The sequence below is a fragment of the Phoca vitulina genome, unplaced genomic scaffold (assembly GCF_004348235.1).
Source record: "Phoca vitulina isolate PV1807 unplaced genomic scaffold, GSC_HSeal_1.0 scaffold45, whole genome shotgun sequence".
Classification (NCBI taxonomy): Eukaryota; Metazoa; Chordata; class Mammalia; order Carnivora; family Phocidae; genus Phoca; species Phoca vitulina.
In genome coordinates, this window is record NW_022589748.1 from 1,127,417 (window position 1) to 1,197,527 (window position 70,111).

Consider the following 70,111-nt stretch of genomic DNA (forward strand, 5'->3'; position numbering starts at 1 on the left):
GTGGATGGCACAGGTGCCAGCAAAATAACTAGTAAGGAATGAGGCCACCCCCACCCATGAAGTTCCCCTTACAAAGAGCCCCGAGTAACCTAGATTAACCGACCACTTGATTGATCTCATTTATCCCTTCCCGTGCCCTAATTCCTCCTCTTATGCCATAAATTTGCTAATAAAGAGTGTACCTGTGAAACTCTACGTACCCCACCCTCAGTCCCTAATAAAGGCAGAGCCCTAGGTCTTTTCTCTCTCCCTCTTTCTCTCTCTCTCTTGACCCAGAACTTCATGTGTGGCCCTGGGGTGTGTAATAAACCATGTTCTTCAAAGTTCCCCAATGGTTTTGCTGAGGTGCATCCTGAAATCACAGTAAGAACCACAAGGGCTGGTCCAGCCACAGCACTGGCCCTGGTGCTGGTGGAAGGGGGGACATCTGTGGGGCTCAGGCATTCCTAATCAAGAACATCACTATCAATGGGCTGGGACTGACACAATAAAGTCTTTGTATAGTTTTTTTTTTTTTTCTTTTCCCCAGTGGTTGCCCTAGGTGTTTTACATGTGTAACTTACTCCAACAGCCTACTGGTATCAATATTTTTAACCATACTATCTCCATTTAGGTCTCTGTACCCACGCACCTCCATTTAAAATTGCCTTACGTATTTCTTTTCCATACAATGAATGCCACGTCAGGCAATATTACGATTTTTGCTTTAGCTATTAGACATAATTTCAAAAACTCAAGAGGATAATAGTCTAATATGTTTGCCCATAATTTGACCATTATCATTGTTCTTCTTAATTCCTGATGTTCTCTCCACCCTCCAGAGTCTTCCTCTATTCGTATTAGACATTATGTCCAGGGTTTGAGCTGCACTTTAGTGGGAAGAAGAGAGAGAACTGCATCCATGCCATCTTGTCTGTAACCGCCATCAACATCTTCTAATACTTGATATTTTTAGCCTATTTTTATTTTATTTATTTATTTTAAAGATTTTATTTATTTATTTGACAGAGAGAGACAGCGAGAGAGGGAACACAAGCAGGTGGAGTGGGAGAGGGAGAAGCAGGCTTCCCACTGAGCAGGGAGCCCGATGTGGGGCTCGATCCCAGGACCCTGGGATCATGACCTGAGCCGAAGGCAGACGCTTAACGACTGAGCCACCCAGGCGCTCTTTTAGCCTATTTTTAAATAAAACTTTTATTTCAGAGTAGTTTAGTTTTACAGAAAAGTTGCAAAGATAGTGTAGAGTTCCCATATATCCCTGTTTCCCCCATTAACACATCTTATGGTATCTTTGTTATAACTAGCGAACCAATATTAATATATTATTAAATAAAGTTCACCCTTGATCTAATTTCCTTAGTTTTTACCTAACGTCTTTTTCAAAATGTTCCAAGATCCCATCCAGGATACAGCATCCCGTTTAGCTGTTATTTCTTCTCAGGCTCCTCTTGTATGTGACAGCTTTCTCAGGCTTCCCTTGTTTTTGATGACCCTGAGAGTTTGGAGGAGTCAGGCATTTTGCACAAGGTCCTCAATTGGGATTTTCTGATGTTTTCACTGCATTAGACTGGAGTAATGGGTTTTGGGGACAAAGACCACAACGGTGGTAAAGGGCCATTGTCATCACATCATATCAAGGGTACATACATCAACAAGCCTGATCACTGTTGACACTGACTTTCATTGCCTGGCTGGGGTGGGGATTGTTGGGCTTCTCCCGTGTAAAGCAGCTACTTATCACCCCCCATCCCATGCTGTACTCTTTGGAAGGAAGTCACTATGTGCAGCCGATACAGTTTCTTTCTTTCTTTTTTTTTAATTTTACACTTATAGTAATTTCCCACAAATTCTGACTTATTGGAGGAATTAATCTTCCCTGGACCCATATTTTTCCAAACATTTCATTTTGTTTATTACACCAATATGAAGCATTTATGCGGCAAAGCAAAGATCAAAGGCATGATTCCAGAGACTATTTCTCTTAATACTTCCATGCACTCAAAACTAATGTCCTAATGAGGCCTTTCAATACTATCATAGCCATTTCTAGGAAAAACCTAAAAATCCTACCCAGCTGTAAGGGGAATGGAATTCTTCTGAATGCTTGTTTTGTTTCAGGGAAATTTATCAGAAGAAACAGAATCAGTTTCATTTTCTCTGGAAAGTTTACCTTAAAAAGAAACTTGGATCTTACACATCATTTCCTCATGAATCTCCTAAATTCCCAAAGGGAAGCACATTTGAGAATGCTGTATTTGTCCTTTTGACACAGATAGGTCTATTTTTAGACTAGGCAGACAGACTGGCAGAATGGTTTGTGCTTTGTATAGACTCTACAGCACACGGAGGCCTGTGACATTATTATCTTGAGCCCCCATATGCCTACGGGCGTAGGACTTGAAGCATCGTGTTGCCCTTTTATATTGCTGAAGACCATCCTAAGTTTTGTTTTTGCTTTTATGATGTATTTGTCAGAACCGGAACTTGTTTGATGTTGAGTTTCTGGATATGAGTAATTATCACGAGAAAATATGACTCTTGCTTACCAAATGGCTCCAAGAATACACTGCAGAGGAAAAGGGGAGATTGCTCAAACTAAGGATATTGTTAGAATGTTCTCTGTATGCAGGAGGCTCTGTACAATCTGACATCATGGAAATCTCTAAGTGACTACCGCCAACCCCCACTTACCCACCTCAGTGTCACGTGAGAGTTCTGGAAAAGAACAATGAGGCAGTAGCCTTATCAGATAGGAAAACAACTTATAAAGAAAAAGAATCAAAATAATTATGTATCAGACAAGGTATAGAAATACAAATTCAAGAAAAAGACCCACGTTCAAATGGGAACTGAACCCATAATCACAGCGGCATTTCACAATGGCTGGGAAAAGGGAGCTATTCCCCAGATGGCGCTGAGAGGTGATGGGGGAGGGGAAGATCCGGAACTTCACCCCCAGGCCTTACCTCAAGGTAAATTCCACGGGGATCCAAGATTTTAACATAAAACAACGAAACTATGAAGTACCAGCAGGCAGGCAGGATTAACGTTTTAACAGCTCTGGAGTGGGAAAAGTATGAATATGCAACATTCAGAAGCCATACAATAAAAATGGGGTAATTTGTTTGGCTTAAAAAACCCCACAAACTCAAGAGACATTTGGAAGGATGGCCACGAGTCATCGGACACGTGAAGGGACAATACTTTCAACGAATGCAGAACTTTTGCAAAAGGATCAAAGAGAAAGGTGAACAAAATTAAAACGTAAGAGGCAATGAACACAGGGAAAGATGCCTGGCCTAACGAGTCACTTTTCATTGCCTAGACTAAACAACCTGAAAATTCCAGAGGTGAGAAGTTCATGGCCACAGGGAAGGGGCACCCTCCTTCACAGCTCCCAGGATGGCTGCTGCACCTTCAGGCGGCACCTCCCAGATCCGCGAGAAGAAGGGGGGCAGGCAGGGAAAAGGCAAAAGGTTCCTGCTCCGGAGTCCCCCACTTTAATGAGTTCTCGTGGACGCCCAGTTCTGCTTACATCTCATTTGCTGGCTGCACAGCGGCAGTATGGGGAACATACTTTTTTAACTTTCCTCCTAGAAGGCGCACAAATCCTAAGGATCCCACTTAGGGATCTTCACAAAGTGAACACATCAATTTGACCAGCATCCAGATCAAGGAACAGAGTGGGAACAGCCTCCTTGCAAGACCCCATGTGCTCCCTCCCGGTCACTAGGGAAGGTAATTTTAATGGGTACATTCTCAGTGTGACCACAAGACGGTTCGTTAAGAAAGAAAAAGAGAATATAAGTAACCAGCCATCTGTCACAGCCATCATTTTCTAGATTCACCCAAAGGCACTCTGACTTTTAAGTCTTCTCCCCAAATTTTATATTCTCCGCCCAAGACATGTTCTGGTTCTTTGAGAGAGAATGGCTGGGATTTACATTTGCTGGGATTTTATATTGTGAGGCTGGGACCCAGAGCAAGCGGGCCCTGAGCAGGAACTTTCTGCAGCAGTAGACTCATAGGTGAATGCAGTGAGGAGGTCCCTATCAGAGGACGAGCTGGCCCCCAAGCATGGAGAGAGATGTGACTAGGGAGACATCCCAGAGAACCATCAGGGACCCCATCCCATGAATGGGATGAAGATGGGGATAAGGTGCAATTCTGTCTGTATCTTTTAGAAGTGAGAAGACCCCAAAATATATGCGGCCAAATCTTAGAAGTCAGAATTTATTCAGGATTACAGTATTTGTATTGGAGAGAGACCTCGCATTACAAATACAGGCGATTTTTGCTGGGGCTCCCAGCCTCCTGAACACTGAAACATTCATCTTAGAGAAAGCCCGATCTGTGGAAGCCTCTGCAAGCATTCTAGCACCTTCATAAGCCACAGGAACTCTACAAATGCAATAAATGTGGAGGCTTTCGGGAAAGCAGAGCTCATTCAACGTCAGAGAATTCACACTGGAGAAAAACCACATGCACGTAATGGATGTGAAAATGCTTTTAGACAGTGCTCACAGCTAATTAGGCTCCTGGGATTTCAGGGCAGGGAGGAGCTCTGTAAGCATAATGGATGAGGAAGAACCTACAATCCCAGTTCCAGACTCAGACAATGTCAGCTAATTTAGTTGGGACTTGAGCCGGTCCTATGTAATGAATATGGAGAACTGTCTAGGGGAAGCGTGGAGTGGATTGAACCTGAGATCATTCATCCTAGAGAGAAGCCTGTGAGCCTAATCGGTGTGGAAAATCATGTGGGGACAGTGTAGCCCTTTCTTATCATTGGAGAGTTCACGGGAAAGACACTCTCGTGTTGTACGGACTGTGGGAGAGCGTTTAACCCATAATCAGGCAAATTCATACTGGAGAAAAAACCCTGATTACCAAGAAGGAGGAAAAGCCTTCAAGTTCTTTTCCTTACTGGATTTCAGAGGAACCTTCATGGTGTACGGGCCAACTGTGGGGGTGGGGGAATTCACGGTGTATTAAGCATCACAGTGAAGCATTAATCACATCAAAGTAGGAGGTTACCCTTTTTGCTTCCTCCATCCCAAAGCTTTCATTCGTTGACCTCTGACCTCTGATGAGGTCAGGAATTTTTTGTGTGTGTCTTTAATGACTAATCTTCCTAATAGCATCATTGCTTTTATAAGTTTAGCTTGTAATTCTACTAGGCGTTCAGTACTTCTACTGAGTGAGTGAAGTAACACAGTGGGCAAATGTCGGGGTTGACCTGGTTTTGGCCTTTGGGGGCAGGACTCCTAAGATACGCAGGGTGCATAAGGGCTGCGCCCAGAGGGAAGAGGCTTAGTGGCAGAGTCTGCTGGTAACTCAACCGTGTTTGGGCCCCATTCATTTGATGAACTTCTACAGGCCACATGTTTCTACTACTGATGATGTGGGGATGGGAAATGGGTTGGTGAGACTTTTCTCAAGCTCTGAATGCAATGAAATATTCGTAGGATGCATGAGGAGGATGTCAGATTATCTTTGTTGTGTACCTGAAACTAGAAATCGAAAGAGGAAGGCCTAGAGTGCTCGAGTTCAACGTCTCATTGCACAAGGGAAGGGAGGACCACACATTTTCTTGTGTTGTGTTGAAGAAGCACCCCCGTCCCCACTGCTTGGTCAAAGTTGGGGCAGAAGAAAGCTTAATCTAGTCCTTATCAACAGACGGCTTTCCCACCTCCCAAGGGAACCAGGATGATCCCCAGACCAGGATTCGAAGCTTCCATAAGACATCCTTGCCTCCCACTATCTTTACTCTCCAGCTGAGGTAAAAGAGATTCAGATCTTGAGCATTTCTGGCTCCTAGCTTTGCTGAGAAGACAGGAAGAAAGGGTGGAGAGAGAGGGAGAGGTGGAGAAGAGACAAAGAATGAAGCACGTGGGAGCGCCTGCACGCAGGCAAGGGCCACAATTCAGTCCCTGTTCCTAAAAGGATCTAAAATGTCAGGAAGGCTGGCTGGAGAGTTAATGAAAAGGCCTCTTTTCCCACCAGTTTAATTCTAGTTGCCGTAAACTCCTCGGAGCCAGTACTCGGCACTTGTGAAATCTTGCTGTGGACCCTGGCCTCCCGCAGGGTCCCACCCGCCATTTGTCCATTCCAGCTTGCTGCTCCTTCCATGTGCTTTCCATGGCTTTCTGGCCCATGCTTAGGCTCTCCCCCTCTCCCCTCACTGCACTTGTTCATCCCAAAATTCATCATTGAGCCCCATTTTAGAAGACTCATGCTCATGTATCTAGAACTTTCCTGAATCTATCTTTCCTCATTTGCGTCCAACAGGCCCTGGGAGTTGGGACTAAGTGCTGGAATTGCTCTGTAGGCTGTGAGAAATCTTGACTTGTATTTCCTACCATGTAAGTTAAGATTTCCACTGTTTAAATTTGTGGTGATTTCCCATTTGGATCTAAACCAAGAGCCATGGGGCTCTAAGGAGTTGACGACGGACAGGTTTAGAGGAGTGCTATACTGGCTAAGAATGTCTTAGCCTTCAAATAGCAGAAATCTGCTTAGAAAATAAAGACATTTAATTAATGTATCAATAAGACTGGAAGTAGGTGGTTCCAGGATAGGTATAGTGGCTCAACGATGTCATCTAGGACCCAGGCTCTTTTTGTCCGTCTGCTGGGCCAACTTTGGTACGTTGGCTTCTTCCCTTGATCTTGTTGCCTCATGGTCCCAAGATGGCTGCTACAGCTCTAAGTATCACATCCTCAAACATCCATGTCCAAAGCAGGAAGAAGGGCCAGGCCTCTTCACCATCCTTCCTTTGATCAAAAAGCAAAATTCTTCCCAGAAGGACCTCCAGCCCATTTCCTCCTAATTTTTATTGGCAGATCGAAGTCACATGGCCCCCTCTAAGCCAACTGACAGCTAAGGGAATAAGGAACAAGTTTGTTGCAGTGACTCACATGGGCCAGGCGGGCCCAGGAGCTCTGGGACACTAGGGGAGCTCTGGGACACTAGGGCACCTCTGGGACTGGCTCCACCCCCAGGCTTTCATGGGTCCCAGCTCTGCTCTGGCCGTCCCCTCCTTTCTCCCGTCACCAACAACAGGCTCATGGTTCCCTCCACTCGGAGGTCTCTCCATGTCACGGCTTGTTTTTCTTCTATCTCCACGTCCCTTCTTCAGCCTCATTCAGGCCAGCACATCGGTCCATCCAGGCCCTACTTGCCCTCACGCTATCCTGTCACACACACACTGTGCCAATACAGTCTGATGTTTTGGTTTGAGTTTCCCCAAAGGGGAATCCGACTGGTCTGACTGGCTTTCCTTATATTTTTGAGCCAGCCAGGTGATTTCAAAAGTCACTGGTCAGCTTCCACTGGATCCTGGCCCAATGGGCAGGGTCATGGAATACAGTGGGGGCCAAATGTGGCAGCTCCCCACAGATGGGGCTCAGGGCAGGACAGGTACTGTGGACAAGGAGGAGCATGGACGGTGGCTTTGCAAAGCCCAGAACAGCAATGTAAGGAGATGAAGTTACTCTATGAAGAGAGGCCATTAAAGGAGAACATGGAAGCATCAGATGCACGAGTGAAAAAGTCATTTTGGACATTTCCACCCCATTTCAGTGGATGTCACGTGAAAAAGAGGGGAGGGATCCTGCTGGCAGACAGAACCAAGGGCCCCGCACTACGGCCAGTCAGACCACCTTAGCCAAATCCAGCCGTTTGGGCCTCTTGGGTCCAGGCCCAGACACAGTGGAGCAGAAAGAAATTGTTCCTGCCTTGCTCTGCCTGATGACCTGACTCACAGAATGGAGAGCAGAAATCACAGATTCTTGCATCTGCCACGCCTCAAGACTCTCCCCAAATTCCCACAGCAGAAATTCCAGTGACTGCTGGGAGTGCGGAGGATGTCGCTCGTGAACCACAGGGATGGTCGGGAGGTTCAGCTCCCACTCGACCTGGCGTCTCAGAAACCACTGAGCGGCTCTGATGGGCCGCGGAGGGGGCTGTGGAAGCAGGACCATTTCAAGGTGGCTGTGCCATCGAGACGCAGCGTGGACTGGGGATTCTGGCGACGCAAGGAAAATTCCCGCAAGGCGAGAAGCAGCGCCTTAAAGCCCGAGTGATGGGCAGGCCTGGACGTGAGGCCTGCTTCTCCCCTCGCTCGTTGCCCACCCTTGGGCAAGTTATTTAACCTCTCTAAACCTTATTTTCTTCATTCGAACATGAGGACAGGAACATGCTACTTCCCGGGGCTGCTGGGGATTCAGCGGGGCCCTGCGTGGGAAGCCCTTGGCCGTGCGGGCACTAAAGGCAGGCTGTGCTGGTTCGAGCCTCACGCATGCACCGAGCAACCTCAGAGGCCCCCCGTGAGAACGGCCGCTCAGCGAGCATCCAAGAGCCTGGCGTGGGTGCTCTGGATGGGGGGCTGTGAGGACGGGGGGGGTGCCTTTACATACCATGAAGCCCTCTACAGCTTTCCTTCTAGACCTGGCTTCTCAAGCTATTTTCTAGAAGCCTTTGGAGCCACTTCTTAGGAAGAGCCTTGGCCCGTTCCCTACGAGTGCGGAGCTGAGAGCCACCTGCCCCTCCAGCGCCCTGCTCCCCCCACAGCCTTCACTTGATCATCTATTTCGACCTCCTCTACCTGTTTGCATTAATTTCTGTTCAGTCGGGTCTCTGGGTGGTCATTAGGGGAAAAATGTGAGGGAGCATTCTGGAGACCCACTATAAATGACACTCCAGCTACCAACAGCCAAACCCAGAGCGCGGACACCTGGTAGTCAGCGGTGTTCCTGCCCAGAGACAACTGCGTGGGCACGAAAGCCCCTGGTAAGCACACAGAGAGGCGGCTGGCAAGGGCCCTCCCTTCCCCTGTCTCCTTAACCCTTGGTGACCTGCTCCCATCTCCACCAGCTTCAAGGTTCAGCTGTTCGGAAGCAGCCCCCGGCTCCTAGGAGATGTGGTTCTACGAGCAGTGCCAGCCCTCGGGACCAGGTCCTACTATCTGGCCTAGAACATTTTTAACTCACTAGCTTTAAAAGAAAGCAGCAGAGAGCTCCCAGGCTCTATAAAACCCTGGATGTATACACAGGATTTGTCCCCTGCCCCTGCCCCCCCCCCCCAAGACAGGGATTCTGCAGCTTACAAAACACACAAGGGGGCACCGTCTGCATTTTGTGCTGAGGACCCAGGACTTCGCCATATACCAAAGGGAGGACGCACTCATTGGGGGGTGGGGGGCCCGGGGAGGGACACTTGAGGACAGTCACTAACATCTGAACTCGGTCCCTCCATGAACTCCCTGGCTGCCGGTAACTACAGAAGCCCTCCCCTACTCCACGCCAGGTGAAGGCTTTCTACGTGCCAGGTGCTAAGCCAGGAACCGTGGATAGAGAGAGGCTTCAGACCCAGGCCGTGCCCTCAAAGAGCTGCGGGTTCATGCTCAGGGCGGTCCCTACGCCAGCCAGAGTTAACCAGGACACTGCATGGACAGCTCTGCCACAATACCGATCGCTTGCTCGCCCCCCGCCTCCCCCTCCCCGACGTCACTCCCAGGATTGGCGCCATGCACGGCTGGCCGCAGGGAGAATCTGGCTGGCCTGCCTGGCGTGGGCGGGTGTCGGGGCCAAGGAGTGGCAACAGGACGAGATCACCTTCCTCCTGCGTGACCTGGAAGAGTGCGGCAGCAACCGTCCCCCGAGAAGGCAGGCCACGTCTCCGGTCACGGGCTCATCTCCGCCCACGACTGCGCGGAACCATAAATCCGTCGGCTTCGACCGCAGTGGCCACAGCCGCACCCGGTCTCCAACCCAAGTCCCGCCGTGCTCAGACATGCCATGGAGAACAGCAAGGACAGGACGTGGCTCCTCCTCAAAGAGCTTCCTTTAAGTCTGTTGGAGAAGAAGAAGGCATAGAAAAGTCATGAAAACCTAGAGCATGGCGTGGGTGCTAAGGGGTTTGGTGGGCCGTGAACTCCCACAGGAACACAGACGGGGGGGCGGGGTCCAACTGCAGGCCTACAGAGTCCCGGGAAGGCTTCAGGGAGGAGGTGAGCTTCAGGCCAGGCCAGGAGGGTGGGCAAATTCAGAGCCGTGGGGGGGTGGGGGTGGTGGCACTGCATTCCAGGGGCACCTGTGACCCGGGCGTTGCCCTTGGGCGCTCAGAACATAGCTCACTCCCCCCCACCCCCCCCCCCCCCCTAAAGTAGTGCCTTGTCCTCTTGCTGTGCTATCACAGGAGGAGACAGCCGGGGGCTGGAATGTTGGTGCAGTCACAGAGCTTGGTTTCTTGGAACTGGGGACTTGTGACACTCTCATGTCCTACGATGTCATCACAGCGTGAGGCCAGGACCGAGGACAGCCCGAAAACGCCACTGCTCAGCCTTCCCGCCAGGGCAGAACCACAGGGGCCACCCTGGGGCAGGGGAGCTGCTGCTGATATGCTGAGAAGGGCATCTCTTTGGGAAACCTCAGACTCTAAGCCCAAACCTCGGGCACAATTCTGGAGGGTATCAGAGAATTTGTACAGAGGAAATCTTTGAATATTATGAATAAGGGAAAATTTCCCTTCATTTCCTAATTCATCCCAGAGAGATTCGGTGAATGGCACTGATGTAGGAAAGTCCTCGGGAGGAGGCAAGCAGCCTTAGAGATGAGGAGGTCACAGGCGAGGGGCACGGGACACATAAAACACAAGCCCCGGCAGCCCGACCTTCCGAGTGCCACGTAGGAGAAAGTGGCATCCTCAGTGGGCCGAGCCACGGACTCGCCCAACAGCAGATAAGCCATTCACGAGCTAAATCTTTCAAATGGAATGAATCAAGGGCGGTGATCATTTGAGGAGAAATCAGCCCTTATTCATCTCCCCAAGATCCTGACCGGGGAGAGGGCGGGGGCTCCTCGGTAATGAGGGAGCTCGTGGGGGCCCGAGGGGGGCCGCCGCACGGGCCTCTGAGCACACGGGACAGAAAACGTTCCTATCGGAGGAAAACAACGATGAACGGAATTGAGAGAAGGATTTTGCTGGAACTTGGAACTTTTCGCACCAGTGGTGGAACAAGAGCCTGGCTGTAAGGAGCGCAGACGCCCCGTGGGACTGTTTGTTCAGGTGACAGGGGAGCACGTGTGGTCCCTGCAGTCCACGGCGCTGAGCCGAAGAGAAGAACGGGGACATCGCCCCTCCTCCTTCCACATCGGTCTTCAGCAAAGTCTGATGTCACCTTTCCTGTCCCTTGCCTCGGGCCTGGGGACGGTACCTTCACACAGGCCCTGCCTGTGTGCGCTTGGGCTCTGGCGGGCAGGAGGCCACCTGTCCACTAACCGGCTGGTGACCACTGTGACCCGTTCCACGCTGGTGACTGTGACTGGCTCATTCATCCACTCATCCATTCAACAAGTGCCTTTTCCGCATCTCGTCTGCTCTGTCCCTGGCACTACTGTTTGTGCGGGGGACGGGGGGGCGGATAAAGGACAGGGAGGGAGGGGCCAGCAGCAAGTGGCCTGGGAGATCGTGGGGAGACGAGAAGGGTCTCGGGAGCACAGCAGCACCTCCGGGTCCCACGGTCTCAGAGGGGCGCTCGGGAAAGAGGGAGGAAGAAGTCTGTCCGCCATGTGTCGGGGGGGGCATGTGATTCCTCCAAGCCACCCCACGAGCCAGGGGTCCGTTAGCTCCACTGTGTAAAGAAAATAAGCCAGCAACTGAGGCGACGTCTGTCTCACTCCTCGTGCCACGGTCGTCCCACAGGGAGCCAAATGGCCCTTCAGCACCGCTCCTCCTCAGGCTCTGTTTCCAGAAACACACTGAGAGGGAGCTGGTGAACTGGGGGTAAGGGGGATGAAGGGGGAAGGGGCTGCCTTCTGCAGACTCTACTTCAGAGAACAGGGAAGGGCTCACTCACTCCCTCATCTGAGCCCCACGGAGCGCCAGGCGCTGGGGATGTGAGTCAGAATGACACGGTCCCTGCCCTCATGGAACTCCCATTCTAGAAGGAAGCGGACAACCCAGCATGCTGTGCGATTTGAAAGGGGAAGGATGGGCCCCGAGGAAGCACAGAGAATTACGTTACCCAGACTCACAGGGTTGAGAGTGACTTTGGGGAGGAAGTAACAGGTTGGCTAAGACCCCAAAGAGGAAGCCTCAGCCTGGTGTGTGGAGAGAACTTGCTGGGAAGGTCTGCTGGTGATGGAGCAGAGTGAGAGGGGCCGAAAAACGGCCCACCTAGTGTATGTGAGGAAACAGTGCAGGTGGGGAGGCACGCAGCTCAGAATGGACCCTGAGAGCAATGGGAAACCGAGAAGAGGGTTAAGTGTGGGGATGACCCGAGCAGGTTTGTGGTTTATCCCTTCCCTGGGAAGCCCAAGGCTGCCACAGCGAGGAGAGAGCTGTCCAAGGATTCCTCAAGTTCAGGCACGTGTGGTGGAAGAGGGAGGCTGGGAACTCTGTCTTTTTTCCCCCTCGTGCACCAAGAAGGTTTCCAAGAGATGCAGTGAGCAGAAGGAGTAATAAAGCGAAGACTCACTACGGGTGCCTTGGATGGGAGCTGCCCGTTCCAGACCCCGGCAGGACGCACAGGCGGCTTGGGGACACACGTGCGTGAGCCAACACCTCCTTCTTGTGGCCACGAGGGGGATTGCCACTGTGTTCACAAGCATGCGGGGCCTTCTCTTGCTTCCCACCCAGAAAAGCAGAGCAGATGAAGTCCCAGCTGCAGGTGGCTGTGGACCCCAGGAGGTCTCCCACCTGTTTTTTTTTTTTTTTTTTAGGAGAAATCTGAGTAACGGGGGAAATGTGTATATGTTTAGAAACAGATGTTAGAGAGGCAACGTTACCCATGACTCCGAAACAGGTGACTAATTTTTTTTCATTTTCTTTCGACGTATTTTAAAATTCTCTGTTCTAGACGTGTATTCCTTTTGTTAATAAGAGAATGAATGTATTATTATTATTTTTTGAAAGGCAGAAATGACACAAAAGTGCCCCAAGAGGGGACTAAAGTGGAGGCCTGGGGGCTCAGGTGACAACCAAGTGGCTGGGTGATGAACTGCTACCCAGGCCAGCTCCCTGGGCCCTTCCACATCTGGGGAGCACAAACCCCGGACAGCTGCAGGGCCACAAGGGGGCCTGGGTTTGGGGATGAGGCCTCCTGGAGGAGCCCTCCCTGCTGTCTCTCTAGTTATGTCCCTCATGCCCTTTGGCTCACACTCCATGGTCCCTCCTGCCTCGCTTTCTCTCATCTACGTGCTGCCCTCCTGACCTGGTCACGCAGGGGCACATGACTGCCAGCTTCTGGGTGGTCTAGAGTCTATTCCCTACGCCCACATGGAGGGTCCTCTCCTGTGCAGGCTGATGCTAAATGAGGGCTGGGTCTGCCCACAAACTGTGGCCACGTGTGCTACGTGTATGGGGTCTCTGTCTGCACAACTTTCTACTTGGAACGAGACACTCACCTGGCCTGGAGTTCTGATCATTTCTGTCACCGTCATGGCTGCTTCTTCCCTCTCCTGCTTGAAACTCTTCTCTTGGGCAAGGCAGCTGCTTGGCCTCCTGTCTGGAGGCTCCCTAATGCTGGTCTAAGATTCTGGAACATTCTGAGGTATCTCCCAGCTCTGGTGAAGTCACCCGTGGGATCTTCTTTCAGCAAGTTCCTGATCTGAGCTGAGCACCTTGTCCTTACTCCTGAGGTCACCGTCTGTAATCATATGTAGAAAATCCAAATGTTACCTGTTTGCTTTGCAAAGAAAAGCCATGGAAATAAAATGCAAGCCTACCACCAGGGATGGATGAAATACACCATGACATATAAAACAGCAATGAAAAATGAAGTAATAGAAAAGTAATTAATGATCACACTTTTTTTAAAAAGCAGGTTATGAGGGGCGCCTGGGTGGTGCACTCGGTTAGGCAGCTGACTCTTCGTTTCGGCTCAGGTCATGATCTCAGGGTCCTGGGATGGAGCCCCACGTTGGGTTCCATGCTCAGCAGGGAGCCTGCTGGAGACTGTCTCCCTCTCCCTTTGCCCCTGCCCCCGCTCACATGCTCTCTTTCTCACCCTCTAAATAAATCATTTTTTTTAAAAAAGCAGGTTATGAAATACAATGAAATTATGAAGTACTTCATAAGGAGAGAATACCTCCAGGTTATTGTACAAACCTGGGGAGAGGATGAGGAAAAGGCAGGGGACTGAAGTGTGGGGATGGCGGAGGGTGGGGGGCGCGGAACAGGCAGGGAATTCTGAGAAGGCTGGGAAGAACTTGGGCTCTCCTAGCCATGCAGCAATAGGTGTGGGAGGCGGGCAGCTGAGGAAGCTGCCCAAGGGGCCAAGGTTAGCGACCTCCAAGGAGGTGCATCCTGGGGTCGAAGCTTGAGGTAAGTGCAGAAAGCAGGGCCCAGGCAGAGGGGCGGAAAGCTGGATTTGAGTGTGTGGTCCCGTGTTGGTCAAAGAACTCCGATACATCATAATAATTAAAAAAAAAACTTGTATATGTAGGCACTTTATAGTTCACAAAGCATTTTCTCCTCTTTGACGCTTATAGATGCACGCGGCGGAGCCAGGACCTGAATCCAGCTGGTTCCAGTCCTCACTGTGCTGGGCTACGCTGCCCAGCTGCCCTTTACGAGCATGGGCAGCGAGAGGCTATAAAAGCTTAGGGCCAAGGAGGTCTTACACTTTACGACTGGAAGGGCCCAAACACTGAGCCATTAGAACAGATGTAGGTCTTATCTGGAGATCCAGAAGCCTCTTATAAGACCAGGCAAAGCCATTAGATGTTGGACCCCAGGAAGGTCCTGAGGGTCGGGGGGGGGGGGGGGGGGGAGAGTCGCTGGGGTGGCTAAGGAGGCTAAAAAGCGACCGCACCAGAATTCAAATAGCCTAATACTATGTCCAGTGTAATGAAGGACACCCAGCTGTGGCAGAGGGACTGGTGGAAGACTGAGATTCTCTGCTGTGCTCCAATGAGTTCAGCACCTCTTTGAGTTCTGGACATAAGGTCTCATGCTAGTCTGAGATCACACCCCACTCCCAGCACAGGTCTGCAAGCTATCATGTTCTGTCTGCCTTTTCAACACAGGAGTGCCCAGGAAAAAGATCGAAGACCGTGACATCCTCCCCAGAGGATGCTGCCTCTTACCACTGGCGTGGAGGGTGTGGGGTTCCCAACACATGTGAACTGGGGATCAAGTGGCTGAAGCTGGTGATGTGTGGTGATTCCTGTGCTGGGGAGGGGGGGCGCTATCTCCCCCTGAGAAAACGTCCTGTCCTGGAGACAGTTAAGAAAATTGGGAGCCCTAAAGGAAATAAAGGTAATTACTTGCTTTTCTTTTCTTTTCTTTCTTAGATCAAAAAATGTTGGAGCTTGTAGGGTCCTAGAACTCTCTGAAGTGCCGACGGGCTAGCTCTTGGGTGGGAGGCTGATTACCTGGCAGCATGGTCCTCTGCCTCTGGCTTCAAGGTCAGAATTCTGTCCTGCTTTTGAAGGACCTGGGGCACTGGACACAGCCCCCCTCATTGCGGTGCTCTTTCTTGACGGGAGAAGTCCCCAGGGAGGCTCACTTGTGCCGTGTGAGGCTTATGTTTCAGAGAAACTCTGAGCTGCTTCATATTTCAGAAACTTTCTGAAACACAATAACATGAAATAAAACCCCTTGATTATGGTCCTTTTCAACACCGCTGAAGAGAGTAAAATAGTACAATGCCAACTCAGGTATCCCGTACCATTCTTGTCTCCCCCCAGCCGGGCACGCTGGGTATTTTTTTCAGCAAATCTCAGACATCATTTCGACCATAAAACCTGCAGTATGTGTCTCTAAGACTCTTTTCCTTTTTAAAACATAACCGCAACAGCCTTTTCACAACCAGAAGTTTTAAACAGTAACTCTGCCATATTGCCAATCAATGTTCACATCTACCAGATTTTTAAAAACCGCACAATTGATTCTTAGACTCATGATCCGAATGAATTTACAGGTTGTATCTGGCTGATAAGTCTCCTTATCTATAGGTCCACTTCCCTCTTTAAAAAAAAAAAAAAAATTTTTTTTTTTTTTTTTTTTTTTTTTAAATCTTGTACTTGTGTATTTCAGCTGGCTGTCGTTAGAACGAAATGACACTTAACCGATGTCTGGGCGCCTGCTCTGTGTCAGGCAGGGCGCTCTGGGCTGCAAAGAAAGGCGTGAGCGGACAGACTAGGGTCTGGCCTCGCTTTGGGGCAAACCATGGACCCTCTCTGGGCTTCGGTCCCCCCTAATCTAGCAGAAGAGACTGGACCAAGCGCTCCTTCGAGGCCACGCTCTGATGCGGCTCTCAACGCTGTGACCAACCCACTGTGCGAGCCTCTGCAAAACGCCTGCCAGATACCTCCCCTGGAGCCCGGGCCCACACCCCGCTTTTCCGGGGGACCGCCCGCCTGCCTGGGCTCCCGGAGGCCGAGGAAACGCGGGAGGAACTCCCCCGGACGCCGCCAAGCTCCGACCGGACCGCGGTGGCGAGCGGTAACGGCCACCGCTCGGAACTCGGCGCACGGACCCGGCTCCCGCCCAACTACAATTCCCAGAGGCTTCTGCGGCGAGCCGGTCACCATGGAGACCAGCCGGGCTCGTCGGCTCTGCAACGGTCGGTGGCCTGGGCCTGCGAGGAGCCGTGCGCGGAACAGTCCCCAAAGCTTTCAGACGGGCCGGTCACGTGCCCCGACCACCCAGGCCTTGGTTCTGCGGCCCGAGGAGACGGAGTCCTTACACCGAACCAAGGCCATGGGAGGACGGAACTACATTTCCCAGAAGGCCGCAGGCGCACTCCGCTTCCGGTCGCTCGGCACTGAAAAGGTAACACCGAGCTGTCGCCAAAGGAGTCAAGTCCTGGGTATTTGGGCTCCTGAAGCCCGTGAACAGAGGCGCGGGAGACAGAGAACATGGGCAGAGGGGGAAAGGATAATGGGGAATTTGGTTACAAAGCAACATTAAAGATCGCATCCCCTCCTGTTTACCTTTTCCACGACGCTCAGGGCCAGCGTGGGCATCGCACAGCTCTCTGGGAAATGCAGGGGACGCTGCCCTAAGGCCTATGGGAAATGTAGTCACTGATTAACTGTCACTTCGTTGAGCACCTGCAATAAACCGGGCACGCTGAAAATAGGGGATTAAACTCGCCTTCTTCCTTCTTGTCCACTCAAACACAAATTTTCTTCCTAAATACTTACGGAACCTGTCCCATTTTCTTCATGCCAATCGCCGATGCTGTGTTTCAGACACTCTGGATTTTCTTGTCAACCTGCTCTCAGGCATGTTCCCCTTAAGTCGTCTCTCCACGGGGCCACCAAAGTAATCGTCCCTGCTCTGCTTAGGGCATTTTAGCGGCTAATAGACTCACGTCCACGCTCCTTGCTGGTGTATATTTGACCTTACTCTCTCGTGCTAGTCTTTTCATACGTAAGAACCATTCTTTTTAGAGTCATCTCGTTTGCGATTGATACCTTAAAACTATTGTCACCATTTTTTAAAAATGCAAAGCACAACTTCCTGCTTTGAACAGTTGCACCGGCAAAAAGGATGATCAATTCCCAGTGTCGTTGTATTTGCAAAATATCCTTGAAAAGTACTTGAAGTAGGTTCCTGTAAGTAGAAACCAAGTCATTCATACTCTGACAAAATTAGAATTCCTCTGAACGAAGTATTTCATTGCGTCACATGGGTAACACACCTAGGTGTTTTCCAGGCCTTGTAAAGTCACACAAAAGAGAAAAGGATGGTTCTTGTATAAAGTACTTATCACAAAACTCCAGTTAGACAATAATGTAAAATAGAGAAGTTATTTTTATTTTACATAGCACTTTGAATGTCTAAGATCTAAAATTATGCCCCATCCGAAGAGCTGCTTAAGTGTGGGGTAAATCTGCACTGAGGCTTTCGAGAAAGGAGGCATACTTTTAAAAGCTATCAAAATGCTTAGATAGGAATGAACTGCAGAAAGATAGATGAGGTGTTGCTCACATCAAAGCACCATGAACTTTCCTTTTGAAGTGGGAATACTTGGCAGACATAGCATTTCCATTGGCTTTTAACTTTGGTAGGAAGAATGGCCAGTATCATAAATGTAGAGAATTATTTAACTGATAAAGCAGTTTCAAAGTCACATTAAAAATGTGTAATCTGTTCTTAACATTCAAAAGCAGAGTTTCCTCCTTCCTCACTAATTTAATCTCTTTGGGTTTGGTTTGTAAAAATGGGGATCCTTCATTTGTTGAAGGAAAGAATACATTTGTTGAGAAAGTATCAGCCAAGGCCAGGATATTCTCAACCATCAGGTGGGGAAGGCTGAGGTCAAGATCTAGAAGAGTCATAGTTCAGAGTAATTTTCTTGAGTGGTGCAAACAGTTACTTTTTTAATTGGTATTTTAAAAAACTCTCATAGGTCTTCAGTTACCAGCAAATGTCTGCTCTTTGCTATAACAATTTAGCTACCCTTGTGGTATATGGGTCTTCTGGTGTTCCACAAAAAGTATAATGATCTCCAGGAGCTTCCCTGAGCAATCTGGAGCTGTGGACGTTCGAGTTGTGATGTTAAGTGACTAACTCATGGTTTTCTTTACAAGTTTCAGTAATACTCCCTGATTTGATTGGTTTCAGAAAATATGATGATGCTAGTTCTATCTGCAACATATGTGGAAACCATTTTCTGGGTGGCTCGGCTTCAAGAATGGCTCTTTGCCCGTTGCTGTCCTTGTTGCTTTACTAGGGGTTCAGTCTCAGGGGTGACATTCTCGGCCATGTTCATCTGTGGACTCATTTGCCTGCCCAGTTACCCCAGGACAGGGGAAAGAACAGGGGCATGGGGGGCCAGTTTGGTCCCTGTCCCTAACTTGCTGGGTCATCTCAGACTGATCATTTGTCATCTCCCCTAACTCCCCCTTCCCCCGAGCCTGCTCCTCTTCCATTAGCGCCTCAGGTACCATTCACTGAGGCTGAATTCCAGCCCCCAAAGATCTCAGGACCCAACCTCTGGAACGTGTGAGTGTTGTTTCATTAGTTGGAAAAAGGGTCTTTGCTGATGTGATTAAGTTAAGGATCTTTAGATGGGGAGATTATCCAGTTGGGCCCTTAATGCAATTATAAGTGTCCTTACAACGGAGCGTCGAGGGCGGTTTGAGTCAGATACACAACGTGAAGATGGAGCAGAGAAAGATCTGAGGATGCTGGCCTTAAAGACTGGGGCGATGCGGCCACAAACCAAGGAATGGTAGCAGTCACCCCTACACGTGTCCTTCCCATCCAGCTCTCACGCTGCCATCAGAGTTTATTTCTAAAGTGGAGACCTGACCACATTAACTGGCAGGGATGATTCTTCAGTGGCAACTCAGACCCTAACTCCTTGGCCTGGTCTGAGAGGCCCTTCACCAACTGACCACTCATCTTCTCTCTGCCACCCACACCTCCCGCCACTCAGAGACACCCATCCCCACTCCCTCCCCCCGTCACCCTCCCCGCCATGTCACTCAGTCCCACACGGACTGCACACACATTCACTGGAGTCATGCTGAACTACCGAGTTTCCCCTGTGACCAGGCTCTTCCATGCTTCTGTGGCTCTCATGTGCATTGTCCCATCCGTGACACAAAGAAAGTAATCTCACCATACGCTAGCACACGCATGGCAAAAATCACATTGTGCAGTTAGAAAATGGTATGAAATGAGAAATCAGACCTAGGATGCCAAGACCAGCAACTTTACCCTTCCCTCGAAAGGGCTGATGGTTGAAACCACCTTCCTAAGATTTCACATTCAATCATATTTATATCCCAAATCATGCATTTCAGTATTGTTAAAAATGTCCATCAATAAAAAGGTAATATTTCAACATGAATGGTTATTAAAATGATCTAGTATAAAATTGTAACATAAATGGTTATGTGGAATAATTTGCAGCTATGAACAAGAATAGAGCAGCTCTGTATTTACACAAACTCTTAAGATAAAAAGTGAAAAAAGCAAGTTGTAGGAAAATGTGAACAGTTTGCTATCATTTCCATTCACAAAACACATTTGTACATGCACAGACTGTCTGGTAGAATGTGGAAGGGAAGTAGCTTCTTTTTTTTTTAAGTAGGCTCCATGCTGGGCATGGAGCCCAGCCACTGGGCTTGAACTCACGACTGAGATCAAGACCTGAGCTGATTATCAAGAGTCGGACACTTAACCCACTGAGCCACCCAGGCGTCCTGGTAAGTGGCTTCCTGAGAGGGAATGGGTTTCCAGGACAGGAAAGACAGAACTTCTTCATTGACTCTCCCCTTAGAACTTGTGCACACGTGGCCTATTCAAATGCAAATCTTTTTCTCTATTCAAGTCCTTACAAGGGTTGCACTCTGGCCCCTAATGTAAATGCATGCTGCTGGGGTTAATTTTTCTGTTGAACTCTTGGCTTCTCATCAACAATCAGATAAAAATAATTCCTTTCTGTTCTGGAGCTGTATTCTGCAGACCAATTATTATTACTGCCGCTGTTACGTAAAGATGATCTGCCACAGTTGGCCTTGAGGCTATTCTGTGTTCCTTCCACATGTTCCCACCGAGAGCAGGTCAGAAGGAAATTAACCTGGACTTAAAATGTGCTCGCAGGTAACCAGGCAGTTGGCTAAGAGGTGACTGTAGTTCAATCTAAATTTACCAGGACGTTGGCATTATTAGCAAATACCACTCTCTGACAGACTGCCCACACAGCTCCATTTCAGCCTCCTCCTTGTCAAAGTGAAGAGCACCCACGCCTATTGATTCATCTCTCTTAAGCGTCTCTACTTTTATCTCACTCGCACTGGAAAAGACCTACATCTAACTTTTGATCTACTTAATGTGTTTTCAGGTTGGCTATGTTAAAAAAATTCCAAAAATAGGGGCACCTGGCTGGCTCAGTCGGTAGAACACGCAGCTCTTGATCTTGGGTTGTGAGTTCAAGCCCTATGTTGGGCCTAGAGCTTACTTAAAAAAAAAAGAATCCAAATATAAAAATTATGGATGAACAAATTCCTAAGATTAAAGCAAACTCACTTGTACGACAAGCTATAAACTCACCATATTTGCTTATTCTGAGCATCAACACTTTTGATGGTTTTTACAAATTAAGTGTTAGGACAATATAACATTGTTTTTACATATATTACCTGAAGGAATACTTAAGAATTAAGTTCCCCTGAGATCATAAAAAACTTTTTAGAAGATGTTATGTGTATTCTACCTTCCAAGCTGATAAGGATGTCCAGATATCAAGGATATTTAAATAAAAATAAAATCTTGGAGAGGTTAAATGCTAATCTTCCTCAAAAATATCCTAGGTGGGGGTGCCTGGCTGGCTCAGTCGGTGAAGTGTGTGACTCTTGATCTCAGGGTTGTGAGTTCGAGCCCCACATTAGGTGTGGAGATTACTTAAAAATGAAATCTTTGAAAGAAAGATATCCTAGGTGAATTGTACACTAATGTTCTAGCAAATTATTTACAATAACCAACAGATGAACAGATAAACAAGATGTAATCTGTCCATACAATGGAATAGTATTCAGCCCTAAGCCCTAAAAAGGAAGGGCATTCTGACATCTGCTACAACATGGATGAAACTTGAGGACATTCTGCTCAGCGAAATAAGCCAGTCACAAAACTTAAAATACTGTATGATTCTACTTTTATGAAGTCCCTAGAGTAGTCAAATTCAGAGAGACAAAAAGTAGAATGGTGGGTGCCGGGAGTTGGGGGGAGGGGGAATGGGGAGTTAGTGTTTAATGGGTACAGAGCTTCAGTTTGGGATGATAAAAATGTTCTGGAGATGGAGAGTGAAAAATGGTTAAAATGGCAAATCTTATGTATATTTTACGCCAAGTTTAAAAAGGGTAACAGGATTGTTAAATTAAAAAATTATCCTTAAATTAAAAAATAAACTTCTTTGTAGGTTTATAACGAGAATACTGCATCTCTTACTACTGTAACTGGGATAAGATTTGAGAGTATCCTACCTGCTATATTCTCGATTGCCCCGAAAATCCTGTTTTTCTACCAGGAAGCTGAGAGTTGAGGATGGGCCAGACAGGCCAGCTGTGGCAAGGAATGCAGTGGTCCTGCCATAGAGACCCCCAGAGATCTCGGATGTATGGAGGACACAGGTGGTTCTCAGAGATGCGCAGGGCCAGGCCCAGCCAGGATATGGCGGAGTAAGCCTGGGACCCATGGTTCCACGGGGAAAACCCATGCCATTGGCTGTACCAGTCCTGGACTTGACTGGAGATGGCCAGTAGGGTGGCAAGTGACATCCTGAAAGAGGTCAGGAAGGGCACCTGAGGACCTGGCCCTTGAATAGCTGCCCCAATATTAGCACAAACCCTGTCTGATCACCCTGAGGCCATCTTGGGGAAAAGGGCAAGGAAGTAGACCGTAACCTTGAATTGATGAAATATTTATCCCAGAGACTGAACTAATGTGGAAATTTTTAAATTGCAAGAGACAGAAAAACAGTTGATTCTCACTATTCACGGTCCTTACATTCTGTAAAGTCACCATGCGCACTGGATGAGGGAATAGCAAACCACTGCTTCTGGGGAAATGCAGGGTTACGTTCCTGTGCGTCTCTGATCCCAGTTTCATCAGCCATCAATATGCAACCTTGTTTTATGGACGCTTCTATTTAAAGACACCCTATTCAATATGCGTTGTTGATTTCATCGACATTGAACTCACAGCCAACTGCACTGGAACTTGTGCTGGAACGAGGCTTCTCTGAAGCATCAGTTTTCTCTGTAAGGCACATCCCAGCCTTTTTGCACTTTGGAACATTAGCCAGCTTTTCCCACGCCACATTTGGGGGTCATTTTAAACAGCGAAACCACTCATGAAAAGCACAGAAATGTGAAAATGCGGCACCCAATAGGCTGTGACAAGGACACTTGATAGTATGAGAGGTGAAACAAGAAGGCAGAGTGTGGCCTTGTTCAGCCTCAGCTGGAAACATGCGTGACCTGTGATCCAAATTTTTTGCCGTTCTGAATAACTGAAAGCGCTGTGAGTATTGATCTGGGGGTTACAAATCAGTTTGAGCCAGTAGGCAAATTTGCAAATGCAGAGCCCATGAAAGAGGCTCAATTGTACCCTCATTTGGCATCAAATGTGGTCTAGGTCTCCTCCTTATCTAGGAGGAGGGGACCATGAGATTTAGACCAATTATGGAAAATGGAAGACTCTATCATTTTTTCCCCATATCTAAGGTGTAGGACTTAAATGTTGGACTCTACCTCCCTGTTATTTAGAGGAACAGAATGGCAGCTCCACGAGGGGGCGGATTTTTATCTGTTTTACTCATGCTATATATCGTCAGCAGCTAGAACAGTGTAGCACGACGCGTCAGTATTTGTTGAATGAACTAAGCAATGAAAACCACCTTCAAACCAACACACAGGAATTAAACTTCTGCCGAATCATTTGGTTCTGACGGTTACAATTCCACAATTTTTGTCACTTGACGTATATGAAGAGGAAGGAAAAACAGCTCAGTTTTCCAGCTCTTGGAGAGGTTTGGGGCAAAGGAATGAGAATGCAATAAGAGGATTTTCTCATCTGAACTAAGGACAGGGAATAAACGGTACGAGTCAACTCCCTGGCTGACCCGACCTTGAGAGCAGATAAGGAAAATCTCTTCTACAGCCACGGGGAGAAGTTCACATCAGTAGCTGGGTAAGATTCCAGATCTGCCTGGGGAACAAGGTGACCTCATGTGCGACGTGGAAGAGTCCAGGTGAAGGCTGCTTAGGTGATTATTGACATCTCTTCCTGGTCTCTGCTTTCAGACACTGAGTTGATTATGCTTTTTAAATACTTTATGAACTCCAACCTGATCTCTTCAGGGTCATCCTCAAGATTCGAGTGCACCAGCTTCAGCTTGCTCAAGGGGGGCGCTTAAAAAGGAAAGTAAATTAGGCATGAACTTTTAAGGAAGGGCCCTTTCCAGCTCCCAATGACCTGAGTCTTATCGAAGCCAATTTGTTGACCTCTCTAGAGGCCAAAAATAAAGTGGGGTCTTGCCTGCCATGATTTAACAGAGGAAGAAACCTTTCACCACATGCCACTGCAGATGCACTCAGCATCGTGCTCGGCATACGGTAGGTGCTCAATAAAGAGTGCCACCACACTGTCACCTGGTGGTGGGATAGCAAAACTACAAGCCACTTCCAGGTCCTCTTCTCACACCAGAAAGGAAGAGATTTCTGAATATTGTGAATCGTCTTCCATGAGCACTTTATCCCTCTGTCATGGTGTGTCACAGACTAATTGGGAGATTTTCTTGAGACAAGACCAGTCAGGAAAGAATGTCCCTAATTGTACTGATGAGTGGCTAAAATCAGGTTGTTTTTTTTTTTTTTCCCCCTCTTGGTGTCTGCCTGCTTTCAAAGTGTCTCTGTCCTGGCCTGGATGCTATGACAGATCTTCCAACCTGGCGATTCCAATTTACATGGTAGGAAGAACAAAGGCCAAGGACAGAGTAAGTGCTCAATAACTGCACAGAGCCTCTGGTTTCTAAAGACACGAAACAATATACAAATGCCCAGACCACTCAAGACAAGAGCTGAAAGGAGAAATGGCAGTTTCCTTACACAAAGTCAGGTGTCCTTTATCACTTCCGGAGCCTGGTTTGTGGTGCGCGATCAACAGACACCGAGGGTCCTGTAGGAACTGCTGCTGGACGAAGCAGGAATACCACATCTCGATTTCCTTCAGGTGGCTCGGGAGGTCGGCATTGAAGATGATCACCACCCCGTGCGCGTCCTTCATCAGGGCTGGCCAGCACGACTCGAACCTGCAAGACAGAGAAGGAGGCACGGTGACTGTCAGGTGGCTCCGGTTTCTAGCTGAGGCCTTTAGAAATAGCGTCTTAGGGTTAATTGATGGATGACTTGTCATTGTGTCAAGTTTCAAAAGCCACGCATGTCACCAAATAATCGATCACGCCCCTAATACATGCTAGGAAGTGCGCTGGGCCAGAGTCCAAGGTGCTTGGCGGGCAGCTGAGTCTTGAATCATTTGATGAAGCCAACCCTCTTTAAAGGAAACGTACTTTGGATCACCGCCACAATCCCATAGCTCAAATTCACACCCTGTGCCTTTGGCGTTGCTGGTCACGTGTGGGTTCTCAAATTCCAGGATCCTAGAAATAAAAACAATAGTAGCATCTCCACTTTGGGAACAGTATACTTTGGGAATGCCACCGTCCCCAAAATGGGGGTGGTGGGCCTCTCTGGGAAACAGATTTGTCGGGGCTCACCTCACTCCTTGGGTTGGGTTGTATTCGGTGATGTCAGAAGATTCTGTCAGGAAGTTGGCCAAAACGGTTTTTCCACTCTGTGGAAATGAAGATAATAAAAGGTCTTTGCTGAAGAGCTGAAAAGTAAACCATAAACGTGCCCTCCAATAGCTGGCTTGGAACCAGGTGTGATGGCGTGTAGGCCATGGCCACCCCGAGAGCACCAAGGCAGAGGGTTCTCTCTGGTTGGGCAGGCCTCGCTGCCTTCCTGTATTTGGTGGGCGCAGTCTGGTCTGGCACCCAGCATGCACGGGGTTTTAAAGAAGGTCTAACTGGGTGACCTTCTTACCCACACTGATTTCCCTGGCTGGCTTTCAGTTAACTTATCTGAGAACAGAAAAGAATTGTTAGCATTGAGTTTCTCTCCTTTTTCTTTTTTTTAATTTTTAAAAAAATTTTATTTCCTTTTTTTTTTTTAAGATTTTATTTATTTATTTGACAGAGAGAGACACAGCAAGAGGGAACACAAGCAGGGGGAGTGGGAGAGGGAGAAGCAGGCTTCCCGCTGAGCAGGGAGCCCGATGCGGGGCTCAATCCCAGGACCCTGGGATCATGACCTGAGCCGAAGGCAGACGCTTAACGACTGAGCCACCCAGGCGCCCATCGGGAGTCTCTCTCCTGCCATGCTCCTCTCCACATCAAGAAACCAGTCTGTCACAGATACGAAGCCACTGAGGTCCAGAAAGGGGAAGGGAGTTCCTCAAGGTCACAGAGAAATTCAAGTTCAGAGCTGGGTCCCACAGTGGTGGCGGTGCCACACTCTCACACAGGGCTGTTTCTCCTTCTAGAAAATACAAGTCATACATGGTCCTATTAACAAAACAGCCCTCCTGGTCCCTCCGCCCAAAGTAGCCATCTGTCCATCCATTCCACTCCCTCCCCAAAGGTGAAAACTATGATCTGTTTTCAGATATTTTCTGTACATTTGCATCGTTCATTTAGCGAATATAGTATATGCTCGGATGTAAGATAAGGCGTTTTTTTCTCCGCAAATTCCTCCTCCGATGAAAGGGAATCTCTTACACTTGAGTCCTTAAAAATCTCTGAAATTATGTCCTGCTCTCTCAAGAACTTTATTTTGAACAACTGCTTGACTAGAATCATTTCAACCAATGCCAGTTTTGGAGGTTTGTAGAGGTCACTTGACAGAATCAGAAGAAGGTCGGGGAAGGGGCTTAATCTTGCTTTAGTAATTCTTCCTGAGCATGCAGCCTCACTTCAAAATAACACAGTTGAGGGGCGCCTGGGTGGCTCAGTCAGTTAAGCTGGTGGCTCAGTCAGTTAAGCATCAACCTTCGGCTCAGATCATGATCTCAGGGGTCCTGGGATCAATCCTGGCGTCAGGCTCCCTGCTCAGTGGGGAGTCTGCTTCTCCCTCTCCCCCTGCCCCACCCCAACTAAATAAATAAATCTTAAAAAAAAAAAAAAGAAAACTACCGTTGAGTGGTTATGTTTGTGGAGACCATGGATATTTATCTATAGGATGAACGAATAAAGCAAATGACCTGATGTAATAGGAATGGTTCTTTGGGGGCGCCTGGGTGGCTCAGTCGTTAAGCATCTGCCTTCGGCTCAGGTCATGATCCCAGGGTCTGGGATCGAGCCCCGCATCGGGCTCTCTGCTCTTCAGGAAGCCTGCTTCTCCCTCTCCCACTCCCCCTGCTTGTGTTCCCTCTTGCTGCGTCTCTCTCTGTCAAATAAATAAACAAAATCTTTAAAAAAAAAAAAAAAGGAATGGTTCTTTGGGCTGGAATACATTTCTAGGAACAGGGTCATACACATTCAAAAAGCGCTTATATACTAAACTACTCAGATGGTATGCTTTGTCTTGTGTTTTTTTTTTTTAAGTTTTATTTATTTAAGTAATCTCTACACCCAGTGTGGGGCTCAAACTCATGACCCTGAGATCAAGAGTCACACACTTGTCCAACTGAGCCAGCCAGGTGCCCATCATGTGGTTTAAAAGTGGCTTTGGTCATAAAATCAACTCAGGTGTCAAGGTGCAGGTGAGGAGCTTAAATTTTAAAGCTGTGTCATGAAATGCAAGTACGGAATAAAACAGCATTTCTAAATTAATATGTATCTTTAGGGTACCTTTAAATGTATATATAGCTACATGAATACATAAAACATTATAGAAGTATATTTATATATTTCATCTATGCCCTTAAATTTATATATACATGTTGGTCAAAACCAATTGATTAAGGGGGACGGTTCTTCTGGGAAAATGAAGAAACTGTTAGGCACATCAGGTATTTTTAAGTGTCTACCTTGCCCGGAGCTGTTGAACACAAGATGAAGTAGTGCTAAGCACGAGGATAAAAATCAAGTGGGGGGCGCCTGGGTGGCTCAGTCGTTAAGCGTCTGCCTTCAGCTCAGGTCATGATCCCAGGGTCCTGGGATCGAGCCCCGCATCAGGCTCCCTGCTCCGCGGGAAGCCTGCTTCTCCCTCTCCCACTCCCCCTGTTTGTGTTCGCCTCTCTCGCTGTGTCTCTCTCTGTCAAATAAATAAATAAAATCTTAAAAAAAAAAAAAAATCAAGTGGGATAATGCCATAGGGACTTTGAACTGGGTGGTCAGGGAAGGCTGAAAGGGTGAAGTTTAAACCGAGATTTGAATGGCAAGGAGTCAACCGAGCCTTCCAGGCGAAGAGAATAACTAGTTGGATGGCACCAGGCCAGGAATGGGCCCAGCATGCCAAAGGAATAGAAAGGTTGGCCAATCTGCAGAGTATTGAGGTAGAGGAGGATATGTGTATGTGGAAATATATTTTGTTGTTGAAGCTGGGTGATGAGTACTAGGAGTTCCTTGTTTTTTCTCCCTTTGTATGTTTGAGAATTTCCATTAAAAAAAAGAGAAGATATTTATGCTTGGTTTACTTTTCACAATTCTGTGCATATTGTTATTACTTGTCTATTTCACTTACTAGTTTATGTCTTGGCAAGACATAAACTTGAGATGTTCTCCATGTCACTCCACACAGATGTGCCTCCTTTTGGGTAACGCTGGAGTCTTCCCCGGTAGGAATGTCCCTAGTTTATTTAGACATTCTCTTATCGATGGGCATCTAGGGTGTTTCCAGTTCAATATCTTTCAATACCCCCTCTGGGGAACATAGGTAAGTGTCCAGCTACCGTAGATTTTGAGAAATATAAGTGTTGCACTGAAAGCTATGCAGGTTTTAAAGTTTAATAATTGGATTTGCCAATAAAGTGTTAGCAATGTATAGTCCCATCAACAGAATCCTAGAGTACTCATTTCCCTACAAGCATCCTCATGCTTCATGTTATCAGTGTTCTAACCTTTTTTCACCGGCTACGATGGGCAAATAAGCTTCATCTTGTTTTAATTCATGTTCTTGTCGACTGTTGAGGCTGAACATCCTCTTATACTTATTGGCTGGTTGTACTTGTGTCCAGGGACTTCGCTTGATTTTCTTTTTTTTTTTTTTTTTTTAAAGATTTTATTTATTTATTTGACAGAGAGAGACACAGCGAGAGAGGGAACACAAGCAGGGGGAGTGGGAGAGGGAGAAGCAGGCTTCCCGCGGAGCAGGGAGCCCGATGCGGAGCTCGATCCCAGGACCCTGGGATCACAATCTGAGCCGAAGGCAGACGCTTAACGACTGAGCCACCCAGGCGCCCCCTTCGCTTGATTTTCTATTGAGTTTTTTTTACCAATTTTTAAGCTTCCCCTGTGCGTTCTACCCGTTAATTCTTTCTTTGTAATGTATTTTGCAGATGCTTTCCCCAGGCTTACTTTCGCTGTCATTTCTTTTAGGCTTCTTCATTTTTTGTGTTGTGCTTGAGACTTTCCCTGTCTCAGGCTGAATAACATTCTCTCTCCATACACGCATCTCCTACAGTGGTTCTCAACGCGTGGTCCCTGGACAAACAGCATCGGTAAAAGGCAGATTCTCGGATCCCTCCCAGACCTACTGAATCAAAACTCTGGGGCCGCACTGGCATGTTGTGTTTTTCACAAGCCCTCCAGGCAATTGGGATGCGCGCTTAAGATGGAGAATATTCACTATTTCTACGGTAGTTGTTTTACACATTTAGCTTTAGTCCATGGGAATCTTATTCCTTTGTATGATGTTAAGTCCACAGATAGGTTTAATCCCCCCCCCCCCACCACCACCACCACGCACACTACGAGGGAACCGTTCAAAGACCATGTAATAGTCCAATCTTTCCTCTCCTCTTCTTGTCCCACAGGCATGTTCATTAGGGCCGACCTCAGGGGCAAAGGAGAATCGTGGGACCTAGACTCTGGTTCCAAAACGCCACTCGCTACTTTCAGGACTTACGAAAACGGGGTCAAGGTCTGGGGGCGCCGAGTTCACGCTGAGGCCAGCGGCGCACACCGGGTGGGCGCGGTGGGACAGGGCTCCCGACTCCTGGGGGGGCTCCCGGCGCAAGGCACAGTCCCGGGTCGCCCCGCGCCCGCCTCGGCCCCCGCCCGCCGCCCTCGCCGGCCGGGCCTCACCTCGCAGGGCCCCACGAAGAGAATCTTGGCCTTCAGCATCGCGGTCCGCCGCCCTCAAGCTGGTGGGAGCCCACCGCCGCCCGGAGGAGAGGAAGCCACCGCGCCGATTGGCAGCCTTCGTTTCCACGGCGACGGGGGCGGCCCGCGGGGGCCGACGGGAGTGGGCGGGGCCGCGGCGCGGGGCCTGGAAGGGCGGGGCCGCGGATGGGCGGGCGGATGGGCGGGCGGATGGGCCGGCTCCTCTGGCTGGGCGGCTTGGGCTTCGGGGCTGGAAGCGGGCGTGCAAGGCTGGAGGGAGGGTGGAAGGGAAGCAAAAAACCCGGATCCAGACTCGCTTCTGACCCGGGAGGACCGCAGAGCTCACACAGGCCGCCTCTCTCTCTTGGTAGGTTGGGCGCTGATTGCAGGTCCCTGATCTATGCGCCTCCCTGTAATCCCGAGAACTCAGACTGGCCATGTAGCTGGTGAGCTGGGCTTGGGAGCAGGCCTTCTGACGCCTTCGTCACTCTGCCACGGCACTGTCCACACTGTGATCGGGTTTATCACGGCCCTGGCCCAATCTAGAAAAGGTCAGAGACAAAACGAGTCTCGGGTCTCTGAATGGGTTCACCACTGATCGTCCTTTGGGTGATCTGGGGAGAAACCCAAAAGGACAATGCCCAGCGTAGTTCAGTGTCGGTGCAGATGTCTGGGCGCTTCGCTGCAAAGTTCATTCATTAGTCCAGCCTTAAATTGCGGAGCCGGTCCAGAATTTCAGGAGAGGCCATGAAATTAAGTGTCCAGACAAAATTTGCTAGCCCCAGAAAGTGCTGGAATGACAAAAACGCCAAAATAAACCCAACACCGTGTCTTTAACTTTTAGTGGATAGTTACATAGTCTTTGTATTACAAACAACCGGGTGAAGTGTAAGGAAGAGTCTACCTCAATTTCAAGATGTCATGAATTGACTGATTGATTAAATGAATATCCTTCAAATGCCTACTTCGTACCAGGCACTCTTCCAGGTACTGGGATTTACCTGTACCTCTGGAAGCTTTCATTCCAGGGGAGCCGATGGACATTAACTAAGCAAGAAAATAAATAACATACTCTCGGGCAGAGACTGTTTTAGTTAGTGTTAAGTGCTATGAATAAAGAGAAATTACTAAAGAGTTAAGGAGTGTGAAGGAACCAATTTTGGATGAGGTAGTCAAAGCAAGACCTTGGGACAGAGGTGACATTAAAGCAGAAAGCTGAGTGAAGTGAGGGCTCAAGCAAACTGCGAAAGATCTCGAAGAAGAACATGCCGGAACAGCAAGGACAAAGGCACTGAGAGAGAAATAAACTTGGCATGTACCAAGAACAGCCCAGAGGGTCCATGAGGCTGGTGCAGGAAGAATAAGGGAGAGTGGTAGGGTATGCTGTTGGAGAGATCGTGTAAGACTTTGGGAATTTATTCTAAGGGTGATGGGAAGCATGTGCCAGGAATTGTATCTGGCTATGTGTAAGAGAAACTCTAGGGCCACCTGGGTGGCTCAGTTAAGTGGCTACCTTCTGCCCAGGGTGCTGGGATCCAGCCCTGCATTGGGCTCTCTGCTCAGCGGGGTGTCTGCTTCTCTTTCTCCCTCTGCCCCTACCCCCTCTCTCCCGTGCTTGCTCTCTTGCTCTCTCTCTCAAATAAATAAATAAAATCTTTAAAAACAATAGTTTGGAACCCCAATATGACATGGCTGAAATGCTAAAGTTCATTAGTCAGTGACGCTGCCTGAAATATCAGGTCTAGGGCTAGTTAGCCTGTGATATTGGAGAAATGTAGTGCTTAAAAGCCCTTCATAAATTGGCTCCCACCTATCTATCCGGTCTCATTCCCATCCACATCTGCTGTGGGTTCTTTCCATCCTCTCATGTCTCTTAAGACTTCAGTGCTGGGGCGCCTGGGTGGCTCAGTTGGTTAAGCGACTGCCTTCGGCTCAGGTCATGATCCTGGAGTCCCGGGATCGAGTCCCGCATCGGGCTCCCTGCTCTGCAGGGAGTCTGCTCCTCCCTCTGACCCTCCCCCCTCTCATGTGCTCTCTCTCTCATTCTCTCTCTCTCAAATAAATAAATAAAATCTTTAAAAAAAAAAAAAAAAAAAAAAAAAAAAGACTTCAGTGCTATTTCTCCACCTGTCTTCCCAACTCCTCTTGGCCCTTTTAAATGCTCCTTGATGCCTCTGGCCATAATTAACTTCACATAGTGGCTGTTTCCAAAGTGTACCTTTGAAGATTATGTGCTTGAATTCTTGGTTTGGGGTTCTGAAGGAGGAGGAGGAGGGATGCATTCTCAGTTGATGAAAAATGAAGGTGGAGTGGAAATAATTTGGATGGGGGGACTTTGTATTTTGCTTGGGGATTAATTTGACTGAAAGAACAAAACTCTTACAGTGACAAGGTCTGGAGGATGACAGTCTAGGGAGGGCTTGGCAGCTCAAAAATAGCCTCAGGCACCAGCTTCTTTCTCCTTTTTTCCCCTGCTGTCTTTAGGTTTAATTACTCTTTGTCCTCATGCTTGTTACCTCATAGTCACAAGGTAGCTGCTGTGCCTCCAGGCATCACGTCTGCAATTAAGGAAAGACTGCGGAACAACAAATGCTTTGCCATAGAGTAGTCCTATTTTTTAAAAAAATCAATGTTATTTAGTTATAAATAACTAAATTTAAAAATAAACATATATTAAAGTGTACCTATTTTAAATGTTCTTTGAGTTTTGAAAAATGTGTAGACTATCATCTTACTCAAGACCCAGAATATTTCCATCATCCCAAAAGTTCCCTCACGTTCCTTTGTGGTCAACTCCCTCCCACCCCTAGCCCTGGGAAGCCTTTTGTTATACTTTCTGTCACTAGAGATTAGTTTTGCCTGTACTGGAATTTCATATAAATAGAATCACACAATATTTACTCTTTTGTGTCTGGCTTCCTTCACTCAGGAAAATATTTTTGATATTTATACATATTGTGTATGTCAATAGTTTATTCCTTTTTATTTGTCAATAGTTTATTCCTATTTATAGTTTATTCCTTTTTATTGCTGAGTCATATTCCATGTATAAATATACCATCATTTGTTTACCTGTTCACCTGTTGATGGTTATGTGGGTTGGGCTGTCTATAGTTTGGGAGCTATTATAAACACAACTACTAGAAATAGTTTTGTATGGACATGTTTTCACTTACCTTGGGTAGATACCTAGGAACAGAATTGCTGGGTCATGTGATTATATATCTACATCTGTATCAGTGCTTATACCTGCACCTGTATTTCTCTCTCTCTCTTTTTTTTTTCTGAGAGAGAGAGAGAGTGCGTGCATGAGAGCTGGGAGTGGGGGCGGGGAGGGGCAGAGGGAGAGAGAGAATCCTAAGCAGTCTTCATACCGAGCTCAGAGCCCAACGCGGGGCTCAATCTCACAACCCTGAGATCATGACCTGAGCCGGAATCAAGAGTCAAGCACTTAACCAACTGAGCCACTCGGGTGCCCCCGTATTTCTATGTCACACACACACACGCACACACACACACACACGCTCCTGGTTCCTGATTTCCTATATTATTCACTTGGTTATAATCTATCACCATCATTGTTTTTTGATGCTCAAATAGTCCTTGATTTGGCCAGTGGGAGCCCCCCCTCAGGCTGGTTTCTATGTCCTTTTGAAATCTTTCTTTCTGTGAGCTCTTCTTTACTTTTTGTCACTGTTACATGGTCCCAGGTGGTTATTAGTATCACTTCATAACCACCAAATACTATACACATTCTCCCGTATTTATTTTAAAAATGAAAAGTTTCAAAAGTCCAAAGAACCTCAAAAACGTTGTTCCCTTTTACACCTAAAAAAATTGGGGGGAATCTCGCCTTCCCCCTTACCCCAGCTTTTTTGGGCATGAAATATATACTTAGATCTCTGGCTGGGGCTTTGGAAGGACCGGTGCCAGGCACTTAGGTAGGCACTGGGTTCCAGAGATGGATCCGCCTAGTCCCTGCCCCCAGGCAGTTCCTAGTCTAGATGGGAAGACCAAACCTGTGTAGTGCTTTTCACCTCATCAAGTGCTTTCCCATATATGATCTCATTTTAATTCACAGTGCGTGAATTAAAACACTGGGTGACTCGGTCGGTTAGGTGTCCGACTCTTGGTTTGGGCTCAGGTCATGGTCTTGGGGTCCTGGGATTGAGTCCCGTGCTGGGATCTGTGCTCAGTGGGAAGTCAGCTTGAGGATTCTCTCCCTTTTCTTCTGCCCCTCCTCCTGCTTGCTCACTCTCTCTCTCTCTCTCTCTCAAAAATAAAATAAATAAATTCTAAAAAAAGAAAAAGGTGTCATTCATGTTTGGGTCCACTGGACCTAGTTCAAAGCTTGGTACACAGTAGGTGCTCAATAAATGTCAATTCCTCCTCCCTTTCTCCTAGTACACACACAGGCACGTTCGTTTGCTCTATAAATATTTAAGTTAATGAATGTTCCTTTACACTTGCCTTGGGGCTTTTGGTTTTGTTTCCAGGTGAGAGAAAGAAAAAATGTGAACTGCTTTCCATTTCTTGGATACATGCACTGTATAAATGTGGGATTATTATTATTGTGGATTACTGAAATACTTTGCTTTATGACTTTCATTTTAATTAGAAGAGGTTGACCTCAGATGGCTTAATACCCAGTCTTTGGTTCTGAAGGGAGCAATATGACATTGGCAGAGCCAGCACTGGATGATCTAAGAGTAATTTTTCTCCTGATTCTGTGACTTGATGCAATAAAACCTCTTACTTGAAAAAACTTAGAGAAATACGTTTGACATATTTCAAATCCTTTCTATAAATTGTTGAAAAGATTTAATATAACTGCTAGTCATAAAATCTTTAATTTGAGTTGACCTTCCACGGTCACAATTCTTACACATGCAGTTTTTATTACTAAAGAATAAATGGTGGATTTCCTGTTATTCGAGGGAATAAAAATGTCCTTCAATCACCTTCTCCTACAGCACAGAGACTGAATGTATTTAGGTCAACTCTCAAAGATAGGAATGATCGCAAAATGGTTTGTAACCTGCAAATGTTCTCTTCTCTATTATTGCAGGCATCCCTCCTCCTTCTTCTCCTTCTTCTTCTTCCTATTATTTTATTTTACTTTTTATTTTTTTTTAAGTAGGCTCCACACCCCACGAGATCAAGACCCAAGCCAAGATCAAGAATTGGATGCTTAACCGACTGAGCCACCTAGGTGCTCCATTATTACTACTTTATTATTTTTATTATTATTTTAAAGCTCTAGCCAGGGATGAGGTTCGGCAAGTTTGGTTTAGGGCAAAATCAATACAGTAAAAATTATTTTTCATCAATTCCCGTTAGAAAGCCTGAGCTATGTTTTAACATAAAAATATGCCCTGACATCTGGGGCCTTGCAGACCCTGGAGAGACCGTCCCTCCCGGGGCTAGCTAACCCTGGGTGGCTCAGTCGTTAAGCATCTGCCTTCGGCACAGGTCATGATCCCAGGGTCCTGGGATCGAGCCCCGCATCGGGCTCCCTGCTCAGCGGGAAGCCTGCTTCTCCCTCTCCCACTCCCCCTACTTGTGTTCCTGCTCTTGCTGTCTCTCTCTCTGTCAAATAAATAAATAAACTCTTAAAAAATATATTTCCCTTTGGATTAAAGATAAAACTTTTGGCAAAAGCAATGAAACAGGGATGTGGCTTCATCAGGACCCTCTGTCTTTGTTAGGTGATGTCTTGCACTCAGGCTTTGGAGAGGTGTGGTAGAAAGAATGCTGATTTGGGAGTAAGGTAGAATTTGAAATTAGGTGAGTGATCTTAAGAAAATTACTTGTACTCTTGGGTCCAGGGGAAGCCAGTATCCAAAATGGCCCCCCAGGTTCCTCACCTCTTAGTTTCTAAGCTCCTGTGTGGTTCCCTCTTGCCCTGAATAGGGCTGACCTGTGTAACCAATAAGATGTGAAGGGATGTGTGACTTCTGAGGCTGGGTCATACAAAGACCTTGTAGCTTCTGCCTTCTACTCGCTTTGGTCAATCACACTGAGGCCAACCAGCTGCCATGTCTTGAGGACATAAGCAGCCCTGTGGAAAGCTCCATGTGGTGAAAAACTGCCACCTGCTTACACCCTGGCATCCACTGACAGCCATGTGAGTGAGCCATCTTGGAAGCAGGTTCACCAGTTCCAGTCAAGCCTTCAGATGACCCACAGCCCCAGCCAACATCTTGACTACAACCTCATGAGGGATCCTGAGCCAGAACCACCCAGCTCCGCCCATATTCCCGACCCATAGAAACAGTAGGAGAGAAGAGTTGTTTATTGTTGCTGTAATTTGCCAAGTTTGGGAGGAATTTCTTATGTGTAGCAGTAGATAACTAACACAGAGCCTTAGTTTTCCATCCACTGAAGTGGGGCTTAATCCAGCCCTGCGTGGTTGTGAAGAGGATTGAACGGGATGAGATGTACAAGCAATTTAATGCAAGTCTTGGCACACAGTAGTTGGTTGATATCTGGTGCTTAGATCTTTGTAACACTCCTGTGATGCTTTGGACCCATCCTCTCCATGCCCCTGATCACAAGGGTTTTCCCACTTTGCCGAGTGAACCTTTTGAGCGCTAAACCTTTGTGGTCTTCCTTTGCTTTTTTTTTTTTTTTTGTAAGGAAGGAGCACTTAGATGTTTAATCTGTCACAAATAAGTTAATGCCTCTAACACTCCCTGTCTTCCTGCTGTAACTTCTTTATTGATGGCTATTTCACTCCCGCTACACTTAGCTCATTTCCTGCTTTTTTGACTCAGTTCACTCCCAATTCTGTACAGTATATTATATTTTCTTAAAATGAAGGCTACTGTACATACAAGAAACAGCTGAAAGTTCCAACTGCATTTCCTCCCTAAAAAGGTCTCTGTTTACACACCTCCTGCACTGTGTTTACATTCAGGAGCAAATCAGATCCTGGAGGTGCGTGACACTGTAGGGGACAATGTCTGGGGTCCACTCACCCGTGGACCGCTGAGGTCTGCGTGTGGCCCGTGCAGACTAGGCACTCATGGAAAGACTTAATTTTCCTAATGCAGTTTTCGGATTGGGTGCATTCTCTCTTCTTGGGCCAGGCTTGAATCTGAAATTTAACCAAGATGATTCTAGAGCCTTCCTTTGTGAATAAATGCCACCTTCATATAATGTAGGCTTTATTATTATTCACGTCTGGTGAGGCCAACAGATCAGGAGAGGGCTGTCCTTGAAAAGAGGGTTTGTTACAGTTTCCCAGAGGCAGGTGCACTTCCCTCCCCTACACACAATCCTCACCAGGGTGGGGGGCACACAGGGAAGCACCAGGGTCAGCCACAGGCAGAGGGAGGAAGAGAAACATGTGCACAAGAAACTTTCTTGTGGTTTCTGCAGGAACAGAATGAGTATGGCAGGATAAAGATTAGGCTGGCTAGTTTGAAGGACTTCAGCAGGCCCTGGGGTGTAAGTGCTATCTCTAGTGCATCTGGCACTTAACCCTGGGGTGATTAGGGCAGGAGAACAGTGGTCCAGAGTGTGAGTGTCCAATAAAGGAGGTGGCTGGCATATGGGCTCTGGACTGGCCAGTTTGCGTATGAAAGGCACGCTCAGCAGTCTTGTGGTTTCCTGTCCCTAAGAATTAGCTAGCCCTGGGAGGGACGGTCTCTCCAGGGTCTGCAAGGCCCCAGATGTCAAAACATCAGAAACACACGGTTAATAAAAAAAAAAAGTCCATCACTTAACATTAGTTAATATATTATAAAATGTACCTTTTGATTTTCAAGAACAGTAACTATTTGTATATTGTATGTATATGTATATTTTACCACTTGGTCTGGATTGAAGGTTTTGTTGTTGTTTTAATACCATATATTTAAGCCTCCTGCTAATGGGTTATATTTGGAGAAGGAATCATTATGCAGTGGAGTGCAGGAAAACTCAGCCCTTTCCCCAGGTGGGAGAGCTGGGATCCCAGACTATGTCTATGGCTCAGGGTAGGGATATTTATGTTGAAAACATTGGCTAGCTTCCATGATGTGTTTCTTCTCTTATTTGTCAGCTGGTAATTCATATAGAACCTGCCTGACAGGGTACAGGTTTGGACCCCTTGGCCTCATCAGGAAAGTAGTCTGGGACGGGAGGAAGAGACATGACCATGGATGGGGTTGGACAAAATGCTCTGGGATGTTCCTTTCATCCCGATTGTCTGGTTTGACCAAACGTTTCACCTATTAATCTCATTTTCTTCTTCCCTCTCAATACAGTATACATACTGGAGTCATGTTCTAAAACATTCGGTAATTGTTTTTGCCCAAAGGCACACTTTGACGTCTAAGTACATGCTAACATTTCACGCACCAGCCTGATGGACCTGACCGCCGAAGTTCCCTTTCCCTTGTATGACGGCCAGACTGAAGGAAGACACGCTTGGGTGTGGAGCAGAGCTGAGTGGTTTTGGCAGCCCCTCTAGCAGACGTGTTTTGGGGAACAATTCCTTTCTCATGCAAAGCAGCCCAGAGACCTGAGCAGACCAGCGACCTGAGCAGATGCATTCATTTGCCCTAATCTCATCTGAAGTCTCCCAGGAAATAACCTAAACACAAACACAGGGCGTTTCCCACATTACTTTTCTTCCAAGCACTTTACCTCCCGATCTTCTAATCAAACCTCACAGCTTGCTCGGGAAGGGAAGATGGTTTTCTTCATGTCCTGGTGCCCGCAAGGCAGGCCAACACAAGGCAATGAAATAAGGAGCAGAAGGCTTGGTTTGGTCCCCATCTTCTCTCTTTGAATCTCTTGATGGATGTCTGGGGCTGGTGGTCATATTCCTTAATCTATGAGCTAAAGGCTGCCCCTGTAATCATTGGCAACTTAGACTTTCTAGACTCTGTCTAAACCCTAGCAATGTAACTTTGGGTCAGCATAAATTTTGTTTGAGTCTTTATAAAATAGGAATAGCAACCTGTTGTCATGGGATTACTGGAGAGATAAAACTAGATAATGAAGATGAAGATGAAGATACTTGGTATCAATTCATAGTCAGACATGAATTCGTTCAAGCAGAACAACCAACCAACAAACAGACCAACCAACCCAACAAACCAACCCAACAGCATCATCATTATCATCTTTATCAACAACAACAGAGTGATTTGATCCAATCGGTTCAGTGGCCGTCAGAAAAACATCACGACAAATCAGACAGGAGGGTTGCTGTCCCTGGCTGTCGTTGGGGTGGGTGGCTGTGCTAGGCAGTGATGGATGTGCGGGGACTTAGTGCTCTGCAGCCAGAAAGCCTGAGCTCAGAGCTCAGCTTCACCACTTCCCAGACGGGTGATCCTGGGCCAGATACATAACTGCTTCGTGCCTCAGTTTTCCTGCCTGTAAAATGGCCATAAGAGTAGCACCTGCTTGGGATGCCTCGGTGGCTCAGTCGGTTAAGCGTCTGCCTTCAGCTCAGGTCATGATCCCAGGGTCCTGGGATCAAGTCCCAAATTGGGCTCCTTGCTCAGCAGGGAGCCTGCTTCTCCCTCTGCCTGCAGCTCCCCCTGCTTGTGCTCTCGCTCTCTCTGACAAATAAATAAATAAGTAAAATCTTAAAAAAAAAAAAAAAAAAAAGGGTAGCACCTGCTTTGTAGGAGTGTTGTGAGGACAGACGTGCTAACTCACCCAAGGAACTCGGCTTGGTTCCTGCCACCTGGGCAGGGCTCCATCACCATCAGACTTTATAACTGTGCAAACCTGGCCCAACTCCTCCCTATTACTGTTTTGTGGACCAGGCTTTCTCCAAAGGCATGAAAAATCGCAGAGAAGGGCATTAAGATCACCACAAATTAGAACCACAGGGGAGCCAGGAAGTGGCTTGACCGGATCGTGTAGTTCCATCAAATGTAAACCGACTAGCTAAATACCTGCCCTGCAAAAAAGAAAAGAAAACAAAAAGCAGTGTGAAGATTAATATGTCAGGAAACAATTCCTTTAAATGCCCTTCACAAGCTTTGGGCCATGGCACATGGACGGCGAGAGAAACCATCTATCGCCACAGGACTGTGAGACGTGGGGCACCCCCGGGAAAACAAGCCATGGAGGGTCAACTCCACAGCTCTCCAGTTATCAGCCAGTTACTAGGAAAGGCCAGAGAGGTTTGGCAAATTCTTATTTGAAAAGAGACCTTTTTGACCCAACTGAAGGCTCTCAAAATGGTGAAGGAGATTCATCAAATTGTTTCTGGCAAAGACCATGAAAACGAGAGAATTTAACTGAAATTAGGAACGTGTGAAAAACGAGCCAAACAACCTCAGGGGATTCTTAGCATCCACATGGGTTATGTTACAAAGCCAAGGAGAAGCTGAGGAGCAAGAGATAAGAACGCTTTGGCCACCAAGTAGCAGTGGATGGGAGTGTGAGGCATCTCAGGGGAGAAAACCATCTGTATGAATGGTGCTGAGATCAGCACTCAGCATTTGCTGAGTCCTTAGTCGGGGTCACACCCAGTTTAAAGCACTTCACGTCAATCAACTCATTTAAAATGATCAACAACCTAATAGGTAGGTAGTCTAGAACCAAGGCACAGAGACTGTTTGAATTCCTCCAGGATTTGAATGGAGGCTGTGTGAAGCTGGGACCCAACTCCCCACCACTCCCCTGAATCACACTACCTTGGTGGGGCCATCAGGAAGGTGAAGAGTATGTCACTTGGTGGCTTGCCAGGGGATCTTGATCAGGGGAACAAAGCAAGCTGGTGACCAGCCTGTTCCATCTCAGAGGGAAGCCTCTAGACCCTTCAACGGGGAAGGAAACACACAGACCTCCTCCTCCGCCCCCTTCTTCTCTTAACTTGTTAATATGGACAATTTCAAGGCGGTGACTGGGTGGCTCAGTCGTTAAGTGTCTGCCTTCAGCTCAGGTCATGATCCCAGGATCCTGGGATCGAGCCCCGCATCGGGCTCCCTGCTCCATGGGAAGCCTGCTTCTCCCTCTCCCACTCCCCCTGCTTGTGTTCCCTCTCTCGCTGTGTCTCTCTCTGTCAAATAAATAAATCTTTAAAAACAACAACAACAACAACAAAAAATATGGACAATTTCAAATATATACCCCTACTCTGTTTCAACAATTACCAGCCATTTTCAATCTCATTTTATCTATCCTTGTTTTCTTCTTCTGGAGTATTTTAAAGCAAATCCCAGATATCATGTTGTCTCACCAGTACACACATATGTTGAACAGATCGGGGATTTAAAGAAAACCGTAACTGCCATGTTATTATCATACCTAATAAAATGAACAACGGTTCCTTAATATCAGTCAATATCCAGTCCATATTCAAATTTCCCCAATTGGCTTAAAAATGTTTTTACAACGGATTTGTTCAAACCAGAATCCAAATAAGGGCCACCCATTGTATTTGACCGTTAAGAGTTTTTAAGTCTCTCTCTCTTTAAGAACAAAACAAGGGGCGCCTGGGTGGCTCAGTCGATAAAGCATCCCACTCTTGATCTCAGGGTCATGAGTTGAAGCCCCACATGGGGCTCCACGCTGGGAGCCTACTTTAAAAAAAAAAGTAACAAAACAAAAAAACCCAGCCTTTTAACTTTGGAGCAACTTAAGATGCAAAGAAAAGTTACAAAGCTAGTACAGAGTCCAGTTTTCTTTGATGTTAACATGTTACACAGCCATGATACATTTCAGAAGTAAGGAATTAACATCGATATGTTACTATTAACTAAACTTCGGTTCATTGGAATTTCATCTATTTTTCCACCAAGGTCCTTTTTCCGTCCCAGGATCCAATCCAGGGTCCCACATTGCATTTGGTATGTCTCTCGTAATCGATAATGGTCTGCCTTTTTTTCTTCATGCATTGATGTTTGGAGGTTGTTGGGTCAACTGGCCCATAGAATGCCCTGCATTTGGACTTTGCCGATTACTTCCTTCTGGTGTTTGACTTGTTTCTCTGTCTCCCATATTTCCTATAAATTAATGGTTACGTGTAGAGGCTTGATTAGATTGAGGCTCCATTTTTTTTTTTTTTTTAAAGGGCGGAATTCTTTGTGGATGGTGCTTTGTACTTCCTGCTGCATCACATTATGTCACACAATGTCTGCAGATCCCACTTTCAGTAAGTTCTGGAGGATCGTTTTATTTTTGTTTATTTAAATTTTTTAAAAGATTTTATTTATTTATTTGAGAGAGAGAGAGAGAGCATAAGCAGGGCAAGTGGCAGAGGGAGAGAGAGAAGCAGGCTCCCAGCTAAGCAGGAAGCCCCACATGGTGCTTGATCCCAGGACCCTGTGATCATGACCTGAGCCAAAGGCAGGTGCTTAACCAACTGAGCCACCCAGGCGCCCCTGGAGGATCACTGTAAACCCACATTGCATGTTTGTTCTATCTACCGTTGCACTTTTGAAAAAAACAAGTTTTTTTCCTTTGTTTGATTAGCTTTTTTTTTTTTTTTTGGTCTTAGACAGATTTTTTTTTTTTCCTGATCAACTCTTACCAGGGCCAAAGTATTGATGCTAGTCATTCTACCCTTAAGATAAACATGCTTCAAGGTCTTCATCATTATCTACGGTGAGAAGTTTGAGAGCCAAGACAACCTTTGTTCTTCAGAGAGACTCTGCAAATGTGCAAGTGTCAGGGGTTGAGCTGTCCCTGGGGTGTAAGAGGTGAAATGCATTCTGCAGCCCTACAGGAGAGCAACCTTGAGCAGTGGGACAGCCATAGGACACGGATCAGGACCCTGCCAAGAGCTGGCTGACCGTGGCCAAATTCAGGGCCATCAGGTTCAACTATGTGTGCTGCATAAACCTGGGGCAAATCATTCCCATGGATTGCAAAGTGAATGGCAGCTCCTGAAGTTGTGCAGTCTACAACCTACACAAACGTATATGGCCACCCTGAAAAGTTATGCAGCTCTCTGTGGGTCCCAGTTTTATCTTCTATGAACTGGCTGCACCAGGGTCCTGGCAGGAAACAGAATGGATCCTGGATGGTTCAAATGAAGAGGCTTCAATGAAGGGGGCCTTATAGGCGTATGGGCAGGGTTAAGGGAGCAAATCAGGAATGGGGAAGCGTGTTGGGACTGATACTGTTGGGGCCTACTGGGAGCTGGAGCATGGAAGGGGCCTCTAGCAGCAGCTGGAGCCTGGGAAAGACAGGTTATTGTCACAAACTTGGGTCTGAAGCTGGGAGGGAGCAAGGAAGATGTACCCCCAGCTCTCACTGCCCCCCTGGCCTCCTCTCTTTTGCTGATTCCTCCCACTGGCTGGACTAAAGGCAGCCAGGCGATGCAGTCTGAGGTTCAGCCTCCCAGGCTCAGAGTGCGGCGGAGAGGGGTGGCCAACAGAAAAGCCAGCACTTTAGGGCCCTTGGGATTGGATATTAGATCTAAGACCCCTTACAATTCACGATTCACCTTCTACATTGCTTTCAAGCTTCACCCTTGTCCCTCCTCTGGCTTCCCCTGATATGTAGAATGATCTGAACCACCCCCCCCAACTCCCTCCTCCCGCTTACTCCATTCCTGCCACACCGGCCTCTTGACTCCTCCTGAATCTGTCACATTCTAGCATTTGCTATTCCCTCCCCTTGGAGCATCTCATGCGCCTCCTTCCCATCATTAAAGTCTCTGCTCCAGTATCACTTCCTCCCAGAGGCCAGCACCCACATCTCCATCTAAAGCAGGGTCCTCCATCCCTCCTAACACCTCAAGTTTAGAAATGGAATCCCTGTGTTGCTTTCTTGATTATTGTCCAAAGCTCTGAGCAGAGTGTAAGCATCTTGATGTCAGGGCCTTGTTTATCTCGTTCACGAGACACAACAGTGGGTTCCTTTCCAATGGTTTTCTAGGACATAGGCAATTCTTTCTTCCTCCCTTAAGTTATTCTATTGGTTTTGTTAGGGGTATTCTTTCAAGCGACTCCCCTCTTGCAAAGAAAAAAGATTCTTTTTTTTAAAAAATATTTTACTAGGTTGCCTGGGCGGCTCAGTCGTTAAGTGTCTGCCTTCGGCTCAGGTCATGATCCCAGGGTCCTGGGATCTAGCCCTGCATTGGCTCCCTGCTCAGCGGGAAGCCTGCTTCTCCCTCTCCCCTGCCCCTGCTTGTGTTCCCTCTCTTGCTGTGTCTCTCTTTCTGTCAAATAAATATATAAAATATTTTTAAAAATTTTTATTTGTTTGAGAGGGAGAGAGCGAGAGCACAAGCAGGGGGAGCAGCAGGCAGAGGGAGAGGGAGAAGCAGGCTCCCTGCCGAGCAGGGAGCCCGACGTGGGGCTCGATCCCAGGACCCCGGGATCATGACCTGAGCTGAAGGCAGCACTTGACCGACTGAGCCACCCAGGCGCCCCGATTTTGAATTTTCTAATAGCCACATTCAAAACATTTAGGAGAGATAAGGAAAATCCATGTTAATGATTTTATTTATCCCAATATATAAAAATGTGATCATTTCAACATTAGAACTAATATAAAAGTTATCAGTGAGATATTTTACATTCTTTTTCTTTGTATTTATTAAAGATTTTAAAATTATTTTTAAGTAATCTCTGCACCCAACGTGGGGCTCAAACCCACAACCCCGAGATCCAGAGTCGTAGGCTCCACTGACCGAGCCAGCCCAGCGCCCCTTTCACATTCTTTTTAGAATTTGGAGCGAATTCTTCAAATCCTGGTGCATATACTCCACCTGCAGCCCATCTCGATGTGGACCAGCCACCTCTCAAGAGCTCGACAGCCGCGTGTGCTGGTGGCTACGGCAAGCGGTCAGCGGGTTTCGGGGGATTCTCTCTAATTCTCTCTAATCTGCTCCCTCATCACCACCTGGGCTCATCTTCTAGCTGCGCTCCGAACACTTCTCTGCAAGAGCCTCTCCAACCAGCTTCCCCACCTCCAAACTTCCTTCCTTGCTCCTCTTTGCTCTACCTTCTGCAGCCAGAGGGAGCTTCCTAAATGCACACCGGATCATTCCTGGCCTCTGTTTAAACTCCATCGGGGGTCCCCCGTCCCCTGTGAGTGGAGCAACTTTGGCCCCCAGTGATGTGTCCCCGCGGGCGCAGCCCGGCTGGCCTGACCTCTGACTCTCGCTCACGTCTTCCCTGCTCGGCTGCCTCGGGTACCAACCGTGTGGGTTCACTTATCTGTCTCCCCGGCTCCTTAGGACAGGGATTGTGCCTTTCGCCTCTGGGTCCTGGGCACCAAGCCCCGTACGATCTCACCTTAGCTGCCACAATTTCCCGACCCTGTGTATGTGCTCTGGGATTTCTGTATACAAACTTTGTGGATGTGGCTTGCTCTGGGATTTATGTATATAAAAGGAAGCAGTGACAGATGATTCTAGAAAGGTAGTTTGGGGCCAGGTTGTGAAGGACTTTGAATGCCACGTCAAGGAGAGCTCAGACTTTATTCTGTAGGTAATGGGGAGCCATTGAGAGTGTTTGAAGGAGAGCAGCCGGGGCAGGGGATGAGTCCAAGAGGGACTTTTGGCCTCAGGCTTAAAGTGAGATCAAATCCAAATCCTTGGCACCCCCTGCAAAGACCTGGGAGGGAATGACATGATCTGCTTTCTAGAACCATCTTTTCTGAAGACCACTTAGGGATGGGTTGGAGGGAGGAAGTGAGGCAGAGAACGGCACATGTTGAGCTTCTGTAGGTGGGTGCCTTCTCTAATATTATATGTGGGGACGTATGTAGGCAGGAACTTTCCTAGTGATCCTGGGTGGGGGTACCCTTTCGGAAACTGAAGTTCAAGAAGGTTAGGACAGTTGTCCCCAGCACCCCGTGGTAGTAAGTGTCTGAGTCGGGGTCCCGTTGGACCTGGATGCCTGCAGGAGGCAGGGCAGCTTCTGTTTGGCACCAGCAGGTGCACCCCAGACTACGGGGCTGCCTTCTCCATGGGGGAATCTCTCTGGGTGGCTTTGGTGCCAGCTCGCAGACCAGACGGGAAGTGCCTCCGAGTGGAGCCAGATGGCAGCACAGGGCTTTGAAACAAAACAGGTTACTTACTTTGACCCCCTAGTCCCCTATAAGATTCAAAATTATTTTTCTACTTGGACCTTAGTTAAGACACAATATTACATGGATTTCAGGTGTACAACAGCGATCCGACACTTACAGATATTATGAAATAGTTACCCTCTGTCACCATAGGAAGTTATTATGATATATTGACTATATTCCCTATGCTGTACTTTTTTTTTTTTTAAGATTTTTATTTATTTATTTGACACAGAGAGAGAGACAGCGAGAGAGGGAACACAAGCCGGGGGAGTGGGAGAGGGAGAAGCAGGCTTCCTGCCGAGCAGGGAGCCCAATGCGGGGCTCGATCCCAGGACCCTGGGATCATGACCTGAGCCGAAGGCAGACGCTTAACGGCTGAGCCACCCAGGCGCCCCTATGCTGTACTTTTCATCCCCGTGACTTATTTATTTTATAGCTGGAAGTCTGTGGCTCTTAATCCCCTTCCCCTCCGTTGCCCACCCCCATACCCACTCCCTTCCAGCAACCACCAGTTGAGCTCTCTCTCTCTCTCTCCCCATAAGACTCTGATTAAATTGACACGGTCTTCTGGTTACAACCAATGCCTTAGCTTTCATAATGCCTTAATTTTAAAAGTCCTAGAATTAATTTTTGGCTCTCCTTAGCATGAAAAGCTTTCCCTCAAAGCCTTTAATTCTGCAGCCCCCTATTTTTCCAATCAAAGGAAACTCCACGGGACTTTCATGGTCTTAATTAATGACTCTCTAATCAGAGTTCCACTCTGCCTGCTTTATCTCTCCTTCCTACCCCCCCCCCCACCCTGGCTTCTCAATGAAGGGCTTATCTAGAACTTGTTTTGACTTCAAACAGACACTTCATAATAGTAAATGGCAATATGGTTTTATCGAGTGGAACAACCTTTTCATTCTCTTTCTTCTGGGTCTTAGTATCAAAGCCACCCTTAGGGAATGTGGACTTCTTTCCTGTCTGGTTTTCAGCAAAACATGCTTTCCCAGCAGCCTGGGGAAGGTGTTTTGGATTATGCGCAACAAAGACGTCCAGGGGAAATCTTTCTAAGGTGACGGCGAGCTGATATTCCCGAGGCTATCTGGAGGCTTTTAGTTTGAGGATTGTATCTCACAATCCTTGCTTCAGGAGTTTGGATAGAGATGTGAGGGGGGCAGGCACCAGTCCCTCTTGGAATGAATGGCGAGTTCCTTCTTTGGTCTGGTCATCCACAGGACACACCTGCCGTTTCCATCTGTGGCTCTCTTTTTCTTTGTCACACACAAAGAAATAAAGAACACACAGCAAACAGTTGTTGCCCAGGGCCCAAAACTTGCATGAATGTCCTCCAGAGGCCAGCCCTGGGAGGGCAGCTTGGCTCCCAGCTCTCTTCTTCCTGGGGGCGTGGGAGAAGTCAGCAAATGATTCACTGATTTGCTGGGATATTCAGCTTATATTGGCGAAACCTTGCCTGAGTGTGAGCCTGTTAGGCCCAGGGATAGAGAGATGAGCGGGAAATGACCTTTGGTTTTGGTGCAGTGTGTTGGAGGGGAGATGGCCAATGTGTTAAGAAGTAAGCATAGCCAGGGAAGATGGGTGTGGGCATAGAAAGTTGTGGAAAGGTCTCTGGAAGCACCGAATGGGCATCAGTCCTAGTTGGAGAGATCGGTAAAGTGTTGGAGCCTAGAGGAGGCTCACGGGGGAGGTGAGGAGACAGACCGAGGGTGGGAGTGTGTCTTAGTCCATTCGAGCTGCTGTAACAGAACATCACAGACTGGGGGGTCTTATAAACAACAGACATTTATTTTCCACAGTTCTGGAGGCTGGGAAGTCCCAGACCGAGGTGCCGGCAGATTCGGGGTCTGGTGAGGGCCTGCTTCCTGGTTCATAGAGGTCTGTTTCCTCACGTGGCAAAAGGCATAAGGGGAGCTCTCTGGGGTCTTTCTTATAAGAGCACTAATCCCCATGCAGGAGGCTCCACCTTCTTGACCTAATCACCACCCAAAGGACCTGCCTTCTAATACCACTGCCTTGGGGTGAGGATTCCAGCATGTGAATTTGTGGGGGACAGAAACATCCAGTCTGTAGCAAAGGGCATTCAAGACAGAGGGGAGCAGTCTGTAAAGATCTCAGCCCGTGGAGGGAATGCGAGTGTCGCTCTGGGGCTGGAGCATGGGGAAGGGGTGTGTGGAATTGGGGGAGGACAGGCAGGGAATGGATGAAAGAGTCATCCAGAATAGATCAGATGTGGAGACCCCATCAGATACAGGGCAGGGGGACTGCATTTCAGGGGGCTGGGAAGTGTGTGCATGGTGGAGGAGATCCAGGGGTGGGGGTTGGCCCACAGGGTTGTAGAGGGGCAAGTGGGGGTTGATGTCCCTCCGGGGCTCTGCGGGCTGAGCCTGGGTGGGGGTGTGTCCATCCAGAAACTAGGGGGCACCTGTCCCTAATTCACGCAAGCGTGGACAAGCAGTGACCCGAGAGAGTGGAGTGCAGCTTTGAACCTGCCGAGTTTGAGGGCTGTGGGAAGGTGAGGATGCAGATGTCTGGGGGGTGGCCCATGTCCTCCCCGAGGACTGGGCGTTCAGAGCAACGGGACCCTGTCAATGGTCACCCGGGTCCAAGGCTTGCCCTCCGTCATGCCAGGCTTTTGCACGCACCTTCTCTTTGTTCCCCCATCTGCAATCCCCATTCCCACTCAGCCCTCTGACTTTGCACCTCCTTCTATGAAGAACTTGGCTCCCTACTGTCACCCCTAGCCCTGAGCCTGGTCCCCCAATCCCACATACAACTCTTCCTCATGGGTTTCCCTGTGAGCCCCGGCTTCCAAGGTAGCCTGGAGGTGAGGATGAAATCCTAGAGTCAGGGTGGGGGAATGGGGGAGAAAGGGGTTGGGGGACGGGCCACAGAGCAAGGTAAAGCCCTCACTCACCTGGACAACTGCCTTTGTGGAGGGGGGGGCGGCTTCTTTCCGGCTCTCGAGAGGTTCGTGCGTACACACGTGTGTGGAGCTGGGCAGACGCGTTCTGCTGCATCCCAGCCCCTCCACCCCGAGCCCTGCAGCACTGCACATAATCCTGCCCTTGCCCCTCACCCTGCTCCGGCTCCCCCTGCCCTCCCTGCCTCTCCCGAGCTCACATGGATTTCCCCGCCACCAGACCCCCCAGCCTCCTCTGAGCTGCTGACTTTGGATCACATGGCATCAGGGACCATGTTTCTTCATTTGCAACCTTCCCACAAGGGTCCCGTAAGTGCATCTGAGGGTGAAACTGGTGTCTAACCTGGCTGGCCACATCCAGGGCCTAAACACAGAGCCTCACCTGTGTCTCTGGGCTCGTCATGTGTCAGGATCTGCTCAGTGAGAGCGACAGACACAGCTGGTCAAGTGAAAGAGAGGGACACGACCGAGATCCTGCAAAGAGGCAGACGGACAGGCACCAGAAGGTGCGATCTTGCCTGTCGGAGATAATTTTCTAACCACCTCTGCAGGGCCAAGGGCCCCTTTGCACGAAGCCATACCCCCTCATCTCTCTTTGCCCAGAAGTGGTGTGGTCCCTTCTGCTCAAGCCTACTGGCCAGAGCTAGTCACATGGCCCTGCCCGGCTGCAGGGCTGCTGGTGAGGGAGGACAGCAGATCCAGACATTGGTGAGCACTAGTGACATCTCCCAGATTTACTCAGGCCCATTTGGGGGAAATTCCTCCATCCATTAGATGCCCTGAATCAGTCTCCACTTACTCACCTGACTCACAAAGTTCTTCCTCATGTTCAACTGACCTTGCCCATCCATTGGCCTCCAATTCCTCCTTGAGGCTCAAAGAACACGTTTAATTCTGTTTCCCCGCATGACTTGGGAGATCTGGATCACTTCCTGCTGGTCTTCCTTCCTCCAAGTCCAGCATCCCTCCGGAGGCCACTCTTACCTGCCCTGGGCAAAGCTCCCCATCACAGACCCTCAGCTTGGGCACTTGTGGGAGGCACATCATGATGCGGAATCATCGTGTCTGAACACCCCACCATCTTCATACCTGGGCCAGGGTAACGTTGGTATGGCCAGCACTCTCCTGGGTGTTGCCTCTTTCTCATTTTATAATTTCAGTCCCCTGCAATGGACTGTATGTTTGTGCCCCCCAACCCGAATTCATTCGGTGAGATCCTCACCCCTAGTGCCATCGTATTAGGAGGTGGGGCCTTTGGGAGGTGCTTGTCTCACGAGGGTGGAGCCCTCCCCGAACAGGACTAGTGTCCTCATAAAAAGAGGCCCCAGCGGGCTCCCTTGTCGCCTCTGCCATGTGAGGACACAGCAGGGAAGATGGCCATGCATGAACCGGGGAGCGTCCCTCCCCTGACACCAAGTCTATCAGCACCTTGATCTTGGACTTCCAGCTCCCAGAACGGTAAGAAATAAATTTCTGTTGTTTATAAGCCCCCTAATCTATGGTATTCTGTTATAGCAGCGGATGGAGCCCACCAAGGCATCCCCTTTCTTTATCACAGAGCCGTCTCGGTAAGCTCTTTGGGAGGCACTGTTTGAGCCCTGGCTACATTAGGGAGCAAACTGATCACCACATGAGTTGAGTTTTCGGCGTTGGCGACTGGGCAGACTCATTTTTTGGTGTTTTTTAGGTTTTATTTTCGACCTTTTTTTTGGTTTGTTCTCCTTTCAAACCTCTGTTTGAGATCACGGGCTCTTGTGATAGGCATCCAATTTGCTGTCTTCTGAACATCTATTTCTTTGGGGAAACGGGTAGGCTTACACCTGCAGGTCTGCTGGGCAAAGAAGTGACCCCTTTTATAGAGCCTGGCTGGATGCCTGGGCGGGGGGTGTACGGGGAAAGAAAAATTCAGGGTTCGAAGCTTCCAGAATAACTATGTTTTGCTCACGTTCTGGCCTGGCCAAGGACAGAAACCTTGGCCAGAACAAAGAAGCCCTTCTACTGTGACCATCCCGCTACCTTGAGTCAACCCAGCCCATTTCTGTGCTGTCCTGGGATCCGGAACAGCTGGGATTATGGGCTGCCTGAGAAATCAGTGGGAAAGCCTACACTGCCTCCCTAAACTTCTCGTGTGTGGGGGGTGGGGCTGCAGAATCCATGTCCAATAGGGCACTCGGGGGGAGGGGGAGATTTCTGTTTTAGATTAACAGGAGGATTTATCATGCCAGAAGGTCAATATTTACCTTGGCTTCAGCTTGATGAGTATTTACTTCTCTGCTCAGTGGCTCATTCTGCTGACTTCGGCAGAACAGAAGATCTGCTTTTTGTCTGCGGAAAAGGATGCCGACTGATATTTTCTTATCAGAAAGGCCCGGTAACAGAGTTGTGGAGGATCCCCCTAGTCAAGTGTGTATGTGTGTGTGTGTGTGTGTGGGGGGGTAGTCTCCTTCCACCAAGAAATCTGATCCCTCTTTGTACAAACGACCTGTTTTTTTAAGGCATGTTTGAACTTACAAAACGAGGAGAGCACGGCTCCTGGACAAATCACTTCTCTCAACTCCCTGTCTGGAAAATGGGCCTTCTGAGAGCCCCTGCCTGCCCATGTCAGGGTTGCGGCAAACAGTGGAGATGCTCAGTAAAGCCCCGCCAACCCTCATTTGTGGGGTTTTCGTTGTATTGAGGTTGGGAGGGGCGGGTTAGGTGATCGCCCAGGGTCACCGAGGAAGAGAGGAGGAAGGGGCCAGCACTGCAGACAGGGTCCCAGCTCCAAGCCCTTCTGGCTCAATTTCTTGGGCTCTCGGCAACGGTGGCTTCTGCCCCTCCCAAAGCATGAACGTGTATTTGGGGGGGGCCACAGGCACAGCTGTGGAATATCGAGACCAGTGCTTGTGTGACGCGCAGACAAGGCCAGCCAATCAATTCTATGCTTGAGGACCACTCAGTTCTAACAGTACTGCCTGGTCCTTTATTTTGGGGTGCTCACACCTTCCCACTGTTGCCACCCACCACAAGTATGTTTTATCTAAAAAAATAACACAAACTGCACATTCTACACAATAACATCCCCATATTTGTTTTATTTTGAAAATTTTTATTTATTTTTTATTTTTTATTTTTTTTTAAGCAGGCTTCTTGCCCAACGTGGGGCTTGAACTCACAACCCTGAGATCAAGAGTCGGATGCCTTATCGACTGAGCCATCCAGGTGCCCCTCCCATATGTGTTCTAAAACAAAGTTTTGTTTTAAATTGTTGACCACAGAATAAGACATAATGGGTTTATCCCGGGGCTCCAAGAGTCATCTGAGAAAGCTCTGCACACTCTGGGATATGAGCCTCCTGATCAGCCCTACCCTGGGGGTTTGAGAAGGGTGGTGTTCTTCAGTTTTATCCCTCACCAAAGCCTTGCAAATTATCATAATTAACATTTATTGAGCATCATAAGGTGTTACCCGCAGCATCCAGGCACTTCATGTGAATAATTCATTAAATTCTTTTAGCAAACCCATGCATTAGGTGCTGTTACTATTATTGATTTTACAGATGAGGATGCTCAGAGAGGTTAGGTAACTTGTCCAAGGTCACACAGCTGGTACTTGTTGGAGTTGGACTCTACTCACTGGTGTTGGGGGGCGGGGAGTTTAGAGTGTGATGCCTCGAACCCTTCTCCATTCTTCTTGGCTCCCAGGGCCCTGCTGCTGGGGAGGGGATGCAGCAGCTGAAAATCTTGCCTTCAGGAGTGACAGCTTGATAAGTTTGGGTATATCCACAGCTGCCTTGGAGAGAGGAGTGGAGGATGAAGGGAAAAGTGAGTTACTGAAGACCAGAACTGGAAAGATCTTCAGAGACAAGCCAATCCACTTTTCACTTTACAGATAAAGGCGCTTGGGGTCGGGGGGGGACCAGAGAGGGCAGTCTACTCCAGGTCATCAGCAAGTTAGTGGGGGAGCCAGCAGGGGACCCTGGGGCTTCTGGGTCTGGCTGGGGTGGGAGACATCATATTTCTTTTCTTGATTGTATGCATCTTTGTCTTTTTATCCCTTACCATCTAAATGGAACTTCCTCTTGTGCGCAGAGCATGTGTCCAAACTGCTGCTTGCCTTTTGCCACTTTAAAGCCTTCCTAAAGAATAGCGCAAGCGCCCTGGAGGGGACAACCATGTTACCTGTTTCTCTATTAGCCTTCACTGCATGCGGCACGGCACGGGACACAAGAAGTTGCCTGGTTCGCGGTCATGGGGCCGGAATGAACTTTCTTGTCCTGGATATGAAGGGAAGGACCACCTCAGACAACTGCCCCAGTCCTGAAGCTGCTGGGATGAATTAATTCTTTTCCTACAGCTTTTCATCCTAAAAGAATCCTGCAGAATACGAAGTAGTGGTATCCTGTCCTCTCCTAGGTCCCTCTAGTTGGGGTGCAGCCTGTGGCCCTGGAAAAAAATGACTTTAAGATAAAAAGGAAATTCTTAAAAAAAAAAAAAATCTTGTCCTCTTCCTGTCACCCCTGCAGTCTAAAAGTCATTTACAATCACATGGAATTTCTCTTGTCTCATTCTGAAAGTAAAGGAGAGGAAGAAGAAAGACAGAATGTTTACAGATTCCTGGGAGATGGGGAATGACCTCATCACTTACTGGGAGTTAGCCAACTGTCCAGGGAGCACAGATCAGTTTTGGGGAAGGCCCTGAAATTCCCCTGATACCCCAAATTCTCCAAATCTTTTAGGTCTTGAGAGAGGGATGGAGGGTAAGATGAAAAGGAAGTCATCCCAGGTCCAAGTGACACTTCCCATTATGGGCTGCCCACTCTGAGATGGACTCATCATCCATCCTGAGTCCTGTTCAGAGACTCGGGACTTGGGAAGTGTGGGCATGACGTTGAGAAGGCCTTGGCAGGATTTGAGGGAACTGAGTGGAGAAAGAGGGGGTAGTTTGGGGGAGAGGGTGAAGCGGGTTGGATATGATATTTTGGGATATATACTCAAGGGGGTACCAACGGGATATGTAAGCAAGAGGGCAAAAGCCACAGGAGTGGGCCTTTCTGTCCACCTTCCTAACAGCATCCTCTAAAAACAATCCTACAATTCTCTTACAAAATGTATTGCAACCCATTAAGCACTTCCATAGTGGACGGCTTCTCTCCAGATTTACAGACATTTTACAGACTAGGAGCTCCCCACTGTGAACAGGGCCAGAGGTAGCCTCAGGGCCTCTGCCAGCCCCTAGGATGCTCTGGCGGGAGAATTAGAAAGACTCCCAACCTGGGGAGTGGGGCATAAGCTGGATTTCAGGGCCCACCTCTCATGAGGTACAGTGCTGTGGGTATCCTGCAGCCCAGAAAAGACCAACCTGGGCCAGGCTGGTGGGCTCAGCTTGTCCATCCGTAAAAGGTGGGAGGTAGGATGGTATTAGATCTCCCCGCCCCCCCCCCCCCCCCCAGCTACCTTCCAGATCCGATGCCTCACGAATTGGTGATTCCAGAAACAACCTCTCACCCCAAATCCTGCGCTTTCCTCGTTCTGTGCTACAGCTCACCTTGGAGAAATAGCTGTCGAGGTAGAGGGTGGAGGTGAACCGGAAGAGGATTCTAGGGAAGCCTGGGTGTGCAATAGTTTGGTCCAAAGGGCCCTGGACCAGGACCGCGTTCTTTTTCGGCTTAATTCTTGCGAGCCTCGGTTTCCACCTCTGAAAAATGGGAACGGCGCCACCTAATACAGAGGGCAACTCTGCCCAGGGGAAACTGCCAGGCATGGAGCGGGTGCCCCACGACCGTTTGCGGGCCCGAACAGGGCTTGGTGGGGAAGGTTCTAGAGAGTGTGTGCGCGAGGACGCAGGAGCAAGGTCTGGCTTTGCCGGCACGCGCGGCTCCCGGACCCCCAGCTCTGCAGCCACCGGCGCCTCCTCGGCCGCGGGCCGCCGAGGGTTAATGAAAAAGCCCCACGCCCCCTTTGACGGCGCAGAGCCCACCTCGCCGAATTTGAAAAGGCGGCCCTGGTGAGGCGTGGGCGCCCCCCAGAAACTTCCAACTCCTGGCCGGGCTCCGCTCGCTCGCCCGCTGCCTCTCTGTGCTCCCGGCGGGGGCCGCGGGTTCGGTCCGGCCGCGGGTGCGCTCCCGCCTGTCCTCCCGCCCGGGCTGCGGGTCCCCGCGGGCGGCCGCGCAAGATGAAGCTGGCTCTCCTCCTGCCCTGGGCGTGCTGCTGCCTCTGCGGGTCGGCGCTGGCCACCGGCTTCCTGTACCCCTTCCCGGCCGCAGCCCTGCAGCAGCACGGCTACCCCGAGCCGGGCGCCGGCTCCCCGGGCAGCGGCTACGGGAGCCGCCGGTGAGTAGCGCGGGGCTGCGGGGCCTGGGGGTGCTGAGCGCGGGGGGTCCGGAGCGGTGGGGGCTGGGGGCTGCAGACAAGGGGCTGAGGGGCGGGGGGCGCCGGGCAGGGGGTGGGGTGGGGGGATGGAGGGCTGAGGGGCGGTGGGCTGCGGACGCGGCGTGGTCGGGGACTCGGGGCCTCGGGCAGCCGGGGCTGGGGGCGCGGGGCCGAGGGTCCGGAGGTGCGGGGCCCGGACCGCGGTGGTCTCTGGCCGCGCCCACCCTCTCTCTTCCTTTCTTTGCTCTCCCAACCTTCCCTCCTTGGGCTCCCGGCTCCGAGTGAGAGTGGCTGAAACCTGCGGCGGGGGCGCGCGGAGGGGGCGACCGTGGCCCGCTGGGGCTGGGTGGCTCGGTGCCGGGGTGTTTACCCGCTCACGTGGCTCCGCCGCGCTCCTCTGCGCGGCCGCGGCTTTGTGTTGGGGAGCAGGTTCCCGGGTTGCCAAGGCCGAGCGTCCGGGGTCTCCCGCCTCTCCTGCCGGCTGCCCAGGGACACCGGAGGGGCGATTCCGTCCCGTCCTGGGGGCTGAGGCCGCGGAGGAGCCTCGGCTGCGCCTCCCCGGCCACCTGGGGACGTGGAAGCCGGCTCGGATCCGAGGGGTCCGCGGTGGGGCGGGAGAAGGAGCGAGGTCACCGAGCCCAAGGTGCCCGGACGCACCGGTGGCCTCCTCCTCTGCCGGCAGGTGGCGCCCTGGCCACCCCCCCGGGACGGTGTCCTCGCGGCGCGGTTGAATTCCCCCAGAAAACGCGTAAGCACGCGAGGAAAAGTTGCCAAACGCCTCGTTTGCGCAGCTCACTCGAATTTAGCTTTTCCTCATGTAATAATTACAACTCCCGCGGCTGGCATAGCTCTCTAGAGCACACAACGGGCCTTCCTTCGTACCTTCCACGCCTTTTGATCCTAAAACCACTCCAAGGGTACCTATTGCAGCCTCATCTTTCCTTCAAGTGAGGAAGTTGAGCCCCAGAGGGAGGTCCCCAAGTTTGTGGCAACTCAAGACTGACCTTCTGTCCGCTTTCTCCAAATCCTCAGCTTTCTGCCGCACCGCTCTCATTATTATGGAAGAAGGCAAGAGACAGGTCCCAGTTCTTTCTTCTCCGTGATATTTATTTACCAAACCCGGGAGAGCTACCAAGATGAATCCTGGCAATGTCTTAGAGCCCCGGGAAACCGGGATGTTTTGTGCTGGGCGGGCTGTACGCTCCATGGCTGGGTAAGGCGAGACTCGGAAAAGCCAAAAAGTGCTTCTGGAAAACTTTGCATACAATTTTATTTCCCTCATTTTGTTTGGAAATACTTACCCATGGCTTTGATTAGTATTATTCTCCAAACACCCACAGTAGTGTGGCCTCTGCGCGCTTCCATATGAGACGAGTCTGAAAAAATAAACTTTTCAAGTTGTAGGAGGATATGTATAACATGATCTCATTTGTGAAAAAACAAAAACAAAAACATTCTGATTGATGGGCATGTAAATGCGCAGAAATAAAGCTTGTAGGCAAACGTTTCTTGCAGTGACCTGTATGGAGAGAACCGAGGCTGGAGGGGCAGGGGGAGGTGAGGTGGGTGGACTTCCATTTTCTCCCTCCGTGGACTTGGGTTTTGTTAGCCTCTTTTACCAGGAGCATATATTCATGTATTATTTTTGTAATTAAAAAGTGTGGGAAGGAAAGTCCAAAAAGGCTTCTGCAGTGTGGAACATGCATGCTGGTAAGAGCCAGAGGTGAGGTTCCTGAAGGAAGCGAGTGAATGGGGACGGGCGTTCTGGCATTTGGTGGGCTGGAACTTGGGGGCCACCACAGAAACTTGGAAGGGATTGTTGTAGCATAAATAAAAAGAGGTCCAAACAATTGTGGTAATCTTCCAGAACTCTTTCTACCAGGATGGAAGCCGGGAGAAGGTATAATTAGGTTTAGGGAGGATCTGGATGAATCTGTGGAAAATGGATTCCCAAATAGGATACTGGGAGGTGTTCAGGAGGCTTGGGGCAGGTTCCAGACACTTGAGATTGATGCTCCAGAGCGTAACTGAATCCTGCCATGCACGGCCCAGCATGGCCATTGAAGCCTGGTGTCACACACTCCTGTGTCTCACGAGCGATCAGTCACAGGTGGCCTGTGTCCTTGAAATTCGAAAGCCCCAGAAGCAGAAGGCTTAGAGACAGCGTTTGGCACCGTGCCCTTCACGGCCTTGGCCTCGGCTTTGGCTCCGTATGTGTGTTTACAGTGGCTTGGTCTCAGCCGATGGGCCAAGTGACAGAGCTGTTTCTTGACAAATAGTCCTCCTTTATTTCATGGTATTGGTCCTGTCGGCATCTGAGTTTTGGACGTGGTGTGTGTTCACCTTCGTGTGTGTGCGTGTGCACATGCGTACAAGCCTATGCCCGCCCTTCTGGGTCTGACCTGGGCTGGGGGCACCTTGCCTAACCCACAGTGCTCTGCTTTGGTCCCCTCTGTCAGAAGCCCAGGGTGCACCTCTCTGTTTAAGCTATTTTGGTAAAAAAAAAAAAAAAGGAGGACCCCACTTCCTCAGAGGGTTGTTCCCAGAAGAACCTAGCGGCCCTGCATACGGGCCACTAATGATTTTTGCCAGCCATAGAGCTGTTCAGGTGCCAAATAAAAGCTGAAGGGAAATGCAGCATTAATGCACCTGCTGGGTTGCACTAGGAACAGAGCCCCCGATCCCCTGCTGCAGTTTCTCCATTCTACCCTAGTAAGCATAATGCATTTGTGAAACTCTTTAGAGTATACACATTTCCCTCATTTCCCTTTCTTCTAGACTCCTTCCCTCCCACCCTTCTCTGCCACAGATGTTTATGGGGCGGGGGGTCTTGTCTGTTGTCTCCTCCTCACCTCTATCTCCAACCCTAAAGGGGCCAGAGCAGGGTGATCAGGGCACAAGGAATGAGATCAGACAAGGGTTTCTACGCCTTATCCGTGTTAAGGATAGGTCTCCCAGCGGGAGGAAGGAGAAATTTTATTTTATTTATTTATTTTTTAAAAAGATTTTATTTATTTATCTGACAGAGAGAGAACACATGTAGGCAGAGAAGCGGGCAGAGGGAGAGGGAGAAGCAGGCTCCCCGCGGAGCAGGGAGCCCGATGCGGGACTCGGTCCCAGAACCCTGGGATAATGACCTGAGCTGAAGGCAGCCGCTTAACCGACTGAGCCACCCAGGCGCCCAGGAAGGAGAAATTTTAATCCAGATAAATAATAAATTTTTATATTTCATATTAATTTTTGGAGTGGAGGTGTTCTTCTGACTAGGAGAAAACAGAAGAGATGTGGGACCTGCCCAGATTGCAGCAGAAGAAGGAATGAATACGTCCGGAGAGTGGGTTCATGGGGCAGGGGACCAAGGACAAAGCTGTTTTTTGCTTCTCCTCTGAAGGAGAGAGCTCATTCCAGAAAACGCTTACCCTTGTGTAGGGTCCGAGGCACGAGAATAAATGGAACCCACACACCGTAGGGCTAAATGTCTGTATGTTATGACTCAGGCTAACGGATGGTTCAGTAAGTGGGTTCTGTCCACCAGCCTTGATGAGTGTACCTTCTCAGTGACCTGGAAAGCCGGGTCAATGAGGAATTCATAGATGCCTCAGAATTCTGTTCTGGAAAATGGTGGTGGGGGAGGGCTGGCTCTGGCCCACCCTCTACCCGGGATTCCTCCCACACGGTGAGGGGCTTTGTGCACAGGCTTATGAACCCCTCAAGCTGCACGTCCAAGTTCACTCCACACCCGTTGGCCTAGAAGTGGGCAGACTAGCTCCGGGGTCTGCCTGGAAGGATGATCCTACCTTTAGTGATGCTGATACTAATGAATGAGGAATAGTTCCTCCTTGACCCTTCACCAGCTGGTGGCCTGTTCCATCCTTGTGGCTTCACCTGCATGAGCCTGTCATCCTTACCATGCCTCTCGAGGCTGCCCACTCACTCCCCACCCCGCCCCACTCTGCCATTATTCTGGGCACCGGGATGTCTAGGTGTGTGGTTCACCAATGCCCCACATTACTCTAGGCCTTCCCTTCCCCTCCCTGTCCCCTTAGCCACTATCCTTGGCCTTGTGCCTTGCCAGGCTCTCACTTCCCTGCATGAACCTCCTCACACCTCAGTATGTCGCTATCATAGGGGCACCTGGGTGGCTCAGTTGGTTAAGCGACTGCCTTCGGCTCAGGTCATGATCCTGGAGTCCCGGGATCGAGTCCCGCATCGGGCTCCCTGCTTGGCAGGGAGTCTGCTTCTCCCTCTGACCCTCCCCCCTCTCATGTGCTCTCTCTCTCGTTCTCTCTCTCTCAAATAAATAAATTAAAAAAAAAAAATCTTAAAAAAAAATATGTCGCTATCATAAATTTCATAAATTCTGGACACCAGCTCTGCTATCCCACCCCTCACTCGCCCGGCTGACCCCTCCTTTGCTCACTCCATCTTCTCTTAGCCGATCTACTTGTCCCATCTTTGTGGCCTTCCGAACTTCAGCTTCCTGTCCCCTTGACCTTCTCTCCCAGCTGCCTAGAAAGGCCCCCCACGGGACCCTCCAGCCTCCCAGATCTGCTGTAGCAAAGCCATTGCTCATCAGCAGTGGTGATGGGGTCTGGTTTCCTGCCTCTCTGCCCAGGTCCCTGGAGATAGGGCGCTGCACCAGCCAGCCCTGTGACGGTGACGCTGTGGAGCCTGGTCCAGGACCAACCTAGCCACTGTCTGGTGGGGCCTGTTTTAGTTCTATAAGGATCTGCCTTTCTCCTCTGCACGGCTGCCCGATGGACCTTTCTCAGCAGCAACAGAGAGCACTCTCCTCTGGTTGAAGCTCTTTGGTGACCCACCATCTCCTGCGTCGGCGTAGCTGACAAGTTTCAGTTCTTAGGTCAGCTCTTAGTGACTGGTAGGAGCCGCCCAGGCCAGTGGGTTAAGAAGGATTCTGAGGTGGAGTCTGGGCTCCGGGAGGAGTACCAAGACAATTGAGGGATGTCACTGTGACTGAGGGACAGGAAAGTGGAGGCAAGTGTGATGTATTTACAGCCTTGGCCTTTATGATAAAATCTACTCTCTCCAGCGTCACATGTAAAGGCTGTCTTTTTTTTTTTTTAAAGATTTTATTTATTTATTTGAGCAAGAGAGAGTGAGCAAGCAGCAGTGGGGGTGGGGGGAGGTTGGGGAAGGGCAGAGGGAGAAGCAGGCTCCCCGCTGAGCCGGGAGCCCGACGCGGGGCTCGATCTCAGGACCCCGGGATCATGACCTGAGCCGAAGGCAGACATTTAACCGACTGAGCCACCCAGGTGCCCCTAAAAGCCGCCTTTTTAAAGCCCATTATTTGTCCTTTACACCATCTATACCGCATTAGTTATTTCTGTTTCTTTGCATCTGCTGTTTGATTTGTTTGGAATGTCCTCCCATGAGCACCTAGAACACTCTGCTTACCTCTATCTCCAGGTTTCTCAACCTTGGTACCCTTGACGCTGTGGACTGGGTAATCCTTTGTCCTGCAGCCATCCTGTGCATTGCAGGGTGTCCAGCAACATCCCTGGTCTCTCCCCACTAAATACCAGGAGCACACCCTTGCCTCGAACCGAAACAACCAAAAGTATCTCCAGACACTCCTAGATGTCCCCTAGGGGACCAAATCACACCCACTTGGAACCACCATTCTCTATGAACTTGAACATTTGATTTGGGGGACATTTAAAAATACGGCAATTAAAAATTTTTTTCTATGGAAGTTGTCAAGCAAAATAAACCCCCATGTACCCTCACTGGGCTTTGTTGCACTTTGCCACACCTATCCTACTCCCCTCTACCCCCCAACACACACACAGTCTGTTTGTGTGGGTGGAGATTTTACCATTTTTTTTTTTTTAAAGTAGGCTCCGTGCCCAATGTGGGGCTCGAAATCACGACCCTGAGATCAAGAGTCACACGTTCTATCAGCTGAGCCAGCCAGGCGCCCCTGTGTGGAGCATTTTAAAGCAAATCCCAGACTCCTGTTCATTTTACTTATAATACTCAGTTCACGCCTGATTCCTCACCAGCATGCCAGTGTCACGGCTAAACTGACTTACGCTCCGTCCTTACTCGTGTTATTGTTCCTTATTACTTACTATTGGGATCTAAAATCCAATCCACATTCAGATTTTCTCCGGTTGTCCAAAAAGTGTTTCTTTCTTGTTAGTTTGTTCAAATCTGGATCTAAATAAAGTCTGCTTTGGTTCTTGTGCTTTTTTTTTTTTCTTAGTCTCTCATGGTAGGAAAGTTCTCTCTCCTTTACGAAAATGTTTTTTTCCCCCAAGCCTCTGACTTGCCGAAGAAGGCCAGTAGTCCTGTAGAACGCCCATGTTCTAGATTGGGCTGATTGCTTCCGAGTGGTGTAATTGAATTGATCCTTTACCCCCTATATTTGTTCTGTATTGGAGATTAGATGTAAAGGTTTGATTACATTTAGGATCTCTTTTTGGGGGGAAGGCAAGAATGCTTCATAGTTGGTCCAGTTTATCACATCATATCATTATCAGGAGGTGTTATGAACTGAATGTTTGGGTCCCCTCAAAATTCTTATGTTGAAGCCCTATCCCCCAATATGATGGCATTTAGAGATGGACCTTTGGGAGGTAATTAGGTTTAGTTGAGGTCCTGAGGTTGGGGTCCCTGTGATGGCATTGCTGTCCTTATAAGAAGGGGAAGAGAGACCAGAGCACTCTCCCTCTCCCTCTCTCTCCCTCTTTCTCTCTCTCTCTGCCACGTGAGGACACAGTGAGCAGGTGGCCACCTGTAAGCCAGGAAGAGGGCTCTCACTGGGAACTGAATCTGCTGGCACTTTGACCTTGGACTCTTCAGTTTCTGTATCTGTGAGAAATATCTTTTTAAGCCACCAGTCTATAGTATTTTGTTGTGGGGCCTGGGCTAATATGGGAGGACATGACATTTTTTTTTCCTGGAAAGGGGCTGCTTAACATTCACCAAAACACCACTGTCTACTGGTTTCCTCTTCTCTTCTTTTTGCAATTTATTTGTCGAACAAACTAGGCCTGGTTGAGTTTTCCTCGCTCAAGTTGTTGTTGATTATATCCTCATGGTGCCTGTTAACATGTTCCTCTGTCCTCGGTATTTCCAGAACATTGGAAATTAGAGGTTTGAGTGGATTTGGGTTCCTTCTCCTCCTTCCCCTTATTATTATTTTGGCAAAATTACCTCATTGGACATGTAATATTCTTCCATCAACAGTCATATCAGGAGTCACACAACGCCTGGTAGTTTCTCTTTCTCTTGTGACATCAGTAGGTTTTGATAATCATTGTCTTCACTGCTATTTCATTAAGGGCTGCAAGCTTGTCCTATTCTAATCCTGACTTTTTTTTTAAAGATTTTATTTATTTATTTGAGAGAGAAAGAGAGAGCAGGGAGGAGCAGAGGGGGAGGGAGACTGCATGGAGAATAGAGTTTTTTGAGATTCTTTCATCACGGCCCATTATAAGAAATACCTTTTCTGTGGCGACTGAGTACGCCCATGCATGCGCGCACGCACGTGTACATCTGAAACAAGTTTCACAAAATAATGCTTACTGTTACCATATGTGATACTCGCTTTTTTATTGTATTCTATGGAGTTCATAAAAAAAAGTGCTTGCCAAGACTCAGAAAATTGATTCCACAGCCCCTCTGGGTTAAGACCTGCCTGGGAGACCCTGTGCCCTGGGGGAATGTGGGAGGCTCCTTGCCCCCTGCACCCCCCTCCCGCCCCTTGCATGCCTGGCTCTCCCACCTCTGCTCTAACTCTGAAGTCTCTTGTTGTTTCAGCCTAGCTGAGTGCTTGGTGTGCCCCCTTCTTACCCCAAAGGCCTCCCCCAGACCTTACTCCACTCTCTTTCCTTTTAAAAAAAAATTTTTTTTTAAGATTTTATTATTTATTTGAGAGAGAGAGAGGGATAGAGCACAAGCAAGGGGAGCAGCAGAGAGAGAGGGAGAAGCAGGCTCCCCGCCGAGCAGGGAGCCCGATGCGGGGCTCGATCCCAGGACCCTGGGATCATGACCTGAGCCGAAGGCAGACGCTTAACCGACTGAGCCACCCAGGCGCCCCTCTACTCTCTTTCTTATGGGGCAGCCACAAAGCCCTTTCCTTCAGGAAGCTTTCCAGGACTGACCTTCCTGCTCTGTGGGCAGCAATCCGTGTCCCTTGGATCTGTAATTGTTTGTGGTTTTCATATTGAGAACTCACTTCCCACTTTCCTTCCCTGTAGATGGAATTATTTCTCCTACCTGTTTACTCCCTAGCATGGCCCCAACCGGCCCGCTTGGGATACGGGTGCACAAGCTGACCCTGCCTGCCACCCACTCCTGCCCCTTGGGGATGTAAGCTTATCTTGCCAGGCATTTAACCACCTGGACACTGAGCCCAGTAGGTGGGCTGGAGCTGGGGACTCAGATGTGAGGGCCGGGGCCGCTGCCTGGAGACCTGCACACAGGAGGACCTCTGCACGCTCTGGGGAGTGAATGATCACATCTGGGAGGCCTTGTCTCCCTGATCTCAGGTTCTCAGGTGCCTTACCTTCAAGGAGTTACTATTGAGCACCTATTGTATGTATACTTGGTGCTGGAGGCCGCGAGGTGTTTGGTGCTCGGTGGGGCCTCAGAGACTTGTTGCGGAAGGCAGACCCCTGAGTGAGGGTGGGATTTGCTGCCATGTAGATGTGTGCTAAGTGGTATGAGCAATTGTCTAGGGGAATTTGGGTGTCTCGTGCCTCAGTTTTCTCCTCTGTAAAATGGGGATGATTACAGCATTTACTTCAGAAGGTTCTTCCAAGGCTTAAATGGGTTAATACAGTGCTTAGAAAAACGTGTTAGCAAATGCTCTATTTGGCCTGGTGACTGTGCAGTGTGCCCATGTACCTTGCAAAGGTTGTGAGGATGGGGTGTTTCACAAACACACGAGGCCGTGGGATCCTTTCCTGGGGAGCATTTTGTCCGGCTGGTGTCCTGGACGCCATACTGTGGGAAACGCTGGTTCCATGTTTCGAGGACCTCCCAGGGGGTCACTTTTGAAGTGGGTTTTGTAGGATGAACAGGAGTTTTCTTGGCAGTGACAGGGGAGGGCGTTTTGGGTGGACGAAACAGCCGTGTCAGGGCTGGGAGGCATGAGCATGGTTATATATGGTTAAGTTGGGTGAGTTCAAGAAGGGCTGGACCCACCGGGCAGGCCGGGCCTTTGGAGCCTGAGTGCAAAGTTGCTTTCTGCCACCCTGAGGAGCCTGGGCTTTATGTCTAGACATGGTCACAGTGGGTCTTGTGCTAACCTTGCTGGTGGGAGGAGAGCCGGCTGACAGACAGTGTCGGCCGTCCCGGGCCACTTGGTCACTGCTGATAAGCAGCGGCAGGTTGACCATGACAGGGGTTTCCAGCCCTGCCGAGTGCTTGGGGGATGCTGGGGGCTGGCCGCTTTGCTCCTTGGAACACTGCAAAGACTACAGTGTTTTCTCAGCTTTGAAAAGGCAGCAAAGCATGGTGTTCAGGCACCTTACGTTTTTATAAAATACTTGTATTTTTCCTCCACGGGGTTTTCATGGCATGCAGCCGTGGGCTGGCCCACGTTGGGATTTAGTGGCTGCTTGTTGAGTGAATGAATGAACAGAGAGAGGCCTTGACCTCTCTCCTTTGGGAAACTGAGGCTGTGGCCTCTGCCCTCGTGCGGTTCTGTCATTGTGAGGGGCCTGGGACGGTGGTTCTTGTCTGCCCTTTGTCCCCACCAGGTCAGCTCTGAAAGCCGTGTTTAGAGGAGCGATGAGGTGACCTGCTTGAGGGGGTCCTGCTTCTTCCTTTGAAGTAGAAATGGGTGCAAAAGGGGGACTTTTCCTGAAAACCACACGGGATGGCCTCGATGTAAATATCTGGTGTGACTTTTTCCTGCAGCCCCAGGCTTTTCTGTATCTCCTCTCCCTTCATCTCTCTCTCTCTCTCTCTCTCCTCCCCCCACCCCCAGCTTGTCTGTTATTTTAAAATCCATTCCCAGAGAAACAATTCTTATGGCAATAAGAACACTACTCCAGGCTTCTCTTGGCTTGAACTGGTCCCACACTTCATTGCCGCTTCGAGAGTGTATGAGCTGGACCCCGACCAACTCTGCCTGGGGCAGGGAATGGAGTAACAATAACTAACTGTTACAGGATTTTTGGGAATCCTGCAGCCAATCCTAAGGAAGTAGACACATGGCACACTGTTCTCCTCCCTGAGGAGTCAAGGGTCCCTGGCCTTTCCTGCCCGGGCTTCCTTTCCTTGCCTCCCAGAAACCAGGGTGTACGAGACCGTACGAGACCGTATGAGACCACCTTGAAAGGAGCTGGACCCTGTCCAGGTTAATTCTGTAACACTCGGGGTGGGGGTGGGGGGTGGCGAGGCAGGACTCCCACCTCCTGAGCCTCTCCCCGGCCTCACCCACAGCTGCCTCCAGAGTGCTCTGTGTAGGGGTCAAGAGCTGACCACTGACTGCTGACCTCTGCCGGCTCCCCGGGGCCCGCAGTGACCTTGTCCTCCTGGGTGTTAATGGTGGTTGTGAGAAGCAGTTTGGGACGTGCTTGCGGACCAAGCTCAAGCGTTTCCCTAATAAAGAAAGAGGGCGTGAACCCTGGCTCTGGGAGGGGCCCTGACTGAGTCACCTGACCTCTCCTCATCTGTAAAATGGGGATGATGGTCCTATTTACTTCTGGGGCTTACCTGAGCTGATAGTAACAAAGTGCTTAGAGCGATAGCTAGGAAGCACTCTTGGTGACTCATTTCAGTGATAAAGGCTTTCCCGGACTGAGCAGGGCGCCCCTGGGCCTTGCAAAGCTTGGGAAATGTGGTTTCACGGACATCGAGGCCACCGACTCTTTTTCTGGGGAGCGTTTGGTTTGGATGGTGTTCCAGACGACACGCTCTGGGAAACGCTGGCCTAGTGGGTCAGAGTTCATGTCTCAGCAGTTTACAGCGCCCTTCGCCCATCGGGAGCCGGTCTTCAGCAATCTCAGCAGGGGCATTTCTAGCCTCCCCATGCAGTGGCCCACCCTGGTGCTGCCGGCGACCAGGGAAATGCCGGAGTGAGAGTCCTGTCGTTTCCTGAATCCCAGAGGACCCTGCCGGGGTTTTCAAGGCTTCGAGTGAGGCATGGGGGCTGGTCCACACTCGCGGCCGAACCTCGGCCACTAGGGGCGTGAGCACACGGGGCTGCCCCTAGAACGTGATGGGGGAACAGGTAGGAGGGGCTGGGGGGGACACCCTGAGATGCCCGTGGTGAGGTCAGAGGGCCCCGGAGCGCTGATGAGCTTCCTGTCCCAGAGAGCGAGACCCCGTGTGGCCCCTGGATCGGGGGACGGGGTTTCTTTGGGCCTGTCACGCCCAGCTAGGGGACCCGTTGCCAAGCCGGCACTTCTCGGTGACTTGGTGCCTCCCGAGTAACATGAACCTAATAGGATTGGGTGAGATCAAATGAGGAAGTGTGTTTGTTAGAGATGCAGACTAGGTATTACTCAGCGCGTTCCTGCCCACCGGACACCTTCCACCTCTCTGAGCAAGACTTGGGGGCACCAATGCTTGTGGGAGGATGGATGTTTGCTCCGTGTGTGTGTGTGTGTGTGTGTGTGTGTGTGTGTGTGTGTGTTGCTTGCACCCGTGGCTGCAACTGGCAATGCAAACCTTTTACGTCTCTGTTTGCAAGTATCTGGTCCCCCTATGCCCTTCCCTCGTTATGGAAGGGCAGGGAGTGTGCGGCCTTTGCTGAGAAGCCCCCCAGTTCCTGCCACTCGGGAAGCCCAGCAGAGGGTCTTTCCTGCTCCGAGCCACTGCAGAAGGCTTAAGCTTCTGTCTGTCCTGGGGAGCAGGCTCTGGAGCCCGGCCCGTGCGGGCTGTCCGCTGACCCTGCGGGGGTCTCACCGCAGAAGCCTTTGCTCAGAAAGTGGCAGTTTCCTTCTGATTTGGCTCCGGCTGTCTGTGCCCCGGCCAGTTGCCTCCGGCATCTGACATTTTTGTCATTCCTGCTGCCCTGCAAGGGCTTATTTGGGGGAATCAGCACTTTCCTCTTCCTGTGCCTCTGTGAGTGACTGGGCCACACGGCTACCTCTCTGGATTGGAGAGCTCTCAGCCTGCCCGGGCACCCATTTCCTGCAGGGATGGAATCCGGGGTTTGCAAACGGTTTGCCAGGCTCTTTCTCTCTTGTGTCGCATGGCTGATGATGACAGTTAGCTCGGACCCTGACTCTCCGCATGCAAGGGCTCTGGACATTATGTGCACCTTCCTGGAGAGGCGGCTGTGCTTACCGGAGAGACCCCCTTAATCTGCTCCTTGCTTTTCGGGGTCCTCTGCTCACCCAGCTCCCTGTAACCTCAGGCTGCTTCCTGCTTTTGGCATGTCTGCTTCTCTTGGCCTAGCCAGCTAACTCCTGCTCAAAGCTCGGAGCTCAGCCTAAACATCACACCTTCCGGAAACCTTTGCGGTCCCCCAAAATAAGGCCAGGCCTTTTAGTTAAATGCCATTGGAGTTTGCTCTCACACCCAGGAGCTCATGGTAACTCTAAGTCCATCCTCTAATCAATCACTTGATAATTACCGAAGAGTTGTCTACGTTGAGACTGTTGAGTTTTCTGAGGGCAGGTGTTCTGTCTGTCTTGTTTGGTGTCGTATCTCTAGGTTCTTGGTGAGTCCTTGGGTTACAGAGAGTATCCAGCAAAGGACTAACTGCTTTGCAAGCTGTATTTGTTCTCTACTGCTGTAACAAATGACTGCAAACTCTGTGTCATAAAGCAATACAGATTTATTACTGCATGGTTCTTGAGGTCAGAAGTCCGAAATGGGTCTCACTGGGCTGAAAGGGATTCGCAGGACTGGTCCTTCTGGACGCTCCAGGGAAGAATCCATTTCCTTGTTTTTTTCAGCTTCTGGGAGTTACCTGTTCCTTGATGGATGATTTCTTCCTCCATCTTCAAAGGGCACATTCCAACCTCTCTTCCTAACATCTCCTCTCTTTCTGACTCTGATCCTCCTGCACTCTATCTCATAAGGACCCTTGTGATTCGGTTGGACCCACCTGGATCATCCAGGATCATCTCCCCACCTCAAGACCCTAAATTTAATCACACCTACAAAGTCCCTTTAACCATGGAAAATAACAGATTCATAGGTTCCAGGGATTAGGATGAGGACATCTTTGTGGGGGGGCCTTATTTAGCCCACTACACAAACATAAATGAAAAAAGAAAGGCACATCAGACATTTGGGTTCTTGGAGAGTTGGGTTAACCTTGGATTTCAAACAGTGTTCATACTGAAAGTGGGTTGGAGCCTCAAAAGCCTGTTAAGACTCAGCCTTGCATGAACGAGCCATGATAAGGGCATGGCCTTCCCACCCAAGTTTTTATGTAGGCTGTGAGGTAGGGATTTAACTTTAGTTTTTCCCCCCAAACCTCTCCTCATGCTTCTAGTGAATAATCCACCTTTTTTTTTTTTTTGTGATTTGAAATACCACTTTTATCATATACTCAATTTCCCTGTATACACAGCCCTTTTTCTGAACTCTTAATCTGATCTGGTGCCCAAACCACACTACTTTAATGACTATATCCTTATTGTATGTCTTGTTAGCTGATAGAGCAGTTCCTCCTTCACTGTTCATCTTTATCAAAATAGTCTTAGCTGTTCTTGTACATTTTTTCTTGGCGGTGAATTTTATAACCATCTTTTCTAGTTCTGTAAAACATGCTGTTGGGATTTTGATCTAGGCTGTGTTGACCTAATGGATTCATAGAATTCAATGTTTATAATATTGTGTGTTTTGGGGCGCCTGGGTGGCTCAGTCGTTAAGCGTCTGCCTTCGGCTCAGGTCATGATCCCAGGGTCCTGGGATCGAGCCCCGCATCGGGCTCTCTGCTCGGCGGGAAGCCTGCTTCACCCTCATCCATTCCCCCCTGCTTGTGTTCCCTCTCTCGCTGTCTCTCTCTCTGTCAAAAAAAAAAAAAAAAAATCTCTATAATATTGTGTGTTTTTTCAGGAATGAGGTATACCACTCCATTTATCTAGATCTTGTTATATTTATTCTTGGGCATTTTATAGTTTTTATGGCTATCGTGAATGAGTCTTTTTTGTTCCCTGACTTTTGTAAATGTTTATGTCTGGCAAATAGGAAAGCTGTTGATTTGGGGCGTGTTGGTTTTATATCCAGTTACCTTCATGCGTTAAAAAATATATATATTTTCATGGTCTTTCAGGTGGTTCTCTGAAGTTTTGAAGGTAGAGAGTCCTAGAGTCTCCAGTGTGTGGGTGTCCTTCCACACAAATGTTCCCAGGTAGATGATGTTCCCCCAAAAGCTTAGGTGGCCCAAAGCATTCTTAAGGGAGAGAGAGCAACATTTCAGACTCTCATAGAGTCACGCACACTAGTCCAGATGTTAGCTGTCCAGTTGCCTCGTATGGCCTGGGGCTAGCTGTGTAGGCTGATTCTGGCCCTTCTGCGCCTGTTGATGTGCTTGTGGAGAAATCACAGGGACAGCTAGTACTGAGTCAGTCACACCTGTGTCCCAGAGAATACAGAGGGTCGAAATTGCAAGTGCCTGGGATCTTGAGACACAATGCAGCATGGAGTGGCCCGTGGGGTTGGTCGTACTGCATTCTGGATTGTGTGTCTGCCATGTCCTGTCTTGGTTTTGCTTTATTCCTGTGTCACGTACTTGTTCTGCAGCTGGGCTCAGGGTCAAGAACCCCATCCTGGATGGCTTTGTTTGCCGGGGCAAGTAACCCGGGCCTGAGCATAGAATGTGAGCTGAAACAATCCCTTATTGATTCAACAGCAACAGGACCAGTTGGGACACCACTGTGTTTACTTCTCAGGCTCAGCAGTCCAACTCCTTCAGGAGCTCAGGAGCCTAGGGCTGCATTCTAACCGGGGACGAACTGAGGAGTGAAGGGGGAGCCCGGGGGACCCTGACGGGGTATGCGGGTCCGGGCAGTTGCAGGAACAAGAGGTTTGGCAGGAAAACTCAGTTTTCAGCCTGGCCATTGGCAGGGAGGCAGTAATACTGGAAATTGTCTGCCTGCTGGCCTGGGGCAGCTGCACGTAGGG

The 70,111-nt window shown here is 49.1% G+C and overlaps 2 protein-coding genes and 2 long non-coding RNA genes across 8 annotated transcripts in view; 1 reads left to right on the plus strand and 3 right to left on the minus strand.

Moving 5' to 3' along the window:
• Positions 1–1,181: 1,181 nt before the first annotated feature.
• Positions 1,182–17,630, minus strand: LOC116648692. Of its 2 annotated transcripts, none has more exons than XR_004302558.1 (4): positions 16,944–17,630; positions 15,381–15,576; positions 13,410–13,651; positions 1,182–9,854 (listed from the first exon to the last, which is right to left on the minus strand). It is a non-coding gene; the product is annotated as an uncharacterized LOC116648692 (long non-coding RNA). The 2 variants fall into 2 exon arrangements; XR_004302559.1 differs by lacking the exon at positions 16,944–17,630 and adding an exon at positions 15,677–16,312.
• A 4,115-nt stretch (positions 17,631–21,745) lies between these two features.
• IFT22 (intraflagellar transport 22) lies at positions 21,746–29,919 on the minus strand. 3 transcript variants are annotated; one of them, XM_032431177.1, is made up of 5 exons: positions 29,777–29,919; positions 25,247–25,323; positions 25,079–25,129; positions 24,579–24,781; positions 21,746–23,882 (listed from the first exon to the last, which is right to left on the minus strand). In XM_032431177.1, the coding sequence occupies exons 1-5, from the start codon at positions 29,813–29,815 to the stop codon at positions 23,734–23,736; spliced, it is 519 nt and encodes a 172-aa protein (XP_032287068.1). In that variant the 5' UTR covers positions 29,816–29,919; the 3' UTR covers positions 21,746–23,733. The 3 variants fall into 3 exon arrangements, with proteins under 3 accessions (XP_032287068.1, XP_032287069.1, XP_032287067.1); XM_032431178.1 differs by lacking the exon at positions 29,777–29,919 and adding an exon at positions 28,591–28,703; XM_032431176.1 differs by having other exon boundaries at positions 21,748–23,882; positions 25,040–25,129.
• Positions 29,920–52,333: 22,414 nt separating this feature from the next.
• Positions 52,334–54,359, minus strand: LOC116648735. The gene is made up of 3 exons (XR_004302562.1): positions 54,225–54,359; positions 52,859–52,953; positions 52,334–52,469 (listed from the first exon to the last, which is right to left on the minus strand). It is a non-coding gene; the product is annotated as an uncharacterized LOC116648735 (long non-coding RNA).
• A 380-nt stretch (positions 54,360–54,739) lies between these two features.
• The window catches only part of COL26A1 (collagen type XXVI alpha 1 chain), a 140,540-nt gene continuing 125,168 nt past the window's right edge, over positions 54,740–70,111 (plus strand). For both annotated transcript variants that reach the window (XM_032430926.1, XM_032430927.1), the window contains exon 1: positions 54,740–55,009. In XM_032430926.1, coding sequence (XP_032286817.1) covers positions 54,852–55,009 — 158 coding nt within the window. In that variant the 5' untranslated portion in view covers positions 54,740–54,851. The remainder of the gene's footprint in view (positions 55,010–70,111) is intronic.

Coding starts and splice junctions, on each gene's coding strand:
- IFT22 (XM_032431176.1), bottom strand. CDS start 29,815: ATGCTGAAGGCCAAGATTCTCTTCGTGGGGCCCTGCGAG. Junction 25,130..25,246: donor AACCCAACCCAAGGAGTGAG/GTGAGCCCCGAC, acceptor TTTTATTTCTAG/GATCCTGGAATTTGAGAACC. Junction 24,782..25,039: donor GATTGTGGCGGTGATCCAAA/GTACGTTTCCTT, acceptor TCTGTCTTGCAG/GTTCGAGTCGTGCTGGCCAG.